The 72,089-nt window shown below is 39.5% G+C and overlaps 4 protein-coding genes across 7 annotated transcripts in view; 2 read left to right on the plus strand and 2 right to left on the minus strand.

Moving 5' to 3' along the window:
* Positions 1-238: 238 nt before the first annotated feature.
* Positions 239-10,702, minus strand: LOC139312166 (zinc finger protein CKR1-like). 3 transcript variants are annotated; one of them, XR_011599978.1, is made up of 3 exons: positions 10,615-10,702; positions 1,507-3,961; positions 239-683 (listed from the first exon to the last, which is right to left on the minus strand). XR_011599978.1 is itself a non-coding variant. In XM_070936733.1 (2 exons), the coding sequence occupies exons 1-2, from the start codon at positions 10,700-10,702 to the stop codon at positions 2,433-2,435; spliced, it is 1,617 nt and encodes a 538-aa protein (XP_070792834.1). In that variant the 3' UTR covers positions 831-2,432. The 3 variants fall into 3 exon arrangements, 1 of the variants encoding a protein (XP_070792834.1); XR_011599977.1 differs by lacking the exon at positions 239-683 and adding an exon at positions 831-937 and having other exon boundaries at positions 975-3,961; XM_070936733.1 differs by lacking the exon at positions 239-683 and having other exon boundaries at positions 831-3,961.
* Positions 10,703-23,886: 13,184 nt separating this feature from the next.
* Positions 23,887-28,443, plus strand: LOC139312170 (zinc finger protein 135-like). The gene is made up of 2 exons (XM_070936742.1): positions 23,887-24,195; positions 26,473-28,443. Exon 2 carries the CDS (start codon positions 26,500-26,502, stop codon positions 27,673-27,675), a length of 1,176 nt encoding a protein of 391 aa, XP_070792843.1. The 5' UTR covers positions 23,887-24,195; positions 26,473-26,499; the 3' UTR covers positions 27,676-28,443.
* A 10,579-nt stretch (positions 28,444-39,022) lies between these two features.
* Positions 39,023-54,631, plus strand: LOC139312173 (pantothenate kinase 3). Its single transcript, XM_070936748.1, has 7 exons — positions 39,023-39,288; positions 42,052-42,404; positions 43,827-44,080; positions 44,596-44,772; positions 46,987-47,110; positions 49,317-49,442; positions 53,244-54,631. The coding sequence occupies exons 1-7, from the start codon at positions 39,261-39,263 to the stop codon at positions 53,292-53,294; spliced, it is 1,113 nt and encodes a 370-aa protein (XP_070792849.1). The 5' UTR covers positions 39,023-39,260; the 3' UTR covers positions 53,295-54,631.
* Positions 54,632-65,067: 10,436 nt separating this feature from the next.
* HDAC11 (histone deacetylase 11) overlaps positions 65,068-72,089 on the minus strand; it is a 26,394-nt gene continuing 19,372 nt past the window's right edge. The window contains exons 9-11 of one of the 2 annotated variants that reach the window (XM_070936750.1): positions 71,751-71,929; positions 70,391-70,576; positions 65,068-65,150 (exon numbers count right to left, since the gene is read on the minus strand). In XM_070936750.1, the coding sequence (XP_070792851.1) occupies positions 65,145-65,150; positions 70,391-70,576; positions 71,751-71,929 (371 nt within the window). In that variant the 3' untranslated portion in view covers positions 65,068-65,144. Of the gene's footprint in view, positions 65,151-69,646; positions 70,577-71,750; positions 71,930-72,089 lie in introns of those variants that run through there. The other variant, XM_070936749.1, reaches the window with a different exon arrangement.

The following is a 72,089-nucleotide window of genomic DNA, read 5'->3' on the forward strand; positions in this document are numbered from 1 at the left end:
GAGCTGGCTTATATACCTATATGTCATAGTCATTCTATTTCAGAATTTCCTCTGAAAACCATCCAGCAAGCTTGCTGAAATGATAGAACTAAAACCCTACAGTACGGCGCATAGTAGAAAAATCAGACTTACAAATGCTACAATTTTTTTACTTGATTACTCCTAACCATCAACAAAGAAAATCAGAGATTAGAAACTTTTTCATCTCTATTAGTCAGTTGGGGAAAGGGGCCCTAAAACAGAAAAATGCTTGTTTGCTTTAGACAGAAAAAAACCGGGGGAATAGGACAAGAGCAAAATCAAGAGAAGCATATCATGTCAAACAGGTACCTCAAAAGCAGTAAAGCAAATGAACTTTTGAAGGAAACATGAGAGTAAAGAAAAGGAAATTGGTTGGGAAGCACAGGCAAATAGGATGAGAAAGAGACAGGGTTACAAGACCTTTTACTAATACATCATCCATCTATATTAATCCTCTGATTTGGTGTTTCAAAGAGTATTGTGGATGTGCAGAATCACAGCATGTTTGCAGTAACTCCAAATTCTCTCCAAGGCCAGGCTTCCAGTCTTCTGTGAGCATCTCTTCAGTAAGCATGTGATAGTGTGTGAAGGGCAAGATGGATTCTTCCAGTTAAATCATCTGGAACACAAATCTGAGGTAGAATTTGAGGAAAGTACAGCAGCTGGATAAATAACAATTCACAACCTCAGCAACTGGAAAGACAACCCTCCCTCCATTTTCATTATAGCCTTACAGACTTCACTGGCTATCAGAACTCAAGAGTGGCCCCTCCCACCCATCCCCCCTCCCTTCACTTTCCATAGCCTCCATCAGCAATCACCTATCTTCTCAAGCATGTTTTCTCAAACCCCAAGCTTCTTCAGGTTTCACTAAAGCCTTTTTCCATCTCTCCTCCCCAATTCTAGGGACATCATGCTCCAGGGATAGATGCTAGAGGTTAACTTTGCACGGCCTCCCTCCCATTGAATTTTTGTGCTCTTTCGTTATATTTCTAGCCTGCTCTTCTCGAGATTAGGTTCAATGTTCTGCTTCTTTTTCCCCTTACAGTCGCGTCAATCCAAAATTTCTGGGTATCCTTGTTGCTTTCCTTTTTATAACCACAAGGTGCTGTTTGTCAACACCTTCTCGATAGGCCCTTCATACATGTCACCCATAATTCTGAAACAAAAATTACGCAGCTGACCCAGGATCAATGCCTGAAACAGCTTCTAATTTTCTTAAAAAACGAAAGGCTGGCACCTCAAAATTCTGACTTCTTCCATCATCCATAGACTATCCACAAATGTGTTCCTCGTTCCCGTATCTGGATTCTTCTGGAACCTATCTACTGTCTACCCTCCATCCTTTTGGCCATCTCAACCCAAATGAACCGATATCCCCCTCCATTCTCTTGGTTAAGCAGATCCCACTTCCCTGCATAAGAACGAACCACTGTGACCAATCTATCAAGAACAGCCAGGTTAAAGCACCAAAACCAAGTTTACCTGGTGGACTGGGACTCATTAAACCAACACTCCACATAATTACAGGAGAGTCAAGTGTTTCTCTAGTTAATGCTGGAAAAGAAATCGAAATATTTCTGGGTGCAGGTAATCTCTCTCCAAACTAGTTAAGTAGAAACTAAACAGCTAGGATTCTAAGAACCAAGAAAAAATAGGGAAGGTTTTTATCCATGTAGTGTCCCGTCCCGTCCCCAACAATGTATCAAGAATTGAATAGTTTGATATTAAGATAGTCTCTAGATATTCAGGTACTACAGTACCATCTAATTATGGTATTCACTAAAATACAATTGGCCAACACAAAGCCTCAGATGTTTAGGTTCTTTAGTCAATAAAGCTTTTTCTCCACATTCAAGAGGCTTAGAAATGCTCGTTTTCAGGCCCCCATGCAGATTTCCACAGCATTTACTAAAGTCTCAGTCAGGCATATTAAGGTCTGGAGGTCAGTCTTTAGCATTTGTTAAAGCTTCATTATCCAGAGTTTCAAAAAAACGGGGGGGGGGATTGTGAGGGGAGAGAATTGGTCTATCTGAGGCAAGGTTACTGAACGTAAAGATGAACAGTAAATAAAGCTTTTCCCCCAACCTTGGGGCACATTGATATGTACAGTATCAACTAAATGTGAAATAAAGTCATCTGCATGGACTCTTAAATCAGGATCCTCATCGCCAATGGACATGGTTATTACTGGTCTTCTTGACAGATCTTCTTTCATATGCTGGTGACAGCCATACCTCACCACCAAGGCTTTTCCGTGAACTTCCCACTGTCCTAGACATTTCCTAAAACGTTCTTCTCTCCCACCATGTTCATAGCATCAGGTCCTGTTGCAAGAGCTGAACAAGAACTGGAGTCTCCACAACCTCAGAACATCGGCAATGGCCTTTTCTTGCAGGGGTCTTCAACTGTTAAATACTGGAGAACCCATTGCCTTCATATTTCAATTCAATTAAATGTTCCTTAGGGGAATCCTTAACATGGCACCTTTGATGCTTGAGCAGGTTGGCTCGGCGGGTGAACCCCTTCCCACAGCTGGAGCACCGGAAGGGCTTGGTCCCAAAGTGGGTCCGCTGATGGATGAGGACTTCCAGGGTGGTGCTGAAGCTGCGCCCACATTCACTGCACTTGTAGGGCCTCTTGCCTAGGTGACTGCGCTGATGCTTGAAGAGCTGGGAAGTCTGGCTAAAGTGCTCAGGGCAATTGGGGCATTTGTAAGGTTTCTCTCCCGTGTGGATACGTTGATGCCTTTCCAAGTGGGAGCTCCAGGCAAAGCTTTTGGAGCAATACTGGCACTTGTGGTTCTTCTCCATGGCGTGACCCCGCTGATGAGCTAGGAAAGCAGAGCTGTCCCCAAAGCATTTGTCGCAGTCTCCACATTTATAGGGCCGGGTATGAGAATGAGTCTTGTTGTGATGAAGGAGGTGGACCTTCTGGGCGAACTTCTCCCCGCAGATAGGGCAGGGAAACGGGCGCTCCCCAGTGTGCACCCGACGGTGGCGCTCAAGATGGGAGGCCCATACGAACCCTTTCCCACACTCTTCACAGAGATGGGTGCGCTCGCGGTGGTGTCCCCGCTGGTGTCGCATCAGTGTCTGCCGACTCCGGTAGACCTTGCCACAGTCCTCGCAGCCCAGATGGGTCTTCTTGTGTTCCTCCAGCTCAGAGATCTGTGCAAAGCTTCTCCAGCAGGCAGGGCAGTTGTAAGGGCGCTCGCCCATGTGGTTACGCCGGTGCTTGGCCAAATGGGCACTCTGGCTGTACGACTCTCCACACTCAGGGCACTTGAAAGGCCTCTCTCCGGTATGGACCCGCCGGTGCCTCTCCAGATGGGAAGCCCAGATGAAGCATTTCCCACAGTCCGAGCACTTATGGGGCTTCTCTGCAGTATGGCCCTTCTGATGGTTCTCCAGGGCTGAGCTCTGGGCAAAGCGTTTCCCGCACTCAGGACACTTGAAGGGCTTTTCGATCAGCTGGGCACAGCTGTGCTGCAAGAGGTGGAAGTTCTGGCTGTAGGCTTCCCCACAGTTGAGGCATTTGAAGGGCTTCTCTCCCGTGTGCATCCGCCGATGGCGCTCTAGGTGGGAGCTCCAGATGAAGCATTTCCCACAGTCGCTACACTGGAACGGTTTCTCCCGAGCGGCATTGGCTTCACTCCTCTGCCGCCCTCTGCCGGCGGAATGAAGGGTCCTCGTACAATCTGAGCAACGTCTCTCAAGGCTTTTTTTCAAAGCGTGTCCACGCTGGGTGGCTTTGTCCTTCTTCACCACTGGAATGATCTTTGGCTGCTTGGGAGTTTCCCGTCTCGTCAAGGGCTTGACCCTTCTGGGCGCACTTTGAGAGGTACCTGGCCGCAATTCTTCCATGCCTTCATGCTCTTCTTCGTCATCCTCATCGTCATCCTCATCATCGTGGTTACTGTTGTTTAGCAGTTGATTAGCTGCTAAGACAAAGGCAAAAAGTTAAACTCCTGGCCAACATCACACCCAGCCCATGTTATTCCAACTCTTTTGATTTGGTGTTTCAACACTGAAATATTTAAATTCCTGGCAAATGTCATAAGTATCACTTCATTTTTTTAAAAGCTGTTTACATTATCTTATTTGTTCTAATGTTTCTTTATAAGTGACTTCACTACTTCTGAAAGGAATGCATATACCTAAAAATTAATAAGTCATAATATTTAAAATAAGGCTATAGAGGACCTTTACTTCTCCACCCATGCAACAACGGTTTGAAATTTGCAAAAGCAAAGTAATTTTATTTTCACTTTTGCTTATTATGTACTGATTTAATAGTGCTTTAGGAGCAGCAAAAAAAAAAAGAAAAGGGGCTATGTAAATATTTTAAATAAACAAGCTAAGTGAATTTGTCAAATGTATTCACAGCCTTCCCCAACCCCAGCTCTTCACATGTGTCAAACCACAATTTCTATCATATAATTAGCAGTTCTCCCAAACGAGTGAATGTATTACTGCTGTTATAGCCTAATGCAGTAGAGGGTGCTAAATTAGAGGAGATTACCATAAGAATGGAGCACCATTCCAATGTTTAAATGGGCCAACTAGCCTAATCCCTAATTACAATAGCTACCAATTAGAGATTACAATTACAATTATATCCTGCCTCTCACCTTTTATCCTTTATTTAAGAAGAAAACAAATTTCACTGCATAGGGAATGTTTTTCCTGGATCCTCTGAGTAAAAGTAAAATTTCCATCATCTCTAATCCATTCCCACCAAGCAGCAGATACACCAAACAGATTAAGAATCACAGTCCAACTTCTTGGGATACTCTGAGTCTAAAGGCTAAAGGAATTAAAAAGGCTTGAAACCAGGTGGCCGATATGAGGTTTGCAAAGAGAAAAAGAATTGGGAAAATGAACTGAGAAGGAAATAGGGTTGGCCAAACTCCAAGGATGAATGCTTAACATCAGGGGTGTGGAAATATGGCCCCCTTACAACCTGTAGACTTCATGCTGGCTGACTCAGGAATTCTGGGAGTTGAAGTCCACAGGGCTCCTGGAAAAAGAAAGGTAAAACATACAAGGAAGATGGAAGGGGCAGGGCACAGGGAAGGTAATTTCAGACTAGGACATCCATTTGGGGACATAAGTGCAGCTAACAACACAGAACTGGAGTAGAATGCAGCTAAGAGGATGCAGAAAGGTAAAGTCCAGGCAGAAAATCATGAAATACCATAGCCTTTCCAAGAAAAAGGAACACCTCAGCTCTCCCACCTGTCCTACTTCTCATCTTTTTTTCATTGACCAGGGATACTAACCAGGATTAGTAAGCAGCTGGAAGAGATCTTCCTGGGCAGCTATTCTTGCTCTCCTTCTCTCTGCCATTAGACGAGGCCTTATTCTCCTCTCTCTCCTCCAGGAAGACAGCCAAGGAAAGACTGAAGGGCCTTTAGGCTTGGGAATGGCTATTTGTCTAATGGGTGGAGCCCACCAGATTAAAAAAAAAAACCCTCCCACAGAGGAAATGGGAGGAGTCAAAACTCAGAGAGGGAGGGAGGATACAGGGGTGGGATGCAAGAGCTTTTGAGTAGCCTGTCCCACCTGGACAAGTTTTCCAAAACTTGTATGGCTTTTTACAAAGGACACCTGAGATGATCCCAAGCATTTAAACTTTGTTTTTTTGATGGGGGGGGTGGAGAATCAAAATCTTTGCACATCTAAAGCAGAATTCTATGCTGGCTCAGGAATTCTGGGAGTTGAAATCCACAGGACTTTAAGTAGCTATAGTTGGTCTAAAGCAGGGGTCTCCAAACTTGGAAACTTTAAGACTTGTGGACTTGCTGGCTGGGGAATTCTGGGAGTTGAAGTTCACAAGTCTTAAAGTTCCCAGGTTTGGAGACCCCTGGTCTAAAGGAAACAAGCCTGACTTTTCAGAAATGAGCCCAGCATTCAACTACAATGAGAAACTTGCTTTCATATTGTGAGACTAGGTTGACACACACACAAAAAATGAAGCAGATGCCTGAGAGGATAAACAGAGAGGATAAAAAGCCAGGAATCTTTGTCTAAAACAGGATTTTAGTGGGATGCAACAGTGGTGGGATTCAATTTTTTTTACTACCAGTTCTGTGGACGTGGCTTGGTGGGCGTGGCATGGCTTGGTGGGCGTGGCAGGGGAAGGATACTATAAAATCTCCATTCCCACCCCACTCCAGGGGAAGGATACTGCAAAATCCCCATTTCCTCCCGATCAGTTGGGACTCGGGAGGCACAGAAACAATAGATGTGGGCGGGGCCAATCAGAGGTGGTATTTACCGGTTCTCCAAACTACTCAAAATTTCCGCTACCGGTTCTCCAGAACTGGTCAGAACCTGCTGAATACCATCTCTGGTCTGCAACCTTGGCAACTTTAGCTCGTTGGCTGGGGAATTCTGGGAGTTGAAGTCCTCCAGGCTTAAAGTTGCCAAGGTTGGAGACCCCTGGTCTAAAAGATTCCTTCAGGGAGGTAGATAAGAAGGAACCCAGTCGTTAAGGGAAACAAAAGGTCAAAAATGTCGCCTGAATCAGACAGAGGATGTTGGACTGTTAGTACGTGAGTGAGGGACCATAAGGCTAGCCTGTGTGACTGCCTGTGAGTGTGACAATGCCATCGTAAGAGAAGCTCACTGACTCCAATCCAACAAGCTCCAGCCAAGACTTTCCCATAAAGGGTTAAATGACTTATCTTTTTTCTGTAGCTTTCAACACCCAAGGAATAGCTCTACTTCTCTGGGTAAAGCTAAGTAAAGAATGCTTAGGTTAGTGGATAAGTACTCAACAGAAATTCACTGAGTGATAAAAAAAAATTCAGTGACTTGCATATCTCATTGAGACAAAAATCATTATTAAAATCTGCATGAAAACCAATACACTAGAAAGTTAAAATCCACTCCACTTCCAGACAGCTTTTAAGTGGAAAATCTGGTTAACTCACAACTAACCAATCAGATTTCTGCCTTAGTGTGTTGTCAATATCCAGCTTCTGGTTCAAGGTTAATTGAGTAAATCATGGTAGTTTTTTTTAACCATGAATGAATCTGCCATAAAGTCACAGTCACCACGTGTTCCTCCGTGTGCCCACGCATGCTCCTGTTTCGGCACTTGGTGCCGAAAAGGTTCGCCAACACTGATATAGGCTATCTGGAGGGTACCATGTTGAGAAAAAACTAGTCCCTCGACCATCTAGGACAGGGATGGCTAACCTTTTTGCTATCACGGGCCAAAAGTGGGGGGAGCGTGGTGGGGTCACACACACGCGTGCCCACATCCATAATTCTATGCCCCCCCCGTGCTCTCCCCGCTTTTGGCACGTGATGGCACGGTGGGCCTGGTAGGTCCATTTTTTGCTCTCCCCAGGCTCCAGAGCCTTTCTAGGAGCCTGGGGAGGGCAAAAACGGCCTTCCCCACCCCGTCAGAGGCCCTCCAGAGGCCGGAAACAGTGTGTTTCCTGACTTCTGGTGGCCCCAGAAGGCCCAAAAATCAGCTGGCCAGCGCATGCATGTGTGCCGGAGCTGAGCTCGTGTGCCCACCGATATGGCTCCACGTGTCACCTGTGGCACCCATGCCATAGGTTCGCCATCACGGATCTAGGATAATTTGGCCTAGCTTTTGATTCCTTCACATCAGTGCTCACATTTTTCCCCTTTCTAAAAGAAAGTTCTATCCTATTTTGTACACTCTGCCTACAAAATGCTAAAGAAATTACGTTTGAGAGAGTTTGAGTTAAAAATTATTTTTGATTTCTAACATATACAGTTCCTTAGCCCTCTTGAATGAATGGGCTTGAGTAGAAAGGTGCGGTATAAATCAAACAAATACAGAAACCAGTGATATGGGATTTCAATTCCATCTTTGTTTTGGCTGAACATCAATTACAGTTGCTAACCCAAACATTGTTTGTTTGTTTGTTACTTCCAAGTAAAGAAAGTGGAATCTGAACTGTAAAGACAGGAAGAAGCTTCACTTGGATGGGTTGTTCAAATCTATATGATCTATAATATCCGATTTACATTTATGTAGATCTTGCAAGAAATTTTCGTCCAGTCTGAAATTGCAATCCAATATTCTACCGTGTTTCCCCAAAAATAAGACCCAATCTTATATTTTTTTGAACCCTGAAATAAGCGCTTGGCCTTATTGCCGTGTTCTCAAAAGCCTGATTGGGCTTATTATCAGGGGATGTCTTATTTTGGGGGAAACAGGGTAGTATTTGCAGATGTGAAACTTGTACAGAACAAGATTAGAAGTTTCCAAGGCTATAATGAGAGAGATTGTGTGATTGGAATCCAGAAAACTGTCTTGATCTCTGTAAAATGAAATATTTGATGGGAGTCGAATGAAGGGAACCAAAATCCATTTAGCTTTTGGAACAACTCATCTCAACTCTAGAATAACCAGGCAGAGGATGAGCTAACCCCAAACAATTAAGTTCCTCAACCTCCTTCCTTTCCACTCAAAAACTTGACAATTGCAGCTACATTATCTAGAATCTTGCATTTGGAATGATACAACCACACATGGCCAACATTGCCTTGTCAAAGAGTACACTTTTTATTTTACTAACTGCAGATTATGCAGAAGAGACAGGATTATGAGGCAGGACCAGAACATGCTAGTAATATTCAAGGAAGTTACTGAACTGTGCAGCTTCATTAAGCAGCTTCATTAGAAAAGTTAATACCATAGTAGTACGTTCTGAATCAATGGAAGTGGTCACAATCATCTTTTCTATTCTGTCTTTGCCACTTTCTCATTGAAATGAGCAAAGATCAGTCAATATGGAGTTCCATATAGAGACATACTCTACTGTCTCCAGCGCCATAGCCTCACACAACTTGCTTGCTATTGCCATATTCATTGGACACATGGAAGCATCAGATATCTCCTCCAACAAGGCATCCAAAGAATGCTGGGATTCATAGGCATCTAATGCAAATTACAAGGACAAAACAGACCTTGTGACATCAAGATGCAAATTGTAACTCTTCCTACTTGCATCTTGACATAATGACAGAAGTCCATGGTAGGTATCACAGCAAATATTTCATCATTCCTCAGCCAGCATGATCATATCTGAAGACCAACACAGTGAGGAAGATGATCCAAGTGGTGGGTAGAAGGACTATGAAATGTAAAGAGCTAACAAGTTCCAAGTTTGAGTCATGAAAGGTATGAATTCTTTACTCTTCCTACACTATCCGCTAGTAAATCAAACCAATAGTGCAGAGACAATGTACACATTTTGGACTTGGATTTCTAGCTCAACAAGTCTGTGAAGTGTTTGGAGTAAAGCCTGTTCAGCATGTCTATCCTAAGATGCAATGATGTACACAATGCTTTATGTATCCCCAAAAAAGTACCCTGAATTCTGGCCAAAGCCTCAAACAAGACTGGGGAAAAAAATCTGTCTGAAAATCACTTCAAAACTGAGCTCTCTGTTCAATTAAACCTTAGCTGTGCTGATGGTTAAGAAATCTGATATTGATTCTTTTGGAAAGCATGTGCACTTGTTTCCCTTCAACCAGATTGTTTACTCTTCAGGGATCTGGGAATCTACATGTTCCAATCAATCATTATACCTAAGATCACAAATGGTGATACAGGACATAAACTGTTTATCTTTCCTCCACCTCATAAGTCCACCTCATAAGCCAGAGCACAATCCCTATCAACCAAATCATTCCTATTTAGAACATTGAGCTAAATAAAATCAGTATGCTTCTTAAACATATCTAAGAAAGACACATTCTGGTAGAAAGAAGTTCCCTGAGGATGGGCTCCAGCACGAGTCCGAAACCTCAGAAGACAACCTCTGATCCCAGTGACCAACCCAGATTGGATCATGCAACATTATTCTGGGACACATATATTTGCCTTCATATCTGAGAAAGCTTAAGAAGAACTTCAATACAGCACTTTAATGTATTACTATGATATCCATTGGATCAATCATCACTTTTCCAACTGCAAAAGAGATGGAAATGATCTCTTACATCAGCAATCTCCAACCTTTCCAGTTCAGCGGACTGGGGAGGGAATGGTTTCATGCGTGTACACGCACCACTTTCACAAGTGCAGCTTCATGTGCACACACTCACCCACCATTTCCGCATCCTGGTTCCAAACAGGCTGCGGCCTGGGGGGTTGGGGACCCCTGTCTTACATCACTCTCTCAATGCCAAAGCAGTATAAGTCACACTTCCTTCTGCAGAATCCGGACATCAAATGAAACAACATTCAGCCTGAGGCATGATATTAGGGCCTCTACCAAATCCCAAATGTTTTCTACTCATGCCTTTTATTCTTGTAACATCCTTATGAGACTAAATATAATAATGCCCAGCTCACTTTATATTGAGTAGAGATCTGGATGTGGTGGGGAAGAGGTAAGAGAGATTGTTTATTCAAATATTTCCTTAGGGAGATCCATACTCCTTTGTCGTAAGAAAGTGAGAAGATTCAGCCCTTTCCTTGCATGTCTCACAGATGACAAAAGACTGTCTTTATTAGACCTAAGAAATCAAATACAAATATGAGCAAACAGAACAGTGATTCCAAAATAGAAGAAAAGGGAAAGTGTATTCTTACCAAGAGACATTAGTGTCTCATAGCTTTCTTGCATAACATCTCGATACAGAGCCTTCTGACGCTGGTCTAGATACACCCATGGCTCCATGACACAAATAGTGTTCTCAGAGGCTTACCAGCACCTGTCAAAAAACAAATTAAATGCAATGGATTTCACTGAAGTAGACTTCCCTAACTTGGAGCCCTCCCATCGTATTTTGCAGCCCAGCTGCATCATTTCATCTTATTCAATCAATGTTAACAAAATATTCCATAAGCATAAAGCAATATTTTATCTGCTTCCAGCTTGCTTGATTTTAAAAAAAAAAACCCAAAGGGGAACAATAATGTACTGCGGTAGCCACTTAAAACAGCAACAGCTGCCCTACCACAGAGGGAGTTTGGGGCAGGACAGAAGGAGTAATTGCCTCTCCATGCCAATAAAACTCATAATCATAAATACACAGAGAAAGAGAGCTTCCCCTTACAACCAGAAGCAGAATTTCCTATACAAGGCCCCAGGGCAAAAGCCCATTTGAAGTGCTTTTCATGCACCAGACTCTTGCAGGCATCTGGGGACCAGGCCGCTGCTCTTGGTTTCCATGGCTTCCAGTTTCAATACAGAAAAGGCTTCACAGGCCTTTAAGGACTTTTACATGATAGGCTTACAGTGATTCCATAACTGTGTTTTCCTCTCTCAGAAAGAGACCCTGGGTGTTAGTCTTCCACGGATATTGGGGGGGAGGGGAGTGGGGAAGACTTCCAAGAATCCTCAGCATTTTTTGCAAAAGCAGGATCTGCCAGACTTTTCCAAAAGAGGGGAAGCTTCCTCAACCCTCTCAATTTCCTTAAGCAGTTTAGTGTAGTGGTTAAGGCACTAAACTACAAAGCAAGAGACCATAAGTTCTGGTGCTAGCTTAGGCACAAAGATATCTGGGTGACCTTGGGCCAGTCCCTCCCTCTCAACAGTAGGAGGAAGGCAGGAAAGGGAGCAAACTATTTCTGAAAAAATAATGCCAAGAAACTGGCAGGGACTGAAGCAAACTCATTCCACTGGGACTACAGCTAGTGATATTTGCAGGGTTTTTTTTTAACATTCACCACAGCTTTCTTTTTCCAGCTTGGCTTATTTCATCTCTCGCCCCTCAGAGGCAGCTTAAAAATATATACATATATTTTTTAGATCTACCTAATGGTCCAGAAGCAGCAGAATCTTCACCTCCCTCCAGGAAGAAAAAGTGCTCCGCTAACAATATATGTGAATCTGATGGCTATTTTGAACTATCCTTCTGTCCTTCCTGCAACCCCCTGCAGCAAAGAGGCTGGCTTTGTGAGACTTTTTAGCAAATCGCCTGTCCGACTGCAGTCAGCAGGTTCCTAAGCAATGCCGTGCTCTGAACTTAAATTCTCTCATATCAAAGTTCAATCCCAGCACCGCAGCAAGTCCTGATCCAGTACTAAATAATGGGTAAATTTAGCTTGCTCAATCTTACATGCTCTGAATCAGGTTGGAAAGAGACAAAATCTACACAGGCATTCTGACTTTGAAATTGTATGTCTGGGCTGTTTTATAATCCTCTTGGTACTGAATAGGTCTGCCTTTGTATCATAAGCTACTGTGAGAAAACTGTAGTTTTGCAAAGGAGCTAAAAAATACATTTAAAAAGAAAGAAATTCATTCAGCCCTGGAAGGAAATTTTAAGCCATTCTGTATGCAGATCTGTTCAGGGATTAGTCCTATTGAATCCAGCTATACTTAACCTCCAGATAAGTACACACAGAAATACAATTCTTTGCAAGGCTTCTATTATTATTTAAACACAAAAGGTGTTTTATTTAAATGACCACACCTTACTGTGGTCATTTGTCCCAATCATAGCCTTTTAACACACTCAGCTTCTTCAACATTGCAGTGATGCTGTCATTTTTATCGCAGATCTGTGCAAGTGTAACTGTATCATTTCATCAACAAATCAAATGTACACAACATTATCGATAATCATTTCAGGTCAGTTTATTGATTTGATCAACCACCCAGGAGATTTAGGTGGCAAGACTCAATATCTCAATACAGGAGAAGGACATCCCCAGAAGTGGCAGGAAGATAACAAGGGAAGAAGCAAATGCAATACCTTTGCACTTTTGTATATTCAGGATACTATTACTATAGATCAAAAACAGGCCAATGCTGTGGGTTTTTCCCCCAATCGCATAATAAAATAACCTCTGCTACTGAATATACATTGAAATATGCCACCTGCTCCTTAATCAAGAGGCTACTTAGAATACAGACGCCCCTAAAATTAATTTGGGATGTGTATGCCACAGCAACCTATGACCCCATCCGGGAGCAGCAAACTGGCCCCCAAATCTGATCGGCCTATGCCTAAAACGTCTTGAATCAGGTAGGGGGAGGGGGCGGCAATCCATTGCAGTGATTGACTCTTTTTTATTATTTTATTAATTTTTTATTAATCATATTTCTATGTCGCCCACTCTCCGAGGACTCTGGGCAGCTTACAACAATCGACACTATACTAAATAGCATATTGCCCCCCAACAATCTGGGTCCTCATTTTACCCACCTCGGAAGGATGGAAGGCTGAGTCAACCTTGAGCCTGGTGAGATTTGATCTTTGCTTTAAAAAGGACAGAAAATGAAATATCCCCTCTTTAAATGCAGCTCTTTCTCCGCTACCCGCCTCAAGGGCCCATGTCACACACATACACACAAGCCCCTCACCCCGATCTCACACACACACACACACACCCTGCAGCCCAAGAACGTCCCACCGATACTCAATTGGGGCTCCTCTCCTCTTTCCAAATCCTCCTACCACGGCATTGATTTTATTTCGATCAATGACTCCCCCCACTCCTACCCATTCCACACACACACACACACACACAAAACACCCGAGGCGAGGGGCATCGGGGCCAATCCCTGCAAAAAAAAAATAAAAAAAATCCTCCAGGCCCGGATGGCGACGGCCCCACCCCCTCCTCCAGGATTTGCCTTGAATCACCTGCAATCGGCCTGTGGTGTGCAGCTCCAGCAAGTTTGCAGGTGGGGCGGGGAGGGAGGGAGTCCCTCTATTGCAGGGGGGGGGGATCGGCAGCGGACACAGCAGCAAGCACTTAAAATTAATCCGGATGTGCAGCGGCGACTGAATCGCGAAACTCCGCCTCTGTAAGTGGGGCTGCCGAGCGGCGGCCACGGCCGAGAAAGGAGCAGCTTCCCCTTCTAAACAGGAAGAGGAGCCCTCTGGCGGGCACAGCCCACATCGGGGACCCCCGAAAGATGAGTCCCCGTCGGGGGTCTGGAAGGATTTGAAGCCCGGACCGGGATCAATTGGGTGGGATTTAGGCCAAATACCTTGAACCCTCAAATTCTGGATGAGCGCAACTCCATCCTCGTCTGATCCTCCTAGTTTTGGCGTGTGACACTTTCCAGCCTAAAATTGTGGTGGCTTTGGAGTCCAGCGGGCTCTGCCAGTAGAGCTTTTTGTGAATCAGCATCCTTTCTTGGCAGTAAATGAAACTGATGTCAGCAGAATTGCTATTTAGGCATACTGTACAGGCTGGCTCACAATTCTTAACAACAATGGACTTTCAGTGTCCCCATTGTGCTAGACTGCGCTGTTGGGCTGGGACTGCGGAGCCACCTCCGTGTCCACAGATGAACTGCACAACAGTTCTTTCTTCTTTGAACCCAAAAGACTATACATAAAGATGATAAAGCAGGTGCAAATAGATGTAAATTTTATCCCATGTATGTGATTTCCCAAACACATGAAAACTCAGGGGGTCACACAGTGGTGCCAGCCTCATACCCCATAGACACCATGCCCACCCAAAGGATAAGGTATACAGAGGTGCCCTTTTGGATATATACTTGAGTGCAAAAACCAGAAGATCTCCACAGGGAAGAGGTGAAACCCCAAGATGGTGACCACAATGATGCATTCAAGGCCCTGCCCCTTTTTAAAATGCATTGCCATCTTAATTTTTTGGACACAGAGACACCTTTTGAAAGATCTCTGTAGAATCAGCATCCTTATACAGATGGTCTTCAACTTACGACTGGTTCCTTAGCGACTGGTTCAAGTTATGACCCACCTGGAAAAGGGGACTTACAACCAGGATTTGATGTTGTGAAAGTCAGCCCCCCTCTGTAGTCACATGACCATGCTTTGGGTGCACGGCTGCATTTATGACAGTGCTAACAATGGTTTTGCATGTTCAGTTTTGGCAAAAGCACACTCACAGCAAACCATTGGTTTGTTTAATGACTGCCACAGCTGTTTTACGAATGCCAACTTTGCTTAATGAGTGCCACAAAAAAGGGTCCATTATAGTCATATGTTGATACTACCTCTAAAGCAGAATTTCTGATTGTGTAGAGTGGTAGTTCTTAAACTGGGGTATTTATCTTGGGAGTATTGACCCAAAAAGCAGACCCTTTACCTGCGGGAAAGCAAGGAGGAGGAAGAGGAGGAGGAGAAGAATACTGAGAGTAATGGAGCAATTTATAATTACTGGTTTATTAATTGAGGATCCAATTGCAATTGCCACTGCCAAAGTGCTGGTGTATAACAACCGCATCTGGATATTTTTCTGGTGGTAACAACATTACTTAAAAGACTGGAGAAAGAGGTAACCCGGACTTAAGCTTAAGAAACACTGAAAAGAGAGAGAGGTTTTTTATTCCCCACTTCCCGTTTTAAACTGCTCATTTAGAGGTCTGTGAATGTTGTTTTAAGTGTGTTGTGAGAGACTTAACTCTTTTCTTACCAGAAAGTGTTTTGGTAATTGCAAACTATTAAAAAGATACATCCAGTTAATTAACTGCTTGAATATTACGGTGCTTCTGCAAATGCAATGAATTCAGTAATACAAGGAAGTGAAATTCAGATCTAAAAAAATATAAGTTGTCAATTTACAGGCTTCTTTTACTGCTTAATGACAGATTCATTTTTTCCCATTTATGTGGAATTAGCCAGTGTAATAAAAGTTGTTTAGATTAGGTATATTAAAGCCAAATTCAAGTGCTCACTTCACCATGGAAATCAGTGGAACTCTCAGTCCAACCTACCACACAGGGTTGTTGTGGGGAAAATGGAAGAATCCCCCTCCTACATGTAACACTAAATATATAGCAAGATCACATACATAAATGGTGCCTGGATAGCTCAGCAGACTAATGCATTGTAATTTAACTCCAGCTGTCTGCAATTAGTAAGTTCGAATCTTGCCAGGCTCAAGGTTGACTCAGCCTTCTATCCTTTCTAAGGTAGGTAAATTGAGGACCCAGTCTGTGGGGGCAATAAGCTGACTTCGTAAAAATATACAAAAGTATGAAGGCTATTGCTTAGCGCATTGTAAGCCGCCCTGAGTCTCCGGAGAAGGGCAGCATATAAATCAATTTTTTTAAAAAAATGCATATATGCACACATTCTCCATACAAATGACTCTTGCAATAATAATGTCTTTATTACTTTTATTGAATGCAGGGTTTAAAAAAATTAAAACTCAATTTTAGTTCCGTCAGTTTCCATGGTTCTTTTTATGTAGTCTATGTAGTTTATGTAGTACTGTTTGGCACCTGCTCTAATTTTCACAAATCCCCTTTTTTTTAATAACCAACTGAATTTTATTACAAAAATCTATAAAGTGTGAAAACCTGTGTCATAAGGATAAGTGATACTTTCTATATGAATCAGGGTTCCAACGTAACACCCCCAACGAAAGAAAACTCCAAGGCTTGAGTTTCCTCACAGTTAAATTTTATTAGAGATGTAATATTGGCACATCTGGGAAAACCCGAATCTGAAAGCTTCCAGGTTTTCCCCACCCAAAGAAAAGTTCAAGACCCTGCCCAACACCCACAAGTCCATCACATGGCCCAATCAAAGCACCATCCCAACTGGAGATGCCTCCCAGTTCCAGCCACCTAGATGCAGGGCAAGATGTCCTTGACTCTCTGAGAAAGGAATGTTATTATGACTATATATCACCCATGCTCCATACAATCCCCCCTCCCAGTTTCCCACAGTAGTAAATGTGGCAGGCTTGAAGGCCCAACTGAAAAGATGGCTTCCAGGCCTAACAGGCTAGCAACAAGAATGTCATTTCTTCATGCATACTCTATACTACAGACTTGCTTGAATATGCAAAAGAGTTAACAGGTTCCTACACCCTCTTTACAAATTATTAGCAGTTCAAACACAGTGGAGGTACTGCTGCACCTTGCTGTTCACCCCAAACCCCGCTATGATTTTTCAGAACTTGTAGCAAGGTGTTCTTTTCTGCCAGTAAATGATGGAGTTGGAGTAGTAGTAGCCACCAAGAGAATGATAAAAGGCTTGAAACACTGGTGAAAAGGAGAAAGAGAAATCAGATCAAAAATGGGGGTCCATGTAATTGACTGCAGTCAGGAAAAGAACATTTGCAAAGACCCTGAACCAGATACCTGAACTGATGGTGCTTCTGCCTCTCTAGCACAATCCACAATCAGTATTTAAAAAATTCATGTGTCCCACCCTCAACCCTGCCCCTTTCTGGACTAAATGAAGATTTTGAAACCAAATCCTTGTACAACTGACTTCTCCCTTTTTTTAAAATATACAAGTTTGTTTCACCATATTTTGTCCAGTGTACGGTTTCCTGACTTGTATACCGTAAAGGTTTCACATGAAGACAATGAGATGTTCTGCAATTTCCATTTTTCTAAGGACATTCTACAGCTTGACATAGTCAACCCCATTTCAAAGGCCCTTTTATAATTAAGGGAGCATGCACTGACTTACCTTTCCCAATTTTCCAGCATGCATCAGCAATGTTTTTTGTTCCTCTGCCTTGTCTTTATTTTATTTTGCTGTTTTTAAAGTGACAGAGAAACAGAAAAATGATAAGCCCCCCAAATAAAAACACAAATACATACATTGTCAAAGAAAAAAAAAACACATAAAAATGTTTTAAGGGGAAAAAATACAACAAAAATAGCTATAACATATTTTAGCTATATAGGTATAATCATCTAATGCAATTATTATTCCAGTACATGTATTTTTCTAATACACTTATATAACTATCTCATTTTTGTGTTGGATGTTCATAAGCATTATGTTGGATAGTGTTGGATTTTCATATGCATTATGAAATAGACTCTTCCAACGAAAACACTTTTAAAAGTAATCCAACTTTCTCCTCACTTCCAGACTTTATATACAATACGTTTTAATTTAGAGGTTAACAGGCAATACACTACAGTAGCTGGTTTACATAGAATGCAAAACCACAACCCCAGTTGACAAAACTGAACTGATGCTTTTATATGATATGCTGTCTCCAATTAAATCATATTGTGGTTTAATGGGATTGGTCCAGTTTGCACAACATTCCAAAACTATGTAAGGATTCCCACAGCACACCAAACCACAAACAGCCTAGCTCATTTTAATCTGAATGTTAAATTAAATGTTAATTCCTGTACAAGATTGCATAATAATTAAGGCCCAAATGGACAGACTTGTAAAACTTCAATCACAACTAAGGGTACCTACCAGGGGTGAAATCCAGCAGGTTCTGACAGGTTCTGTAGAACCGGTAGTGGAAATTTTGAGTAGTTCGGAGAACTGGCAAATACTACCTCTGGCTGGCCCCAGAGTGGGGTGGGAATGGAAATTTTGCAATATTCTTCCCCCAGGAGCAGGGAGGGAATGGAGATTTTGCAGTATCCTTCCCCTGCCATGCCCACCAAGCCACACCACGCCCACCAAGCCACACCCACAGAACCGGTAGTAAAAAAATTTGGATTTCACCACTGGTACCTTCATATGTTTGATGGAGTCCTTTCTGGAAGATGAAAGAAATATGTTGAAGGAAAATATTAGGATGGGAATAAATGGAAAAAACTGAAAGAAAAAACCCAATTCTCCATATTTTAAATTTACCTATATTATTTAATATTTACCTATATTAAATTTGTTTTCTTACAGTTTAGTTTCTTTACTACTTGAACAGTTTTCTTTGTTCAGCAAATGGTAGCTTCCATGCTGACCCCAGAAAATGTAAATCAGAACATGTAAGTCAGATAGAATAATAGTGACGACAAGATAATTATTTGCTTAAGATATTCTTGGAAAAGCTGCTTGATTCTGAGATTTTTATCAGTGGTCTTAAGGCTTTCACTGGAATGATCCTGCCTTAGTAAGATATCCATATATCCATCTAAAGCATCGATGAATGTGAGATCTTCTATTTGCAAATCATGTAATGTGTTGCCAATGTTTCTTAATTTTTTGCTCTCTTGACACTTTGTAAAAAATACTAAATAGGGCAGATTTTAAAAGTATTTTTGCAAATATCTTCAATATTTGGCAGATAACTTTGATTTCATAGACCTGAGCATGTCTTGGGGGACCTCCAGGGTCCTGGAATCAAACTTTTAGAAACAGTGAGATATACACTTCATGAGATGGCCCATGAAGAAGGGGATGAACATAGAAAGTAATGCTCATTAGAAAAGAGAATGGCATGAATGGGCTGCATCTCTATTGTAATAAGTCTGCATCTTGTTTCTTTCAAAATTAACAGATTATCAAGAATCTGCCACCAGATTTTGCCCCAAAAACCTGTTGAGAGAGAAAGGTCAAATCATATCAAGTAGGTGGTAGACCTGAAATGCAATGTCTACTGAGATTAAGTTAAATTCATTACTTGTGATGTACAATAGAAATAAGGTTTAGATACTATATTTATAAATATATAAATGCTTAAACATTTAGTAAGACCTACACACATACCTAATGTGCCTTTGGGAAGAAGCAATGTTATTAAAGCGCAGGAAAGAAATAACATCCAGATATATCCAATTTATAGTTTCTTGCAAAACCTTGGGAACAGCCAAGAGCCGTACAGGCAATCATAGTTTCAGTCTCACACAAATCCATTCCCTCCAGATGTGTTGGGAAGACAATTCTTATCCTCCACCCTAGTCTCGTATTGTGCGCATCTATTAGGAATTATTGCAATCCCGCACATTTGGAGGGCGTGTGCTGGGAAGGGCGGTAATTTAGTATCTGAATCTAAAATTTAAGGACAGCGTCCTGGTCTTTTCCCACAGGCACAGGTTACTGTAATCATATGCTTGGAGAACTTTCACCCGTAGAACGGAGATTACAACTCTCCCTGCGGATGCCTCGAAAAATTGCCGAGGGTGAAATCAACAGTGCTTGGATTCCTAGAAGAGCCCGGAAATCGAAAAGAAGATAGGTTGTCTTCCTGTCCTTTCCTTTTTTCTTTCCCCGGCTCTCGATTTCGCTAAAAGACTCAGCTGCCTTACAAAGCGGGGAGAGGGGGGGAGGGGACTTGATTTCATAGGTTTGTCTTTGTTCCCATCCGACTGAATCGGAGGAAGGCAGAGACTTCTGGAGAGGCAGCCCTTCACAGCCTCGCTCTGCTTCGGAGCCAGGATTGGCTCAGCTCGTTCATGCAAGTCCCAGTCCTGGATGCGGTTCAGAAAGGGACATAGGAAGAAAATATGTATATATACCCTTTGTCTAAAATGATAGAGGGTTTCCCAACTTGAGCAGGGAGTTAGACTAGAAGACCTCCAAGGTCGCTTTTCAACTCGTTTATTCTGTTAAGAAACTACACTCACTCCCTACAAACTATCTCAAGGGGTTTATATACTGTAAACTCAAACTCAACGCTCCTCCCCAATGCATAGCCATCTTGTACAGTATTATACTGTACTTGGAGTACAGTATAATACTGTACCGGAGGCTCCAACTGGTCCAGAATGCGGCTGCGCGAGTGATAATGGGGGCGACTCGTCACTCCCATGTAACACCTCTCTTGCGCGAGCTGCACTGGCTCCCGGTGGTCTTCCGGGTGCGTTTCAAAGTGTTGGTTACCACCTTTAAAGCGCTCCATGTCTTAGGGCCTGAATATTTACAGGACCGCCTGCTGCCACTGACTGACTCCCACCGACCGATATGCTCCCACAGAGAGAGCCTCCTCAGGGTGCCGTTGGCCAAACGTCGACTGGCGACTCCCAGGGGGAGAGCCTTCTCTGTGGGGGCTCCTGCCCTATGGAACGAATTGCCCCCGGATATACAAAGGATCCCTGACCTCCGTGCCTTCCGTTGTGCGCTGAAGACCCTGTTACTCCAACAAGCCGATCTGATGGGACAATAATTTTAATTGGGTTTTAAATATGGGTTTTAATATGTTTTATAAGGGTTTTAGAATGGGAATTTTAAATTCGGCCAAAAATTGAATTATTTTAATATGGTTTTTAAATTTGTCTTGTATATTGTTTTATTATGGCTGTTCACCGCCCTGAGTCCTTCGGGAGAAGGGCGGTATAAAAATATAATAAAATAAATAAATAAATAAAATATACAAATGTTTGCAGTAGCTCTGCCTGGTCAATTCGAATGAGTAGCAGAGCACTTCACTGTCTGTTGTCTGAATAGAAGCCACCAGAAAACAAGCTCCGGATTTACTGCATGCAGAAAAGATACAAGTCATCTCTTGGTGCATATAGAAAAGATAAAAATGTAATAAATAAAAAATAATATAAATAAGCAAATGAGGGGCCCACGTTACAAGATGGCTGTAGACATATTGAGCTGTTTTGGGCTATCAAGAGGTGTGGTATGATGTGTTGAACCAACCCCTTGTTTAACCTGTCCATCATAATGGAATGCAAGCCCCTATTCAGAAGCTGTGCTCAGGAGTGCAACACTAGCTTTCTTCAACTTGGTGGCTTCCATGTGAGTTAGTACTAGAACAACACCCAGAATTCCCTGCCAGCATAGCCATGGCAGAACATTTTAAAGACCCTTAGAACCCCAGGACACAATTTTCATTTGAGTGACCTCCCCTTTGATCTGATTTGTACCCTCTTGTCAACATAAACATCTCTTTTGGGTTTTGTGTATTGAAATCAATGGCCCAGTAAATGGGAATGTGGGGGTAAATATCAAAATACTGAAAAAATGGGATTATATTCAATATTCTTATTTGAAGGATTTGTTTATGCTTTTTGTTTTTTTTTGAGATGATGATGAAATTGCCAATAGTGTTTAGGTATGAATGCTGCTGATTTAGGATTGACTGGTTATTTGTACAACTTTCCCTGTGCCATTGTGGTAATAGCTGTATAGGTATTTTGGACAGAGAATTCACATTTCTACCAAAAAAACATGGCTATTTTTGTATGGTGCCTGCTTTTTGTGCTAATTAAAAACTGGCAGCTGCAGGAAAACAGATGGGGATAAAAATACAAGAGCCAACAGAGCTCATCACAAATTAGATATTGGAAAAGGTTGCAAGGGACTACCCTGTTGTTCCAACTGAAACAACTCAAGAGGCTAGGCAGACTAGAAGTGACCACTGCACAAAAGATTCAACAGAACCCTGGTGTCACTGTCCAAAAGAGACTAGGCAAAGAGTTTGTGAACAATTACAGCACAGCAGCCAAGATTTCATAAAGTAGTGAAATCTTGAAAGACTGCTTCCCTTCACATTGGGAAAGAGTAGAAACAGTATCTTAACCAGCACCCCTCATACAAAAGCTTCCCTCCCTATGAATAAAGTATCCCCTCCTTGTCATAAGTACCCAGGAAAGCAGAAGAAGAGTGGCAATGGACAATGGTAACTCCTTAGGACCAATTCTACAATCCCTTCTGAGTAAATACGCATAGATGTGCTGTAACAAGCTACTCCAAGAATTTGTGACATCCAAACTTAAAGTCAGCTTCTGATACTTTAAAAATCTCAGGTTAAGCCAGTATGGAAGTTGCCTCTTGGGCAACATGTATGGTAGGTGCACATATGTGCAACCACTTTCCAAATGCTTAAGAGAGCAGAACATGGCAGAAAAAACAAAAACATCTGCAAATCAGTTCCTAGAAATCTTACGCTTGCAATACTCTTGTTTAAATAAAAATTATTCTCTAAAATGAAAATGGATTCTCCCATACACACATGCAAATTATAAGCAGGATGTGTTGCCTTTTGATCCCCTGCCCCTTCCCTAACCCAAGAATGGCAATGGTAGTGAGTCCCTAGAACAGAAGCAGACTTCATTTTCATAATAAAAGACACATTTAGAACAGTTTAGGCTTTTCCCATCAAGTCTGCCCTATCCAACCAGACTGCCTGGGGAGATGCAGTAATTATAATCTTCAGCTAGCATTTATTGTACTTTCTTTTCATCTCTTAAATGGGAAACATTTATTTACTGCTGCCCAGATATGGTAGCCCTAACCTGAATATCTGAAAGATTAATGGCTCAAGGAATGTCATCAAGTAATTAGACTCTCTTGATAATGCCAGATTTTTTCCTTACAAGGAAAATACTCATGTTTGGGAGCATTGCCTGATGGAAGGGGAGACAAAATCAGAATGAAGATTCTTATTTTTCCTGATAATTTGAGGAGCCCAGTGTTTTAAGTTATCCATTAATCCATTTTATTTTTTTGTTGAAGTTAACATTTATTAAAAAAAAACATAAATCCATAGTACATAAAGAAAAAATTCTGCTAAAAATTAAAAGTGGAGATAAACAGATAATAAACAGCTTATTTTCTATATAACAAGAATAACACTGATAATAGGTCTTTATAGTTAGGCTAATGCCCAGATTTGATATAATTGCACAAGCTTTCCATTAATCTGGAAATCATTTGTTGAATTAATGGTGAATTAAGTTTTTCTCTCACTCCTCAAGTGAAGACGGGCTACCTGAAAAGTTGACAAGAACAGTCACCAAAAAGACCTAAATCTTATTATCCTTCAGGAGAGATAACTTGAGAATCCTTAACAAAACGGTAAAAATCAATTGCCTCCTTTCTTTAACCTGATTCTACTATAGCGTTTTAATGGTTGGATTCGTACATTGCGCTAAAAAATATTGGTTTTGTCTTCGGTTTCGGGTGCTTCTTTGAAGCCCGTCTTTGCTTAACCAACCACGATTTTAAAACGCACGCGAACCTTGTCTTCTATTCACACACATACATACACGTGTCCGATAAAGAAACCTGCTGACACGTGAAGCGGAAATTTGTTTTGTGACAAATCCAGGATGCCTGTCCAGCTCCTTAAACATCAGTTTCTTTTTCTTTTCTTTTCTTTTTTTCACGGATGACTCGAGGCGCAGTTTATCTGCGGAAGCGTAGATGGTTGCAGTCCGGCTTGGAAACCGTAACGGCACAGGAAGGGGTTGGCTCAAGACCGCGGGGCCGTGTGTGGCCAGCAACGGCGGACGAATCCGGAGGAATAGATCCGGGGTGGGGAAAAGAAAGAAAGAACAAAAGGAGAGAGGCGGCCCCGCTCTTCCACTCTCGTGTGTTCATTTATGTATCTTCTCATTTATTCCCCTGAGTTACTTTAACGTCGAAAGTGCGTCGCGAAGCACTTGCAGAATCCTCTCCCTTTTGAGATTTAGGCCCACCCCAGCCCCGCATGATCTGGGCCGGGGATAGACGCTAATTGCTGCTTCACCGGGAGCACGACCGGAGTGAAGACTGCTGCAGCTCGGGGTCGTTTCGTTTTTCCGGGGCGCTGCAGCCGTTAACTCTTGAACAGGTAACGATTTGAAAACAATGGGGGGGGGGCGGGAATTCAATAAATACGACGGTAGTTTTATTGTATTAGACGCGGGAAAGGAAGGGATGGGAGTGCATTGTTCGTGACCAAGGCTGCGTCGACCCAGGCTCGTTTTTCGTCTTCGTTTGCAGTCCTGACACGTTTTCTGAAGGCAATTCCCGTCGAATTTAAGGGAACTAAGCACAACGAAGTGGCAGATAAGGTTACCTTGAATGTCAGGGCTCAACCCCTGAATATGAAAGAAGGGGGAAGGGAGGGAGGGAAAATAAGAGAGCATCTTTACTCCACCGTTGTATTAGTCAATAAAATAAATTGCATGAAACACTTCCAATCTCCGCAGGTATTTGTTTGGAATCACAAAAAATCTTTTTTAAAATAAGTAGAACGGTCTATGCAAGTGAACATAAAGAGTGCAGGACCAGCTCATCATGAAGATGGATGAATTGAAAGTTCTCCTGCCATCCTAAACCCAGCCACCTCTTTTCTTCCAGGAGTTGTATAACGGAGGCTTCCAGATTTCCCAGTCAGAAAAGTCTGTGGTCATTGTTAGCTGCAATAACATTTCTGAAGGGCATCAGATTGAAAAAGATTAACCCATATTTGTACTTTGGGGGTGGGTGGGAGGGAGGGAGGGAAGGATTCTCTAACAATGCTTCCATTTTATGGGATTGTTTAAATTGCCCCTAAATGGCAATTGGGGAGTTCAAATAGGTTCAAATATATAATTTCCCCTTGATATGACATGCTTTAAGTCAATTTTGAAAGAAGCACTCCGAGATTTTTTTTAGATTCCTTTCAAGGTCAAGGGACTGAAAACACAGTGTTTCCTGCAAATGACCTTGTCAAAACAATAAAGAACTAGATTTCTGATTGCAGTGTTCCTAAAACATGTACCTTAATATCCAGAATAGGCAGTTTTAGAGATTGGGGTCCCAGGTTCATCAGCCCAACCAGCTAAGGAGTCAAAGAGGTTTTTGACATTGAAAGGAGAAAATTGAACATTTTTGGACCATATTTTTCATTATATTTGGTCTTTTGAGAGAGTTTAAGAATGAAAATAGGAATCTTTGACCTTCTTATTTCCTAAAAATGGTATTTCCCTTTTTAAGTCAAATATTATGTCTTGGAAATCAGGTAATTTTATGGCCAAATTTCAGCAGCACAATTTCAGTATGCTCTGGGATGATCCCTGCTCTAAATACTAATGTAGTAATGGTTATAAAAATGTAATAATTATACATACTTATAATCTGTGTTGATCACTCTGATCCTTAGAATAATCCTATAAATTCATCAAATATTTCATCAGATATACTTACTTATTTGGAAAATGAGGGTCTTGAGCCAGTGGTGAAATCCATTTTTTTTACTACCGGTTCTGTGGGCGTGGCAGGGGAAGGATACTGCAAAATCTCCATTCCCACCCAACTCCAGGGGAAGGATACTGCAAAATCCCCATTCCCTCCCCACTCCTAAGGGAAGGATTTTGCAAAATCCCCATTCCCACCCCACTCTGGGGCCAGCCAGAGGTGGTATTTGCCACTTCTCCAAACTACTCAAAATTTCCGCTAGCGGTTCTCCAGAACCCATCAGAACCTGCTGGATTTCACCCCTGTCTTGAGCATACTTAAGGCCAAATACAATACAATCCTGAACATGCTTACTTAAAAGTTAGTCCTACTATTTTTATGGAATTTACAACCACATTTAAGGGATTGCAAGGCTATGAATCTATGGCTTGCTTATATTTCACTCAGGAATTTCCTAGCACATTCTGAAATGCTGTGCTTCACAATGTTGCTTTAGTTAAATTTACTATGATCAGCCATTGGTTGCCTGTAATAGCACAAACACATTCTCAAGCTCAAGACAGTTCAGCCAGCTTTTCTAGTCAGATTAGGCAAACTATTACCTGTCAGCTGCATCATTTGCAACGAAAGACCCACCTTACAGGGCTGTTGTACAAATTACTGAGGTAATAGTTATTTTCAGGTGCTGTAGAATGCTATTGAATCATGGACTGAGTCATAGAATTTTGCCCATTTTTAAGAAGGAAATAGACTTGAAGGATGCCAAATCCTGCTGTAGATAGTAAGGATTGATTGAATAAAATCTCATAGTATGATTTCTTTAATATAGAAAATCTGCTTCTTGTTTAATTTTTTAGCTTTTGTTTGCCTAATTTCACCTCCCCCCTTCCCTTGATTTCTGATTTCCTAACTTCAACTTGCTGATGCTATGGCTTGTATATTTCAGGAATCCTATTGTTCAAGCAGGTTAAAGATGATGAGTGAAGAGGAGAATCTGGTGAAAGAGGAGGCAATTCTATCAGAGGAGGAGAAGGAAGTAAAAGAGGAGGAAATATTCACAATTATAGCAGATGAAGAAGACCTGGTGAAAGAAGAGACGATCTTTGAGGAGGAGGAGGAAGAAGAGGATGAGGAAAATCTGGTGAAAATAGAGGTGATTCTCCCAGAGGATGAAGAAAATCTAGTAAAAGAGGAGGTACTTCTTCCAGAAGAAACTTCCCTTCTGGAAGAATATGAAATCAATGTTTTTCAAATCCAAGGGGATGAAATACCCTGTGACAGTGAACTCGGTCCTGAGATCTCAGGTTATATTCCAAGAAAGAGACATTGTAAAACCATGCCACGGGCAGGAACTGTTGGAGAACCCAACCAAGCCACAGCCCAGAAGGGTGGAAGAATCTATAAGTGCCCTGACTGTGGAAAAATCTTTAAGCGCTGTTCACCTCTTATCAGACACCGAAGAACCCATACTGGAGAGAAACCTTATGTTTGCCGTGAATGCTTGAAACGTTTCAGTGACAGCTCGGCCCTTGTGAAGCACCAAAGAATCCATGCTGGAGAGAAACCATACACATGTCCCGAGTGCGGTAAGAGCTTTTCCCAAAGCTCAACCCTGATTGCACATCAGAGAATACACACCGGAGAGAAACCATATAAATGCCCTGACTGTGGGAAGAGTTTTAGCGTGAGCTCTAATCTTGTTGCTCATCAAAGAATCCACACAGGAGAAAAGCCTTTTGGGTGTCCTGTCTGTTTAAAAGGCTTTCTGGTGAGCTCCCATCTTATCAGACACTTGAGAATACACACTGCAGAGAAACCTTATATTTGCAGAGAATGTGGTGAATGCTTTACCCAAAGCTCTCACCTCGTCGTTCATAAGAGAATCCACACGGGAGAAAAACCCTATCTGTGTTCTGAGTGTGGGAAAAATTACCGTGGGATCTCCGATCTGATCCAGCATCAAAGGATTCACACAGGAGAGAAGCCCTACAAATGCACAGAGTGCGGCAAATGCTTCAGCCAAAGCTCATGTCTCAAGAAGCACCAGCGAATCCATACAGGCGAGAAACCTTACATGTGCATCAGGTGCGGGAAGAGATTTAACCGGAATTCACATCTGACTAGGCATCAAAAAACCCACGTGGGGTAATTTCTAAACAAGAGTTCTCTGCAAGTCCCTGAAGAAATAGTGATGGATGTCTCAAATAGTAATCTATTCCTCATCTCCTATAGGATCTTTTGTCCAAATCCCTAACCTGCAAGAGTATAAAAAGATTTGGATATGTTACCAGGATGCCTTTGCAATGTTTTCTTCTCTGGCACTGGTTAAGATCCTCTTTCTAGATTCCCTCCTTTCCATCCAAGATTTCTAATAGGATCTTAGAATCTTCCCTTGAATATCCATACTTTTCCTTGTTATGATTTTGAAAATGACACCCCATTTCAAACACCTTCAGGCATATCAGCCCTTACTTTTTCCTGTATTCTGAGAATATCTTAACTGTCTACTATCCCTCAGGTTTCCACAGTGAAAAAACTGGAAGCTGTGAAAAGTTGTGTTGATAGCAATGGAGGAGAAACAATTAGCACTCATATCCAACTCTGATGAGATCAGTCTCTTTTATTTGTAATGCAGTAGCACATGAAAACAGCAAATATTATTACCACATGAAATTGACACACATCCTCCAGTGGACTGCTTCATGGTTTTATGCTGCCACTGTTTAAAGCCAATGGAAAATTGCATGTGAGGAAAAACCTTTATTTTGTCCATTATGGGGTTTGTTACAAGGCAGAGAAGTAGTCAGGACTTAGTGTACTTCCTTGGCCCAATGACCCACCTTTCTTTATTTTTTTAATAGTAGACTATAGAAACTTCACTGCTTGGAATCTGAGTTATAAACTTGATCATCTTGTGCTTGGTGACTCTTCATTGTGGCTGTTCCCAAAGCTGGCAGGTGGGGGGTGGGGGAAGAGCTGAGAGCACAGGTCCTGGTTTTAATCCCTTGCTTTTTCAGCTTAAAACATCTTGGATAACATGAGTGGGAAAGACTGTTGCCATAGAACAGTACTGCTAATCGAAATAAAAGTGCTGGGTGAAACAGCTGAACGATCTGATATAAGCTCCAGTTCTTGGCATCTGTCTTCACGGATGTCATGTCACACCCTAAGAAGCACAAAAAGCAGATGGCCTTCCTTGGTATTACTGAAGAACAATCTGGCATCTTATGTAGCCTGGTCACTGCCATGCATCTGTAGGCTTGTAGTGACAATATCAGAGATTTAAATTATCAATGCAATTATTTTTCTTTCTTTCTTTCTTTTTTTTGTACTTTTTAGTGGAGTTTATTGAACATTTTAGAATAGATTTCTCTGTCAAGTGACAATAGGATAGTGGCTAAAAGACTGAAATATGCATCGGAAAGGATTTGGTTTCAGTGGCCACTGAGATTCTTGCTTTGTGGCCTTTGGCAAGTATTTTCTTGGTGTAAGTCAGACCCGTAAAATTTGCAGTATGGGGATTATAGCCCTTATTTGCTTATAAAGTTGTTGAAAAGGTTATATAGCCTGAACAGCTTAAATGTACTCCCTAAGCACACTTACTGTGTTTCTCCTTGGGTTTGGGATAATTTTCACACTCCTTGATGGTAAATATGAGTTCTTATAATACCGGTAGTCCTTGAGTTATGAAGGTTGACCGTTTGAAGTTACAACAGACATCCCCCACCCAAAAAAAAGCTCTACATATGACCTTGTTCCAAAGTTACGATGTGTTCTGACCTAGGCTTCCTTAGAAATTAAACAGCACAAACTTAGTCCCAGAAAACCTCTCTAATTCATATGGCTGTAAATTACTTTCATTTACAGTCTGCAAGGCTTGATAAACAATCTTTCAGAGGAAGGTTATCAACACCCACCTATCTCACGTGGAACACTGCCAAAGAGCTAATTTCCAGACGCAGGGCAAGGCCAAACTTGGCACAGAGTCACAAACAGAATTTTCAAATCTTGAATCGGCCAGATGAGTTAATTGCTTCCTGCAAAAGCTCACATCCCGTTCGCTTCTCTTTTATGTCTTATGGAAGGGGCCAATCATCTCCAAGCCTTACTCCCAAGTCAACCCTGTTTCCTTAATTGTTCCCGTCTCCTGGCAGCTCTGCGCATGCGCACACTGGGAAAAGGCTCACACTTTTCTTCTGCCTCGCTGATGTCAGACTCTGGAGGCAGCAAAGAACTACCAGATGGCCTTGGCCGCCTCTCTGCCTCCGACTCAGAGCCATTTTCCGAGCCTTGCCCAGACTCTAGGACTGGCCCACATTCCCCACCACCACCACCTCTTCACTCTCCAAATTTGCTGCCAGCTCTGCTGGCCACTGGCGGGCCAGAAAACGATGCCTGCAGTGCCCTCAGACTGACCAACCACAGAGATGCTGCAGCATGTCCACCTACCTTTCCTCCACCACCACCTCATTTTGCCCTGCAAGGTTCCCACAGACACTTGGCCTGCTTTGCTACCCCATTTGGTTCCACATATTCCACCCCACTCCAATCATCGTTCACTCACTTTTCAAAGAGATTCAGAATTCAGGAAGTCAGGGTAGGGAAGGAGGGCAGGCTTCTCTGCTGCTGGGCCATTGCTAGGCCATGTGGCACAATTGAAGAAAAGAAATCCTGACGGTTTTCATTTTATCACTAGTCTTAGCTCCCCCAGCTTTAGCTACGCTAATTTTATGCTAATGCAATTAATGCTGGAGGAGCGAAGACTAACAATAAAAGGAAAACTGGCAGGATTTCTTCTTGATTTTGCCACGTGGACCAGAAACATATTGCGCCTGTCCTCCTTCCCTATCTTGATCTCCTTATTCTGAGGATCTTTGAAAGGTAAGCATGCAATTGTGATGGACTGAGATAAGGGGGAGGTCCATAGGGCTGTGGGGACCCCAAAGGGTGGGAAGTGGAGCATGGGGTATCTCAGGATAAGGAGAGCCTTTGGGAGGCCCAGTGCAGGTGGGTTTGTGCCTGCATTATGCCTCCCAGAGTGTCCCCCACTTTTGAGACACCCTACTTAATGACAAATGTATTGGGGAAAAGAGGGGTTCATTAATGAGACAATTTCTTTAGAGATCATACTGACTTCTGACAGTAATAAGCAGGCTCCATTACAGTTGTAACTCAAGGACTACCTGTATTTCTTTGTGAGTGCTGCCCTAGTTAGAAAGGTCTTTACACAAATAAAGATGCCCCTAGAATCCACATAAGGAAGGCAACTATCCACATATTGGAGGGAAAATCTTCAGTTTTCAGTTATTTTCTTGAAAGAAATTTATTAGAATAAGAGAGAGCTTCCACTATGGAAATCTTCCTTGGCACTTACAGAACTATGGTAATGGGGGAATGAGGAGCCAGAAAAGATGATGAGTAATAGGCTTGCCCCTAATATCTCCTCTTTACATGAGAAGGATCACAGGGAAGGAGTAAAAATTTCAGAATACTATACAAATCTATTCCGAACATGAGCAAGAGAAGTTCTTGCCTTCCCTTGAGCCAACTGTGGTAGCTGACTCTAATTTCAGTTGAAGAGCAGATGGAAGACTCATTTTCTGAGAAATAAGGAGAAAAAAGACTGATGCCTTAATTTGGATGGCTGCAGAATACCTAAAGTAGTATTTGAATGTTTCTCTTCTTTGTCCTTTAAAGCCTTGCTCCATTTTATATCAGAATGATCTCCATCCCATTATGGTTCAGATATATTATTCTGCTTGTACCTTGCAAGAGTACCCGATAGTTCTCTACTTCTGGTATTGAGAAGTGTGTTGTGGCTTTTGTTTTTCTTGGTTCTTGAACATCAAAGTAAGATGATGTGTTACACTCCTAAAATGTATACATGTCATATGCTTACCAGTGATTTGTACTGTGTAGTGCATGCCCATCTATGCTTTTTCAGAAGTTCGGTGTATTTACAGAGATTTTGTCCAAGATATGTATATAAAGGAAGGCAGGCTACAGTATTTCAAACACAAAAAAATAGAATGGTTTTAGATTTAAAAAAAAAATAGTTAAGGCTCCCCAATCCTATATTTCTACTTCTGATATACTGCAGCAAATATTCCATAGTATAGTTAGTTTTGTTTTAAATTGAAAGTGGCAAATCATTTTAGTCTTGTTTGCAATGCGTTAATTAAATTGATGTTGATGAGGAAAGGAAAATCAGAGGGTGCATCATATAATAGTAACATAAAATAATATGCATTTAACCCCTTGAGTAAATTGTACCAGGACTGGTAGCCAAGGGACATAGTGAACTGTATCAAATATATGGTGTTTGGGTCAGGGTTCAAACCATCTTCCATTTGTCTTGTATTTCCTGCAACACAATCTTGAGTCCCATTTTTTGGATACCCCAACTTTTTCCAAAATGAAGTATACTTTTAATGACTAATTCAAGGACTAGTTAGAATTCTGTAAAAGTATTATAAGGTGGATATTGTACTTAGTACTGATTGCAAGTACTTGAAATAACTAGTCAAGCACAGTGTTAGATTCACTTAAGATACTGTATTATAATCTATTTTTGCATTGTTTGCCACCTCTGCAGAATAACTAAGACGTTCAAAGTGAATGTAAATTTAAATGGAGGCCCATGTGGTAAATGTACATAGCATTTATCATCATTTCTGTACTAAATAAGGAAGATTATCACACTGTGCTGTACTTTATCCTGATTGAAAGTGAGCACAGAAATCAAGCTATGGTTTGAAATTTACACATGCACACTGCTTTAATTCTGATAAGTATCTATGGAGATCCAGGTCATGGTTGTCCCAAAGGTGCTTTTTCAAAAGGCAACTAGACTTTGTTTTTCCTTGAAGACATTTCACTTCTCATCTCAGAAGCTTCTTCAGTTCTGACTGGTGGAGAATGGAAGGATTTATATTCCTTGCAATTATCTGGTTATTAGCACTCTAAGAGTTGTTGAAGCCACTTGGAAGTTTACCTGTGCCCTCGGGGTCAGCTGGATAGTGCAAATAGGTGTGGAACTTTCTTGGAACTGCTATCATTTAATTCTGATACCAGTTTTGACAACAAGTATCAAAGGTCAGGATATTGTATTTTCCCCCTTTTGAAAATATATGGAGGATTGAATACTCAGTATTAAAAGTAGACATACAGTATAATATATTGAATGTCTGGTTCCACACAACTTATGAGACTAGGGTATAATAGTTGAGGGGAATTTATGATTCAGCATCTTATAGGAATCCAGACACAGTCTTAACTTCCTATGAACTACACCACCACTTTAAAGAATATGTTGTTTTTTTTTAAAACAAACTTGTTGGGCATTGCTTGTTATGTGAACACAGCAAATGTATTTTTAATCCAGTTTTAAAGTACTGCATTGAGCCATTGTATATACCAGATTTCATTCTGATAGTTCACTGGTCAAGATAATTCATCTACCCAAAAATGCTTAATCAAAATGTTATGAAATGTTTTAAAAAATAAAAAAGAAATGATACAAACTAGCAGAAGGCCAAATCAACTGTCCCTGAAGGGCCCTTCTTTCAATAAATTTTCTAAAATACTGTTTTTTATCTTTCAACCACTATTTCTGTTCCAAATAGCAGATTGTAAGAAAGGAGGAGGAGGAGGAGGAGATAGCATCGACCAACTTCTAAATGAAATAAGCTACAGTATTACTTCATTTCCCTTGAAGCAAATTCAGACAATATGTCCAGAGGCAGAGGTGAACTAGCCACAAGTGAAAATATAAACTTCAGAATATTCTTGCTCAGAAGTCAAGCCTCGGTATGGAAAACATTTAAAGTTCTAACAAACTTGCCTTAGAATAAACCTTGGTCAGTTCTGTATTTATTTTTCATTATTATCTTTAAAAGTACCTTAAGGCAGGATGCATAGCTCACCTCCTACTTTATCTTCACAACTATCCTGTAAATTAGATTAGATTGAGAAATGGTTACTGAAAGCTTTTTAATGAAGGAGTAATTTAAATTCCTGGTTCACAAAACATACTAAATCACTCAGGCTGGTAACCAGGAAAGTTCATACAACTTCATCCTCTTTGTCTTGTTTCATGCAAGTCTTTAATTATGATCAATGGTTTCCACATGTCTGAACCTGTAGACATTTCCAGTTAATACTCACCTGAATTTGAAAGTGACAATCAACCTTTCAGATCCTGTGAACCAAAATTGGCAGCTGCCCTAAATTGTGTTACAGATACAATATGGGAAAACTATGGACCATGATTAAGGAGCTATTCAGGATGGAGATAAAGAGGTAGCACATTCATTCCCATTAACCAAGCTAAGTACGGTAGCTTTGCATTTCATATGAATAACTAATCCATCTCCTTAACTGAAACCTAATTACTGTAATTAATATATTATATTGTCTCTCAGTTTATCATGTTTTGGACTGTACCTCTTGGAAAAGATTTGGCTCCAATGCTGCTCTGAGATGAAAACACTGATATGTAACACGGGTGTATAGATGTTTGAGGGATATGGAGTGGAACATGCTCTCCTGAGCTTCCATAGGCTGCAACAGACCATCCAAAGATGTTGTCTAAAAGGAATAGCAGCATTCTGGGGGAAGACATCTGTAGCAGATGTTTGAGTAGAAAGCTTCCAAAACGGACACCATTATTCCCCATTGAAATCACTGGCAAGTAGACCCCAATTCCCATATTTGGAGGCTAATTTAGAGGTGACAGAGGGGTGGGGATGAGCAGCAGAATCTGGCAGCAGAATTTCAGAGTTATGAACTGCTTCTGGATTTTGGCTATGAGTTTTCTATTTCCACACTAACTCCTGACCATTCTTACAAGACATAGCACTACTACATGTTTCTGTCAACTGGTGGATATGAGCAAGGTAAGATACTGCTGTATCCCAATTCCTACAATTTTGTTGCAAACTAGGGAAGAACATTCTATTCACTTTTCTCCAGTTTAGTGTAGTATTTTAAAGCACCAGCCTAGAAACCAGGAGAGAGTGAGTTCTAGTCCCAATTTAGGCATGAAATGAAACTGGGTGACTTTGGGCCAGTCATTCTCTCAGTGCATACTTAGGTTTTTTTTTTCTTTTCTAACATTTTCCTAATATTGTCTGACTAACAGGAAGAAACCAAAAACCAATAGTTTTTCCCCTGGTTGTAGTATAGTGGTGAAAAGGATAGTATAGGTGGCATAAGTAACAAGGATAATTCAAAGGATTCAGAAAGATTACTGTATTTGTTCATGCTGAATTAATGTATTTTATTGATTCTCACATCACATGGAGCCAACTCAAATAGAGGGGTTTGCACAACTTACAAAGTACCTACCTCCCAAATACATAAAAGTAAATAATAAATTACAGTTGGTATAATGGTTAAGGTGCTGGGCTAGAAAGCAGGAGACACTGCATTCTAGTCCACTCTTAGGCATGGAAGGCAGCTGCAGGACTTTGGGCCAGTTATATCTTTCAGCCCAAGCCACCTTTACAGGGTGATAGTTGTGTGAAAATTAGAAGGTAGGAACATTGGGTATGCATGCTGCTTTGAGCCAAAATAGAGTTTGGATAAAAAGTATAACAATAATTAGGTAACCTAACTCAACCAAAAATTCACTTTCTACTTATTACTTCTTCACATTCAAATTGAAGGTTGGATTCCCATGGATGTCTTAGCCAAGCAGATTCCTTCACCAATGACCACCACCCTTCCCCACATAAAAGTTACTCAAGACTCCAGTCCAGCATGGCATGGTAGGAAATTATGCATCTCAAACCGTGCTACTTCTCAGTAGCTCACTGATCCTGCTACAGCAACTACTCTTACTCTTCTGCTTCAATGCTCTATTCTTCCGAGTATTTTCTTGCTCTTTCCCTGTTGCTTTGCCACCACTGAATGCTGAATTCAGTCTTATCTCTAAATTAGCTGTTAGCTGGCCAGTAGTGCAGTACAATAGTCACTCAGCTATTTAGTGAGCCCTTAGCACGGCAATTCATAGCATGTAAATCCACTAAGAACCCAATGCTCAAGTACTTGTAGTTTTCTAGGACATCTCCCCGCTGACTGAAAATAACAGGCTTTCAGATCTCAATATTTGTACACAAGAGTAAACATTAGTACATTCTGCACACAGCTGCATATATTCTCTGAGGCATCAGATATTCCACCTGTCTTTCAATTCAGCCTGAATTTAGTCATCTCAAGAATTTCCTGAACTTTCCGTGATATTTATAACCTAGGTTCTCATTCCACTTGGCTTTCTGCTTCTAGAAACATTGTCAACTAGCAATATATCGAGAAGCTGCTTGAATCAGAATGCCCTGGTTGAATATCATTGTAACTTTTATGAGAATTTAAAGCATAATATAACTCTGTAAGATAATAATCTAAATAACCATTATGTTAATATATAACCTAATATAAACCTTATCAGAGATATAAACTGATCAATGTAATTGCCTTCTTAGCATAGGCTATGAAAATCACAGAGTAAGAATATTATTGCCAAAGAGAACAAGTACGGAGAGTACAGACAGTAGCAAGTTGCACTCAATAGCAGTCTTGCTTGCTTTTATTAGATTTATGCCCTGACCTACCACCTGATGATGTTCAGGGTGGATTCTACCTATAAAATCACATAACAGCAGTAGAATTTTAAACATAGTCATACATTTTTTGTCAAATTAAATTCAGGTTTCAGGGAATACCAAAGTAAACAAGCAAGTCTTTAGCCTTTTTTTCTTAAAATATACAGCGAGGGGCCAGCAGTCCAAGGTCTAGTGCTACTCTGGAGAAGGCCCATTAATGTATGTACAGCCTCTTGCAGGGTAGAACCATAACAATTCAGGTTGCTTCGCCCAGTATTGACCATTTTGTAGTCTCTCAGATATTGCTATCCAGAACCAATTACCAGGCAGGTAATCAGTATTATACATTAGGACTGTTGTAGTGATAATCTACCCATTTTAAAGATTTGGTTTGAGTCTATTAGCTATTTAATCTGCTGACCTGCTTTTCTACATCTATAGATATTAAATAAAATGGGATTATATCTTATGGACTTGCAGTTTGATATTATGGGGACAGTATTGCCCAGAACTATTTTTGGGGAATGGCTCCATAGATAGGAATGGAACCAATACAACACCACAGTGCCACTTGATAAGATGCCATGGTCTATCTAGTGTATCAAAAGTTACTGAGAAGTTTGAAAATGCTTAAGTGTCTTCATTCTAATTCCAATATTCTGAAATAGATTTTCAGGATATTTTTCAGGCAAATGGAAAATGAAATAGTGGTTGTCTTTCAAAGTAAATAATAGAATATGGAGTCCATAAAATAACAGACGCTCTCCAAATCACATCACAGTACTACAGTTGGTGAGCTAGTAGGAAAGCAAAGGCTGTTACAAAGAGATTTGAAGCAGATGAATTATATATACTGTATATTCAGAAATGTTTCACAATCTGCAAAGGTTAAAGACCTGAATGTTCAAGTGCAGCAATAAAAATCTTAGTGGAACAAACAGATCAGAGAACTTTGATGCTCAATCTCCCTATGGTGTAAACTGGTGCAGAATATGGAAGCAGATGGAAAGTCACTATTAAAACAGGAAGGTCAACACTTTTTTGAAGTGATTAAAATATATAATTTTTGAAAAAATCTAAAAAATACATCATTGTAACAAAATGTAAATTGCATACATTTTTGCTGTTTGTTCATCTTGCCTTCAGAAGTTATGGGTGTTCCATCACTGGAGATTTTTAAGAAGAGATGCGACAGCCATTTATCTGAAAAAGTATAAGGTCTTCCTGCTTAAGGATTGGATAAGAAGACATTCAAGGTCCCTTCCAACTGTTATTCTGTTCTCTTGATAGCTTGAACAGGAAAATTGCTTCTTAGACTAACTTTGACACTTTGAATGTACTCTGATCGGCATACATTAAAATGAAATTTCGTTGCATACAGCTCTCAAAGGGTGACCACCTCCAGTATACACTACATAAACATGACAAAATTATGCATATACCCACATAAATGACACCGAGAAGCAACACAATCTAGTTCGGATGTATACATGTACATGGCGAGAGGATTCAATTGGCCAATTGCAAGCCAACTTGCAAAATATTTGAATATTTGAACCACAAAACAGTGGTTCAAATATTCAAACTTCTGCAATTTAGTTATTGCTATGTTCTGCTATTTATACATCACTCACTACCTTTCCTTCTACAATCCAAAGCCCACTTACGAAGCACCCAGACTGGTGTGCTTTTCCTGTCTGTGTGAGATGATGCAATAATTGCCTTTTATAGCAGCTTTTTTCCCTCGGTAGTCTTACACAACTTAAGCTACCTCTCTGAAATTATGTGTCATTCTGTCCTCGTGCTGGTTCTTGGTTTTACACAATTTCCCCTGGGCTGAAACGGAAATTCCGCTTGACCAAAAAACAAACAAACAAAAAACCCCAGTTCCAAATCGCGGTCGCATTTTTCCAGCCGTGCTTTGCGCAAGTGTGTAACTTCTAGATTCTTTTATTAGCCCTTCTTCGTGCATTTAAGAGCTTTCCCAGTCCAAGCTAGGAGAAACTGGGCACGGCAGCCTCTCCGTTCCTCCCCAGAAGGACATTACACGCATTTTAACCCCTTCTCTTTTTACACCAATAAAGAATTCTAATTCTAATCTATCTAGGGCGAATGCTACAGGCTGCTCCTCTTCCTCCGCCCAGGATCACACCTGGGAGGGAGGAGCGAGGAGAGCCGTTGCTCGTCATTGGCTTGTTTCCTATGGGGTGAGGGGGGTGGATCTAGCCGCCAGCCTGCGCGAGGAGGCGTGGGGGGGGGGGGTTGTTTCGCTGCTTTGGCAAGACGGGAAATGGCAAGCTTAGACGGCCTTCTTCGGACCGCCGCGCTAACTACGCTTCCCTGCATGCTTCTGGCTCGCAGAACGCTGGGGGGAAGGGGATGGAATCGCCCAGTGCGCCCTGGGAGTTGTAGGAGCGGCGAAAGGAGCCGGTGCTTTCACTTCCCGTCGGCCCTTGCGCGCCTGCTGCCTTGGGGCGGAGGCGGGAGGAGGAGGAGGAGGAAGGAGGCAGGGAGGGAGGCGGAGGAAGCGCAGGGAGGTGGCGTTGCGGCATCCAGCGGCAGACCGTCGGCCGGCGGGGTGACTCGGAGCCGGGGTTTTTACTCAGCCGGAGGCCCTTCCCGCCGCCATCGATGTGAGCAGGCGGCCCTCGGGGGAGGATTGGGAGGGCGGGCAGGGCCGTGTGTGGGTGGGGCCGGCTCGGTGGGGAGGGGGGAAATCCTGCCGCCTTCACGCTCGGCTCCAGAGGGGACGGCGCGACTTAAAAGAAGAAGCGCTGCCACTCGGGAGTTTAAAGGCGTCGTTGTGCCAACGGTACCCCGGCCTTTACCCAGCCCGGCCCGACCTGGGCTGCCGCCTCCGCCTTCTCCTCCTCCTCCTCCTCCTCCCCCCCCCCCTCCGGTCCCAGCGCTTCTCCTTGAGCGGTTGGTGCTGTCAGGCCGGCGCGCGCACGCGTGCGCTCCACCTCATTCCCCCTCCCCTGCCGGCACGCGACGAAACCACAAGCCGAGAAGCCGAAGCGCGCTCGCGCCTCCTTTAGCCCCCGGAGCCTCCTCCTCCTCCTTGAGTAACATCGAGACGCGAAAGCCTGCGCCCGAGCGGAGTTGCCCACGCAAAGGCAACGGCGGAGATATGAAGATCAAAGATGCCAAAAAACCATGTAAGATTCTTTCTTTCTTTCTTTACCTCCTTTCTTTACCTCCTTTCTTTCTTTCTTTCTTTCTTTCTTTCTTTCTTTCTTTCTTTCTTTCTTTCTTTCTTTCTTTCTTTCTTCCTTCTCTCCTTCCTCCCTCCCTCTTTCTTCCTTCCTTCCTTCTTTCCTTCCTCCCTCCTTCTTTCCTTCCTTCCCTCTTTCTTCCTTTCTTTTTCTTTCTTTCCTTTCTCCCTCTCTTTCTTCCTTCCTTTCTTCTTTCCTTCCTCCCTTCCTCCCTCCCTCTTTCTTTCCTTCCCTCCCTCCTTCTTTCCTTCCTTCCATCTCTCTCTCTTTCTGTCTCTCTCTTTCCTTTCCTTTCCTTTCCTTTCCTTTCCTTTCTTTTTCTTTCTTTCTTCCCTTCCTTCCTTCCTTCCTCTTTCCTTCCTTCCCTCCCTCCCTACTTCTTTCCTTCCCTCCCTCTTTCTTTCTTTCTTTGTGTGTGTCTCTCTCTCTTTCCTTTCTTTCTTTTTCTTTCTTTCTTTCTTTCCTTCCTTCCTCCCTCTTTCTTTCTTTCTTTCTTTCTTTTTTTGCTTTTGAAAAAAAAACAGTTATCTGTATTATAGTCAATACTGGATGTTTCCACCACGTAGCTTCTGTATCGGAGGGTTTTTCTGTTTCTATTAGGAATAACTGGATTGTGAAAGTGTGTGTGTGTGTGTGTGTGGCACAGGCATTTACTAGTAGTTGAGCATCCAGTGCATGCATGCATTCTTGAAAGTAAGTCCCATTGATCCTATTTAACTTAGTACTGAGAAAAAAGTGTTTTTTAATAATCAAAAGCATAAATAAACAGTGCTTATTTATCCAATCCTTCCATTGTAATACTGCGTTTTCAGAAAAACCAGTATTGTTTTCTTTTGATTAGTTGCGTGGATGTAGGAAACTAAATTCCAGGTGGAAAGGAATTGATTATGTATGTTACAAATGTTTACAATAGCAATAGCATTTAGGCTTATATACTGCCCCATAGTGTACAGCAGTCAATGCCAGAATAGCAGAAATGATCAAGGGGAAATACAATTTCCTAAGTAAAACTTCGCTTTTTCAGAACACCTGTAAAAGTGATATGTCTCTTGCTGCTTGTCTTGGCATGAAAATAGTTATGCAGGACTATTTTAAGTTGAACTAAAACAAAAGTATTACATTTGGTAACTTAATAAGAACATGCCTATATCAAAACAATTTTTTAAAATTTGAAAATATACTACTTGTACTTTTTTATTTCTATAATTGAAATCCTAGTATTAATACCTAAAGTACCAAAAAAGGGAAGTGATTAATTTAACACTTTGATATTTGTAGAAGATCATATATATGCAATTGTATTCCTCAGTTTTGAGTGCAGTACAGTATATTCTTGTCATATTTGCAGGGATAAAATGCTTTCTGATTTATTTGAACAATGTGTACAAGATGACTGAAAAGCCTGCTGTACATGCATAATCGCTAGTAAAAAGTTGTTTTAACAAGACAGCTTTTGTATTAAAATAGACCTCACCATATTATGGAATAGTGCTCCTTAGTTACAGTGTGTCTTCTCTATCTGAGGTCTGGGAACAAAATGTTGATGGCCACCTTCAAGGTCACTGCTTTCCCTTCCTAATGATTAAAATTAACACAGACCCCTTCAACTGTAGGACTGTGAAAGAAATAAGGTCTCTCTGAAATTGTGTTAATGAAAATACTGCTTCCATAAAAACAAAAAGATACTGTGAAAGATTGAAGACCTTCAAATGAAAATGTACCTAAAGAAAGTTTTCTGAAAACTAAAAGAGCCAACTTGCTTCTGATAACCAGATTGATGTTTCCCAAGAAATCCATAAAATCTAACTTCAAATATATGGTGGTTCATTTTTTTAAGGCTGAAAATTATTACTGTTCTGTTGGCAGAAGGAATGTTCAAGGTTTTCTTAGTCCATTTAACTTTATTGCACAATAATAAAAAGTTATAAACAGGTGACTTATGTTCCAATATTTGTTTGAAGTATGGATTGTAACATCTTGATTACAATTTATGAAGCAACCTATGTAAAAAGCTTTAAAGCTTTAAATCCCATATCTCCCCTAAAAATTAATACCCGAAACTAAACATACATGAACTAGAGAAGGGTGAATTTGTTGTAACAATGTGCAACTAAAAGATGCTTTACACCTCTCCTGGACTCTGTTTCCACTTCCCCAAGTGAGGTATATATATCTCACAATTTGGGAAATGCTGTTTTACAGCTTCTTCAAATGAATCACCCTATTGCAAAGTATTATTTTAAAACAATATCAAATCCGAACCCAGACATTTTCATCTAATGTTTTCAAATGCTTAAACTGTTCTGAAAATATTGTGGTTGGCCTTAGCTTCAATTCACTGATTCCTGAATAATTTAAATAGCTGCTTTTGGGGGGGAAACAATGACGTGCTTTTGTTCTTAGAATTGTGCATAGGCACACATATTTACATATGCACATTTGACCAGCCCATTGGAGATAACAGAATTTAAACAAAGCTGTCACATACTTATTGTGTAACAAAATCCTTATGATATATGGGAATCAATGGGAATACATAGAAGTGAACTTGTCCTCTGCTCTTATGAGAGCTTTTATCAACACCAAACAATTTTCATTAATTGTTTAACAGAATAAAGAGGCCTGGCAAATAAAATAATATTTGGTATTTCTAACAATAAAGCTCTCTCTCTCCCTCTCTCTCTTTTTCGCTCTCTCTCTCCACAGCTTTTCCATGGTTTGGAATGGATATTGGTGGAACGCTAGTGAAACTTGCATATTTTGAACCTATAGATATTACTGCAGAAGAAGAGCAGGAAGAAGTTGAAAGTCTGAAGAGTATTCGCAAATATTTAACATCAAATGTGGCCTATGGGTCCACTGGTATTCGAGATGTCCACCTTGAACTTAAAGACTTGATACTCTTTGGACGAAAGGGAAATTTGCACTTTATCAGATTCCCAACACATGACTTGCCTACTTTTATTCAAATGGGAAGAAATAAAAACTTTTCCACGCTACATACGGTGCTTTGTGCCACTGGTGGTGGTGCTTATAAATTTGAAGAAGATTTTCGCACAGTAGGTAGTTTAATTGCATGTTCTCTCACTGATTGACAGAGTATGTATACTGATTGTCTGTGATGATAGAGTCATAAATCTGTGTAGCAATTAGCCATTTAGGTTTATATACCTCCCCATAGCGCTTTACAGCACTCTGTGCAAGTTACAATGTCATTATTTGCGCATTGCTCCCAACAATCTGGGTCCTTATTTTACTGACCTCGGAAGGATGGAAGGTTGAGTCAGCCTTTGACTAGGCCCTGTCAGGATCAAACTCCAGACTGTGGGCAGAGTTTCCCTGCAATACTGCCCTTTAACCACTGCACCACCAGGGCAATCACTTCTTTTTCATAAGGCAAGGGTGTGATAAAGGCAAAGAGATCTCTGGATTTGTACTTTGGAATTTGACTGCTGAAGAATCACTGTCTGCGTGTCGGGAGGAACAACTTCCTAAATAACTCCTTGTTTTCTTTGTGATCCTGCACAAAAGAGCTGGCAAGATTTCCCCTGATTGTTCTTTTAAGTCTTACAGCAAAAAAAATTAAAATATGGTAACATAGATGGGATTTGTAGTATGTGGATATATTGGGCCTTGCCCTGTTCAGGCAGTTTCCTTTTGTCTTTTTCTTTGTTTAGTAAGCTCCAGTTATTACATGCAAAGTAAGAAGGCAATCGGACAAATTTAGATACTTGCTGGGCATGTGAACCGAGTGGCGCATGCTTATCTTACCAATTGTCATGTGCTGCATATTACATATACAACAACCCTCTGCTCCAATATGTTGCAATATAATGCTCTCATCAGTTGCAGCAATTTAAAGTCTTTTTTAAAAAAAGAAAAATGATTATAACATTTTTATAAAAGGTCAAGATAGTATGAGTGATGCAGCGGAAATGAAACTTGACTTCCATATTTTGATAGTGAATATATCGTGTGGCTCTCTTAATATATCAATATATCACATCTATCAATCAGGCTCTCCAAATTTTTTAAAAATATTTTCATCCTGCCTTTATTATTATTATAAATAACCCAAGGTGATGACATAAATAACACTCCTTCCTCCTATTTTCCCCACAACAACTCTGTGAAGTGAGTTGGGCTGAGGGAAAGACTGGCCTAAAGTTCCCCAGCTGTCTCATGCCTGCAGGGGGACTAGAATTTACAGTCATCTGATTTCTAGGCCAGCACCTTAACAACTAGCCCAAACTGGCTCTTGAACTATCGCTTCCAGTATTACCTTTGCCATAGCTATAATTGTAGTTCAACTTCTGGAAGATCCTAAGATCTCATTTGGTGTAGATGGAGAAAAAATTAAATTTTACAACAATGCTAGAAAGATGGTCTAGATCTAGAATGAAAGATCAGGTGCCTGTAGCCTCTTAAGTTTTGTTCAGGAACATGTTAATGCTAATCAACATTTCCTCTTCTTTTTGGAGATTGGAGACCTCCAGCTGCACAAATTGGATGAACTTGATTGTCTCGTCAAAGGCTTGTTATATATAGATTCTGTCAGTTTTAATGGCCAGGCAGAATGCTACTATTTCGAAAATGCGTCAGAACCGGAAAGATGCCAAAAGATGCCTTTTAACCTAGATGATCCATACCCGTTGCTGGTTGTAAACATTGGCTCAGGAGTCAGTATTTTAGCAGTTCATTCCAAAGACAACTACAAGAGAGTGACTGGAACAAGGTACGCATATAAATGCATGCCAAGTTTATAATTTAATTTTATAGTATGAGTTTTTATGCTTATGTATTTATAAAATATATTGAATGGCCGTCTCAGGTTTATTTTTGAGAACATTATGGGCTGATAATTATTAGATAAATGATTTTTAAATCCTAGGTTAAAAAAAAATCAAAGGAAAGAAAACCTGTGAGTTGACAGGTTATTTGACTATCTTTAGTCAAGCATAGACAAGCATCTTAAAAGACTTGCAGTGAATCAGTTTCCGAATAGACGTCTTAAGATGGACTTGTTACATTCAAAGTAATGTTCATAAAGTACCCTATGGAGCGGCAGACTAGTAGTAGAAATTAAAGTATTTATTATATGTTGGTTCATTAAATACACTTCCTGTTTTATGTCTTTACAAATGTTTTTCTCAGTTCTCAATTGTATCTCTTTCCTAATTTTAAATAGGCAAGACATGATCATCATTGCATTAGTTAAGAGGTATAATTTTACAAATATTTCATGTTCAGTCTAGGTGGTGGGACCTTTCTTGGTTTGTGCAGTTTACTGACTGGATGTGAAAGTTTCGAAGAAGCTCTAGAAATGGCATCCAAAGGTGACAGCACACAAGCTGACAAGCTAGTCCGGGATATTTATGGGGGAGATTATGAACGGTTTGGCTTACCAGGATGGGCAGTGGCATCTAGGTAGGTATTGGAAAGTAACACAGATCCTGAATTCATGACATGTGCTGTGTTAATAATATATCCAGTGTATTACATTATATTATTCATTTATAAATATCTGAGAAATATAGAACAGTAATACCTTTTTGAAATGGAAAGTATGTTGGTGGCATGGAAAGACTACCTTTAATAGTACTCTCTACCCATTACATTATATATTTTAATATTTTTCTTTAATAAAGATTTGTAGAAAAAAAATTGAGTAAGACGTTTAGGTGAAATTTACTTCCTCATGTCCCATAGTTTCTGAGAAAAGCACTAATGCGGTGGAAGGAGGAAGGAAAGAGAAGAAAAGGACAATTGGTAGTAAGGTTCTTTAGTAGCAAGAAGAGTGGGGTCAACCTGTTCTCCAAAGCACCTAAAGGCAGGACAAGAAATGACACATGGAAACTTATCAAGGAGAGATCCAGCTTAGAACTAAGGAGAAATTTCCTGACAGAACAATTAACCAGTGGAACGACTTGCCTCCAGAGGTTGTGGGTGCTCCATCGCTGGAGGTTTTCAAGAAAAGATTGGACAGCCATTTGTCCAGAATTGTATAGGATCTCCTGCTTGAGCAGGGGGTTGGACTAGAAGACCTCCAAGGTCCATTCCAACTCTGTTATTCTGTTAAAGTGGATAGACTCGATTATAGTGATGAAGATTACACCATTGGGAGACTTGGGTGTAGCAGATTAGGAGTCAATCGTCATGGAGAAAATCTGTCTATGTGGTCACTACAAGTCTAAAACAACTTGATGGCACATATCAAATCATAACCCATAGAGTTATCTGGTTAAAATTCTGATTAATTGCCTAGCACCAATAGTTGCCATTAAACGAACTGACTTCTGTCATCAAACCTGCAAGTAGTGCTTGCCCACTGAAATTGATTTAAATATGCATTTCAGTTGAAGAGTCCCCAGATTGTCAGTTAAACAATAAAATTTGTATATCTTGGTATCTTGAAATATCTTTGCAATCATAGTCATAATAAGATGATTGAAGAAGTTTTCAGTATGTTTGCTTAGAAAACAGAAGATTGATTTATAGCTTAACAGACTAAGGCTTTGTTGCTCAGAATAACGTTCTTTCCCGTTGACAATTATATTTGGTTTCCGTTCAATATCGACTTTGTCAATCTATTTTTTTCTTCACAAAAAAAAATGACAGAACTAGCTCATTTATACTGCATTAGTTTTTTCTTTAGATAACAGTGATAGGTAGATGACTGCTTGGCAGTAAATAGAAGAATCATACAGTTGAAAAGCATTTTGCCAGACTATCAAGTAATTGCTTCAGTGCCCAAGGATGCAATTAATCTGGTCCTGAAAAATTAAATTCAAAGAACTATTTCCTATTCATGTTTCTACTACTTAATCTTCACTACTGCCTGATGAACGTGCCTTTCACAATTTCCAAAACCCAGGACTTTTTGATTTCAGAAGACACAATAACTCTTCCTTTATCTGATACATGGTAACATTTTTCTTCTTCACACAGAGTAGTTAACCGTCTACTCTAAAATATATATTTGACTTCACTCAGTTTTTCTTTCTCTTAAGTCAAGAATGCCTGCATACATTCACTGTCACCCAATTTCCTGCTACTTCCAGAGGGGAAAAGCAAAACTAAGTCAAAAATTAAATTGATCCATCAATAAGAGTGATTTGGAAGCCTGGGCACAAAATAAGGTCTGCCAGTTATATCAAAATACCATGAAGCATTTAATGATTGTGGGATGTTTCCAGCCTTTCCCATCCTACAGTCCTTCCAATAAGCTAGACTTAGATCTTGTCATTCTGACACTGAACATTTTTGATCTCCCAAAGAGGAAATCATAGGTACATAGGTGTAACTGGAAGAATGTAGATCAGTATCTAATTGGAGAATTTTGCAAGTTTATTTTTATAAGTACAAAGGTGCTTTCTGTTGTCTAATTGTTTGATTATGTGCCAACTTTTAGCGACCACATAGATAGATTTTCTCCTTGAGAATCTGTCCCTAACCTGCTTTTTCAGAGTTTCACAAAAGCTTCTATCCATCAAAAGAGATAATGATCTCTGGCAGACCATGACATGAGTCCTTTCAAGCTTTGTAAGCAGCTTTTATATAAGAAGTACATCTTATCACAAGCAGAGAGAGATATTATTATATACTTTTTGATGAACATCAACATTGTAATTTTTTTTCTAGCTTTGGGAATATGATCTACAAAGAGAAACGGGAGTCTGTCAGCAAGGAAGACCTGGCTAGAGCAACCTTGGTTACTATCACCAATAACATTGGATCTATAGCACGAATGTGTGCTGTAAATGAGGTAAACAGTGTTAGGGGGAGGATGTGGAAACTTTGTGTTGTCTTAAATGCAGATTGGAACAATTATTTTGTTAAGGACAAGCAAGTTCTTTCTCGTTATAATTTCTATTCAAGATTTGTCCTTTTTCTTTCATTGAATTTAAATACTCCAGAGCAATCCTAAAGTTGATTGGCACTTAAATCTGTCTGTCTGTCTGTCTGTCTGTCATACAATTTAGAGATTGTCCAATTCCAAATGACTCTGGGTGGCTTAATCAATTTTTCTAAAAAAAATAACTAGTGTCTAGAAGGCAAACTCTCTATAACCAAAAAAAAAAAATGTCCTACAATGATCAACCACAACTCTTTTCATAGCCTTGAAGAAAGCCAAATTTTCAGTGACTTACTTCCTGAATGTTACCCAAATGGGAGCTGCACCTGTGGGTGGATGCTCTTCCCTTGAGCAGCTCCTGCATCAACAGAAGGGATGCTTCCTGGGTCCTGATAGATGACACTTTTATTAAAGAACCAGGAATGCCTCCATTCTCACCAGTGGAAAGAAACAATTGAGATAGGCATTGCATCAGCCAGTCCCTATGACCATTAAGGATTTTATAGGTGATAATACTGATCTTGTATTACCTTCAGAAGCTGATTGATAGCCAGTGCAGCTTGTAGAGCAGTGGTCCATCATTGCCTGTTCCATCTCATTTTGGACTGTTGTAGCTTCCAAATGATTTTCAAAGGCAGCCCCATGTACAGCTTATCGCAGTAGTCCATTCAACTATATTAGCTAACTATTAATAATGATGTTTGGTCTAATGCTTGGGGAGAAAGGTGTGTTTGTTTTAAACTATGTTTTATGGATTGTTGTGGTCCATCTAGGGTCATTGTATGAGATAGGCAGCCATATAAGTACTGTAAATCAATCGCTTTCATCCAGTATACATTCCTCCAGAAGTTTGTGTAGTGACCACACTTCTACGTTTACTGCTTTCTGAAGCGCTGCTCTCTGAATTTCTGCATCTGTTTTTTATGCATGGAAAACTTCAACATAACCAATTTTACCCAACAGGAGAAAGAATTAGTTGCTCATTGGGAATATTTCTTGCTGTCTTTGGCTTCTTTACAGTGCTGCCTTGTTGCATATGGATCAAGCAGCATTGTACAGGGCTATGAAGACACTAAGTACTGCTTCACTGTAAACAGTGGTTGAATTATATTACACCTAATACATAAGAATCTGAGGAATGGCCCATAGTATTTTTGTGTATGCAGGATTAAGATTATAGGGATATGTGAAAACCATCTGATGTCATTGCCCAAAGTTTACTTTGATCTTCCATTGTTGGTATAGTTACACTTAATAAAATGCAACTAAAATTTATAAAGCAATTTCAAATAAAAAATGACTCAATGAATTACTCAGAGGCCTGAGCAAATTAAAATGTCTTGGCTGTGTGAAGTAGGCATGAATCTTGATATCAAATAAACTCGCCTGGAAATACTGTTCCACACAACCATATCTCTTTTTTTTCTGGACAAATTCAAGAACAATTTAAGTAGGAAGTAGAATTTTTGTCATATTCATACTGATTCAAATTGGATCCAAACTCTATTTTTACCAGGGGAAGCATTTCCTGAGCTGAGTTCCATTCAGAGAGTATATTAAAGTGACAAAAGATTTACATGGTTCAGCTTCCCTGCAACCCATTATACTAACTGCAGATCTACTGTGGAGATTTGGGAGAACATACAGAAGAGGGTAGGATATGGTCTGGGAATAGAGGGAGATGGAGAATTGGCAGAAATCTCAATTTCTTTCAACTGGGTCAGAAGACCCCTGAGAAGGAAAATACTGCTTTTATTCAAATTAGAAAATGTCTGTGTCCGACTCACTGACTGGTCTGCATAGTGCTCTAAGTGGGTGGTTATGTTTATAAATTGATACATTTCTACAGTTAAATAAAATGTAGGCTGTCCTGGAACAACACCTTGCAAAAGGCAGTACATAATTCTAGTATGTAAAGTAAAATAATTCTGTTGAATGTAATTTACATAAACACTGGGACTGTGCTCCTATGCACATTTATCTACGAATAAATCCAGAGAGAATAGTTGCTGAAAATGGTAGTTTAATTTTTTTCTTACACTTCAGAGAGAAAACTTGAATTGCTTTTGATTATATTCAGGAATAGAAATATCTATTGCTGTTTTTTTTCCTTCAGAAAATAAACCGAGTCGTCTTTGTTGGTAACTTTCTACGTGTGAATACTTTATCAATGAAGCTCTTGGCATATGCACTGGATTACTGGTCCAAAGGCCAGTTGAAAGCTTTGTTCCTTGAACATGAGGTATGTATCAATCATATCCTTCTTTACATATCTTTACATACATATCAATGTCCAGCATCCTGTAGCTATTTTTATTCTTGATTTGATATAAATATATGCATAAATGATGTGTTTGTAGTGGAATTATTGGAGACAAATTTAAATGCTGGATTTTATGCATTACTATTATTGGTGGAAAGACACTTCTGAAGAGAACAGTAGGGTTCACTCCAAAGCTTTAGTAAACTTCTCTATTAGCAATATGTTTGGGACAGTGGTGGGTTGCTACTGGTTCGCACCGGATCAGGCGAACCGGTAGCAGCAGCAGCAGGAGGCTCCGCCCACCTGCCCGGACGCTTCTGCGCATGTGCAGAAGCATCACACGAGCGTACCCACAAGCAAACCAGTAGCGACGGGTTTTGAAACCTGCCCCTGGTTTGGGAACATGTATTTATTTATTTGACAGATTTATTTCCCATCTTTTCTTTAGGAGCTCACAGCTCACACCCTCCCATTCCCCTCCCCCCACACACAACAGCAGCCATTTAAGAGAGGTTGAGCCAAATGACTGATCGAAAGTTATCCAGCAAGCCTAGAATCTGGATCTCTCAAGTGCCAGTCCGTACTCTTCACCACTGTACTACAGTTGTGCTCATAAGTTTACATACCCTGGCAGAATTTATGATTTCCTGGCCATTTTTCAGAGAATATGAATGATAACATGAAAACCTTTCTTGCACTCGTGCAAGTGTTTGGCTGAAGCCATTTATTAGCAATCAAATGTGTTTACTCTTTTTCAATCATAATGACAACAGAAACTACCCAAACAACCTTTATCAAAAGTTTACATACCCTGGTGATTGTGGCCTGATAACATGCACACAGGTTGACACAAAGAGGTGTGAATGGCTATTAAAGGTAACCATCCTCACCTGTGATCTATTTTGCATGTAATTAGTGTGTGTGTATAAAAGGTCAATGAGTTTCTGGCCGCCTGACAGACCCTTGCATCCTTCAGAAACTGACGTTTCTGGATTCTGAGTCATGGGGAAAGCAAAAGAATGTCAGAAGATCTGCGAGAAAAGGTAGTTGAACTGTATAAAACAGGAAAGGGATATAAAACGATATCCAAGGAATTGAGAATGCCAATCAGCAGTGTTCAAACTCTAATCAAGAAGCGGAAAATGAGGGGTTCTGTTGAAACCAAACCACGGTCAGGTAGACCAGCTAAACTTTCAGCCACAACTGCCAGGAAAATTATTCGGGATGCAAAGAAAAACCCACAAATAACTTCAGGTGAAATACAAGACTCTCTGAAAACATGTGGAGTGGCTGTTGCAAGATGCACAATAAGGAGGCACTTGAAGAAAGATGGGCTGCATGGTCGAGTCACCAGAAGAAAGCCATTGCTATGCAAATGCCACAAAGTATGCCGCTTACAATACGGCACAGAGACAAGCCTCAAACTTTCTGGCACAAAGTCATTTGGAGTGATGAGACCAAAATTGAGCTTTTCGGCCACAACCATAAACGCTACATTTGGAGAGGAGTCAACAAGGCCTATGATGAAAGTACACCATTCCTACTGTGAAACACAGAGGTGGATTGCTGATGTTTTGGGGATGTGTGAGCTACAAAGGCACAGGAAATTTGGTCAGAATTGATGGCACAATGAATGCAGTATGTTATCAAAAGATACTGGAGGACAATTTGCATTCATCAGCCCGGAAGCTGCGAATGGGACGTACTTGGACATTCCAACATGGCAATGATCCTAAACACAAGGCCAAGTCGACAGCAGAATAAAGTGAAGGTTCTGGAGTGGCCATCTCAGTCTCCTGACCTCAATATGATTGAGCCACTCTGGGGAGATCTCAAACGTGCAGTTCATGAAAGACAGCCCAAGAATTTACAGGAGCTGGAGGCTTTTTGCCAGGAAGAATGGGCAGCTTTACCATCTGAGAAGATAAAAAGTCTCATCCACACATACCACAAAAGACTTCAAGCTGCCATTGATGTTAAAGGGGGCAATATATCGTATTAAGAATTGGGGTATGTAAACTTGTGATCAGGGTCATTTGGGTAGTTCCTGTTGTCATTATGATTGAAAAAGAGTAAACACAGTTGATTGCTAATAAATGGCTTCAGCCAAACACTAACCATGAATGAAAGAAAAGTTTTTGTGTTATCATTTTTAATCTCTGAAAAATGGCCAAGAAATCATAAATTCTGCCAGGGTATGTAAACTTATGAGCACAACTATATATTAGTTTTTTGGGACCATGGCCTTCAAAATCCTGTTGGGTGCAACACCAGTCATAGTTTCACTCACTCACTAACTTATTTATCACACTTCTATGCTCACCCTTCTCTCAAAAAGCAATTCTGGGCAGTGTACAACAATCGAATAACACAACAAATACATAAAAACGGATGCCAAAAAATATAAAATGTCATTATTAAAAATGAAAATATTATTAACATTTTAAAATATACAGATCCCAGAGTAAAAATATTAACCACCCTACAGAGCCATCTAAGAATGTCTCCAGTTCCTTAGAGGCTGGAAGCCCTGGTGACACTACCAGGTTTTGAGGGACTTCCAGAATGATAACCTTAATAGCAGAGAGGGGTGTCACATACTGTAACAACTGGTTCGCCCAGAACTGAAAATGTGAGTGCGGAACTGAAAATGTGAGCATACGCGCAGCATCAAAAAACCGTTGATTATATAGGATGTGATAGCACTTGGGCGGGGCCAGACGTTGGTCAGAACTAACGGTTCGTCCGAACTGGCAGCAGCCCACCACTGCTTAATAGCATTCAAAATGATTGGCTTATATTCAAACGTGTTTCAGTTGCTTGAAAAAATACAGGTTGAAAAGAAAAGATTTGGGGATTGTCTTCTAGTAACTTCTTTCAAAACGAAAACAGGGTGGATGCAACCTTATAAGCCCTGTAAAACACAACATCACACAGAAAAATAGTGCACACAGATTTGATTTTCATGTAGCCTTATATGCAATTTCTTAAATTGACAGAGAAGCTAGCAGTAAACTGAGTTCAGTCACCATCATGATAGCCTCTCTAAACTATATCCAAACAGTTTGGAAAGAATTCAGAATTGATAGTAAGGAGGTTTCCAGACAGAATTACTTGCATAGCCCATCAAGGAAGTCCTGGGCAATTTTTTAATATTTCTTTTCTTAAGAAATTATCTCTGGTAGGAAAAAAAGATGAAAGTAGCCATAGATATATACAGAAGAGTTTTAAATGGAAGATAATGTCCGTTTGTGCTCTCATACAGTTCTTTGAATCAGGCAGGTTAATTCTTTTAAGACTTAGTATTTGTAATCTTGACAGAAAAATAGTATGCAGAGCAGGGGTGAAATTCAGCAGGTTTACGCTGCCAGTTCTGGAGAACCGGCAGTGTAAATTTTGAGTAGTTCGGAGAACCGGCAAATACCACCTCTGGCTGACCCCAGAGTGGGGTGGGAATGGAGATTTTGCAATATCCTACCCCCAGGAGTGAGGTGGGAATGGAGATTTTGCAGTATCCTTCTCCTGGAGTGAGGTGGGAATGGAGATTTTGCAGTATCCTCTCCCTGCCACGCTCACCAAACCACGCCCACAGAACTGGTAGTAAAAATATTTGAATTTCACAACTGGTGCAGAGGATAAAGAAGTCACAACTGCCCCAAAACATTTATACAAGGGAAAGGAAAAAAGACTTTGTTTCATACTTCTGTATATTTTTTCAAATTTATCAAATATAATGTGTCACCAAAAATTGAATTGTGCAAAATCTTCTTTTAAATGCAGGGTTACTTTGGAGCAGTTGGTGCCCTTCTTGGATTGCCAAATTTCAGCTGAAGCTCCAAGCCACCACAATACTGAATGGTTCTCTACCTTTCTGGCATTATTACATATTGTTTTTATATCAACTTGAAGAGCAGAAGGGCTGCAATCTTTCTATAAATGTCTTTAACTGGAGGATAAAACTATCATTGTTGACATCTGGGTGCTCCTATAAAGAAGCACTTAGCAAGGGAGTTGACATGGCATTCTCTAATCCATTTCATCAACATTCTCCAACTTGGTGCCCCTTCTAATTTCTCAGCTGATATAGCAGTTAATTATGCTGGTTGCAATACACAAATAAGGGGCATCGAGCTGGGGAATGCCGTAACAAACATTTAATACTCAGCATGTGTCTTAAACTTAACTGTCTAGACCCTTCAATACTAACCCTGTTTTGCTTCAAAACTATTCTTAAGCAATTGGGTTGCATGTAATTGCACAAGGTTAGACATGGCCTTGTGCTCAAGAGTTCATTTAGATTTCCAGTCAACTCTAAAACTGATTGTAGCCATGAATGAAGAAAGGATCTTTGATGCAAGGTATTGTGTTTCAATGCAAGTAAGTTACAGCATGTTGAAATACTTATTCAGGCATCAGTGTTAAGTTTCCAAACATTAAACGTAAAAACATCAGCAACGGTTTTGTACAAGTGATTTAATGAATTAATCAAGAATGTGTGTATAACAACCAGTGACAGTACAAGATGACAGTAAAAAAAAAAAACCCAAACCCATATATCTCAGAATTACTGCTATAAACAGTGCCAGCAGATGATATGACTGAAATCAAAGCAGCAGTGGTGTGGCAAAGGCTGGAAAGACAGATCTTTAATAAGATGCCTTTGGTGTGACTTCCCAACTCCAAGAAAGTGAGTTGATCTCATGGAACCTCTATTGACTAAGAATATTAACTTGGGACTAGGTTGTGTCCTTAAACCATTACGGCAGCTATAGAGGTTGAACTGCAGAGTCAACAGATCCGGTGTTCATTGCACCCTAGTAAACCGTTCCAGTGGTGCAACAGTGTGGCCTTGAGATAAACTCCTATACTTACTGTATGCCACTTTGGATACAATGGTAAAGTTTACAATAGTGGCATATTTAATAGACTGCTACAACAAAGCTTACCATAAAACCTCAGCAAAAAAAAAAAAAAAAAGAATTATCTCAGAAAAGAAACTTTCTATGCACAAGGATGTAATTATTGTATCCTGAAGGAATATGCAGTTACCCAATCCATGAATTAAAATTTTCTAGAAGGGAATCTACCACTGACTAGAATTCATCTTGAGTTTTAGGTACTGCTTATTTTACTTGATCAAGGTGATACACTATTTCGGCACATGAATATTTTATACAGCAATATCTATATGAAAAACAACTCCAGCATTCTTGGAAGATTGGTTGGTTTAGGTGGTTTTTTTTAAAAAATCATTTGTCTATAATTATATTTCAGTGCTTAGTATTAGTAATTGGTTTGTAGTATATAGCAATCACCTAAAATATTTTCTGTTTTTAGAACTTGGAAATTATCTCTGTATAGCACAGGGCAACATCCAGAAATGTGTACGTACCTCACTGGTTTGAGGAAGTCAGAAAATACAACTTCAGTAAAACAACTCATCATAGAAACATTATACTTGATTATTTTAATCCCTCCCAATTCATACCAGGAAAGTAAAGAGTTACTGTTTTTCATTTTATCATACAATGTTTTTTAATTGAACAGGTTTACATCATGGTAACATCATAGGTTTGGAATAAGCTCCATAAACGAATTCATTGACAATTTTTATGTTAGACAATTTCTATTTTTATTTTTGCATTATGTAATTGCATTAGTAAGAATAGTGCTTTTACAAAAATGCCATTGTAATGTTACAAAATTCTGCCATTGTTCATGTGAATTCATGCTGTTAGCAACCTCATTTAGCACTACTGTAAGAGCTTTCTTGGTTGGGAGTGGCAGAGATTTCTCCTGAAAAGATAAAGATAAGCCAAGAGAAGGGACATTTCTTTTTTTCTCTCCTTGAGAAATTCTGAGTGAGTGGCTCTTCAGTCCCAACAGTCACATGAGTGCCTTAAGGTTCCTTTTGGAGTTTCAATGACATGTTCAGTTTTTCCTGGCTTTGAATATTGGCAGCTTTCAAACAAAATTCATCCATGATGTTGCATTTTTTTCTTTTTTCCCCATTTTATTTTCAGTTCTAACATAGTCCCAGAGTCCTTTCTGGTAGTTAACAATGTTTTACCTTTATCCTTAGGGGATGGATGGATAGATAGGTAGGTAGATTGATGATAGATAGATAGATAGATAGATAGATAGATAGATAGATAGATAGATAGATAGATAAACACAGTCTCTTAAAATAAGAGAATGTTGGCTGCTAAGGAGACAGTTTTTATTTCTTAAACCAGATCATATTTGTAGTGTGCTGTTGGAGCTAATAAAATTTTCAAGAGTTATTCCATTAAGGTATGGTTGGGTAAGGTTTCTCATATAATCAACCCTTATTAAACTACTGAATTAGAGCATTAATGGACCAGTTTCCCCCCCCCCTACATTCCTTGAATTAGTTCTCATTTTTATATTGCCTTTTTAAACATTCCATGAAAAACAAGATTTTATACAAGATTATACAAGATTGTATAAAAACCAGATCACTCTTTTTATCCATTTCAGATTATAACAAGAGTGGTCTTGTTGATTTGTTATAAGGCTGCAATGTGGGTTGATTGCACAATCTTTTTGAATCTCACTGATCAAATGAATTAAGAGTAGTGTTTTGGTCCTTTTCACTGTACTGCTCCTTATATCTTCAATAGTAAGATTGTATTGTGACCATTTGCAAATTCTTTATAATGCTTGGAATTGGCAAATTTAGTGTTTTGCCACCCCCAAGCATTATAAAACCTTATAATTCAACAATGCATATAAAATCAAACTGCATTTGATTAATGTTCCTTATGTCTTGGATTTGGTTTGTAGGGTGCAATTAAAAGTTTCAGGTTTAGCATGATGTAATTTAAGGTGATCTTCTCCAAAACATGCACCAAAACGTTAGTATCAGCTGTAGGTGTTGTTTTGTTATTTTTTTGTTTTGCAATATGCTTTCATGGAATAGATAGATGTATTAGAAGGGAAAGAATCATGCCCATTGAAAGCCTGAAAAGCAACATGCTAAATTTTACTGTTGATCTTTAAAGTTAAGTCTTTGGATTTAAAAAAAATTTTTTTTTTTACTTAGAGCCAGTTGAATGACCACTCTCCACTAATTAATTGTTTTGTAGATAGTATATTTATAATTTAAATGCTGAATTCAATATATGTTTTACTAGGTAAATTACATAATTTAGAATTTTTAGCTTTCTAAAAAGTCAGCCTCCTTTTAGGATCCAGTAGTTTTGTTCTTAAGTGGAAATTAATGCTATATGGGTGGTAGAATTTTAAAAAGTAGATAGGGATTATGACTATGAAGTAATCTGCCATTAAAAGTAACACCTTTCACTACCATTCTAATGAGCTATACTAAATCTAGCTTTACTTTTAATATAGAATTTTTATAAAACACAATGAATGATCTTATTTCTTTGATTGATACTTCCCCTTCTGCCTCCCCCATCCTATCATATGCATGTTAAACAGTAGCATCAACTTATTTATGCCTGTTGTAAATTAAAAGTAACTGAGCTTTTGCATTGCAAACCTTCTGTTTTGGGGAAACAGATGCTTCCTTAATTCAGAAGTGATCTCCTTTTAAGTATGTTGTAGAATGCATTGCAGCACAATATGTGTTCTTATATGAAATAATATACTTTATATTCTAAACGGTGAATGGGAAATCAGTAGGAAGCCTGCAAGCAAGCATTCTTCTAAGTAAACACCTTAGTAATTATGTTATGTTAACACCTTATGTTAATTTTCCTTAAAAATTAACATTTTGGGACACATTTGATTTTGGGACACGTTTGAGATGCAGGAAGTATCCCTCTTGGTCAGGTGTTGGTCACATTAACTGATCTATTTCTAAAGGTTTTGCCAAATATTTGAACACAAGCCTTACTTCTACAAATGATGATGATTCACATCTCTTACTACCTTTACTGTGTATTTTGTGCAGAGGGGACAAATGGAGAGGAATCTAGAAAGCTGCCTTTATTAATTCAGAATATTCTCCATCTTATTCAGTATTATCAACATGGACTGGCAGCATTCCTCGTATCAGGCAGGTGTCCTTATCAGTTTTACTGGAGATTCCAGGGAGTCAACCTGGGACATTAGGGTATTGTATAAAGCAGCTCCTCTACTCTTCAGCCGCAACCTCTGGGTTACTTGAAAATAAACTATAAAAGGGGTGCCTCAATTACTTAACCACAACTAGAACTTTTCATGAAACAAGACTGACAACACCATAGCTTTGTGCGTTAGGTTAGATCAGTTTGGCCCTACAGTATTTTTATCCTCGATTTGATGGAGGCCAATTTGATATAGGACAGAACTAGTGCTGCCTTAGCTAAATAGGAAAGCAACAGTCTAGAACTCTATTCTCAAACGTACCCTTTGAATTATACTGGACTACTTTATGAAAAAGCAGAATTCAGCTTTGGGTTGTGCAACATGTGCCCAAGCAGCTGCTTATACAGTAACACCTGGAACTTCTTTTAATAGGAATTTGGGAGAGAGAGACAAAGCTGTGGAAAGGAATTCTGGTTAGTTTAAAGCAGCCTTTCGCCTTCCAGATGGGTTAGACTGCAGGTCCCCTTATACCCAAGGTTTGAACTCTGGGTTATAAACAAAGAGTATTAAAAATACCCTATCACGCCCCAATTAAGACAATTTGGTTGGAGGAAAGGTGTGTGTGTGTGTGTGTGTGTGTAAGCACCTGAGTCCTTGTTTGCTTTGTACTAAATCACATTCAACTGTTAAACAGAAAACTTGCAACAGTACTGAAATTGTTCCTTAGAGTTACTTTTATGTACCAAACAGTTAAGGATCTTTAATAATGAAATAACTATTACTTGAAGTATTAGCTAATAACCAGGAGAGAAAAAACACTGTAAACGTCAATCTCTTCTATTCCCTCTCCCCTCCTCGCTTTTTCTGCTTCCTTTCCACTTTCTGAGGGAAATATGTAGCAAGATATAGGCAACACAGTAGGAAGGATCAGGTCTTGGCGCATCCTGAAGGGAGTGCAAAAACATATCCATACCTCCTTATGGCTTTGGCATCTCCCTTTGGACAGGAGAAGATTTCTTGCAGAAAGGCAGTTCTCTACTTGACTACCCTGAATTCTGCCTTGCATTTCTTTCTCCACAAGTGACTCAAAGGGAAGTGGGTAAATTCAAGGAGGCAGCTACACTCTGGCAGATGCTGTTGCTGGTACTCTTTCTTAATAATTCCACCTGCCGATTCATCCTAGTCTTTGGCCTTTTAGAAAGAGGGAGGGAGGGAAGGGAGAACAATATCAACTGAGAATGAACTACTTGGGCCTAGTCACCATTGCCACTAGGCCTCTGAGCCAATGAGGGGATGATGATGTGGCTGCTTCTCTGATGGTGAAATCTCTTTTGCGTAGTGTATTTTGCACCCTCTCTTTGTTAAGGTGTCCTGAAGAGAGGTAGAAGTGTGACATAAGCATGCTTTACCAAATGCTTGTTTAAAGTCAAATGTAGGTAAGACCCTTAGTAGCCCTAGGTGAAGGGCATGGAGAGAAACTTTAAAACAATCACAAGTTAGTCTGAGGTAAAACTATTTCTCATGGTCTTATTTCAAGCTCTGTATCTTGTAGTTAAGAGTTTGTCATAAAACTCTTATGTAATTAGCATATGTATGATAAAATACAGAATTTTATTTCCAGAGTTACAAAAAGAGTTGTTCCTGGGTTCATCAATCATTGTAGTTCAGGTGTGTTTGTGTAAAGACCATGTTTGAACCAACATATCCCATATTAATTGAATCCATTGCTATGTTCCCTACCCATTTTTATTGTGAAAACAATTTTTTAAATTTCTGTTGTATTTTGGTTAAACCTAAAATTTACTAAAATTGCAGACAAAGTTTTTCTGGAATCCGAATGAATTTAAGTTTTCATTTTAAGCAATGAAAAGAAATGCATTTTAAGCAATAGTTAACATGCTGCAGTTAGTGATAACTACTAAGTGGGGTTTTTTTTAAAAAAAATGAAAGTTTTATAGATGGCCTGGTTTCAGTATTCAGGACACTTTAATATCCATGTTATTTGGAAATAGAGAAGATAGTCTTCATATTTCCCAGCAAAGTTGACATTTTAACTTTTTTTAAAAAAAAGAAAAAAAAATCTAATGACTCAAATTGTACCTAGAAACTCCATGACATGCTCTTATTTCCAAAATGTATATATAATATACTGTGAGAACCATTTCTCATATATTGCCTTATTCTGTTGCAGTAAACTTTCTGTCTAGGCTTTTAGGATTCTGACAGCGATGTAAAAATGTATGTTTTGCAAATTTAAATCATAGTTACTAAATTATTTAACGTATCTTTTGTAAAGTGTTTAATTTATTTTTAATGTCAAAGCTTTTCCGTATTGTTTTCATGCAACCAAATAATGGAAACCTATGCTGCATTCATTCCCATCAAAATTGTATAAAAATTCCTGACAGCTTGCATGAGTAAATGTGAAATCTAATTTTGTTGTTCAATAATGAGCTTTTGTGTGTGTTTTCCTAGCTTTAGTGTTCTGTAGACAGAATTTTATTTTTTTCTAAATAAAGTCAAATGGATGGTTCCCTCTACCATATTTGATTTAATTTTTTGAAGGTATTAATAAAGGGGTGAGAAATCTAGCTTATGTTTAAGAAGAAAATAAACTTGACTTTGGTGGATAAGGTCACATCAACAAAGAAGTACTGTAATCCTGCTGAGAGAAAGAATAATTAAGCTATCACTAACAAAGGATTGTTTGGTCTAATCTTTGTAGAATTTTTTCTCATTTTGGTCATATTTTATCAGTGACCCTTACAAAGAGTGTGTACAAGCAGATAATGAAATCAGACAGAAGTATTACAACATTGGTTTGGTTTTTGCTCCTTCAGATTTTGGAGTATGACTTTTAGTTACTTGAAGTTTCAAGTCCCTGCATACCCAGCCCTCTCTTCACCTTATCTAGTTCCATAACAAAGAGTTAGGTTTGATAACAAGGTTTTCATTTCTGTGATTATTATTTTTTTTTAGTGTGTAAAAACACATCATGGCCAACAGGTGATCTTTATGTTCCTGTAAGCAGGAAATCAGTTCAGTAATAGTCATAGTCACCTGCTTTCACCCTTAAAGTAACACTAGGAATGTGCTCAGGGGCTCATCCTGAAATTTAGCATTCCAATACCATGTAATTCTAAAAAATATATTTAATCCATTCAAATATACATACCAATAATAACAGACTGAACTCCAGTAACTAGTAAGTATAGGCAATCATTGAATTGAAGATTAGCTTTTTTAGCAAAACTTTATTAAATTTCAGGAAAAAAATATACAAACAGAAAAAAGAAAAAGTGGGGAGGCTAGGGAAAAAGCAAATAGTGTGTGCAGACAGAGGAAAAGGGTATATATAAAAAGTAACTCCTTCCTTGTAACTTCTATCATAAAGAAGTCTAATAATCAGTACCTAAGATTAGGGGGGCATTTTCTTCAGTTTCAACCCAAAAATCCAAGAGTGGTTTCCAAGAATAGAAATGAAGCTTGATGAAAGTCTTTTCTTTAATCAAAGTTTTTTTGTCTTCTCCACCAACAACATGAATTTCACCTTCTTTCTTCTATTGTGGCATACGAGTCCTTCCATCTCTGCGCATAAAAGAAGCCTTGCTGCTGTTGTCTTACATAAGAACAAAGTACCATGTCTTTTTTTTTTTGTTTTAAAAAACAAACTATTAGATTTAAAAAAATAAAATTGTATAAAACATTCACAACCTTAAAATACAATCAACAGTATCAACAAACAACGAAGTATATATAATGTATATAAGTACAAATATATACAAAAACTTATTTCCTTTTTTCCTTAATGACGGTGTATAATTATTACTTTTAATTTCTTACTAAATTTTGACTTTACCTTCTTTTCCATTTGTTTATCCACTCATACCAACTGTCCCATATCTTAAAATACTGTGCATTCCTTATCTTTCAATTTCAACATTAGTCTATCCATTTCTGCACATGTGTAAATTTTTTGAATTATTTGCTGCTCCGTTGGCAATTGATCTGTTTTCCAGACTTGTGCTAGGGCTAACCTAGCTGCTGTAATTATATGTAATATTAGGTACTTTTTTTTCTTTTCTAATGTTTTGTTTAAGCATTCCTAACAAAAAAAATTCTGGTTCTAACTCAATATCCTCCACAATTATTTCTGATATCCAAATTTTTATTTTTAACCAATATTTCTTAATTTTTGGGCAAAGCTACCAGACATGAAAGAAGGTTCCCTGTGCTTGCTTACATTTCCAACACGTTGGATTGAGATTTGCATACATCCTCGCCAATCTCGCAGGGGCTAGATACCATCTGTACCACATCTTGTAGTGGTTCTCCTTATATGCTACAGATTTTGTTATTCTATAGTTGTTTTTTTTGTTTTTTTTTTTAATTTGATTTATATGCCGCCCTTCTCCTGAGACTCAGGGCGGCTTACAATGTGCTCAGCAATAGCCTTCATCCTTTTGTATATTTATACAAAGTCAGCTTATTGCCCCCACAGCTGGGTCCTCATACCCAGTTGTGGGGGCAATACCCTTTCCCATACCCTTTCCCATTCTTCCAATTGTATGTTTTTACCAATATTCCTTGCCCAAGCTATTATTTGTCCTTTGACTAGATTTTCTGCTAGGTCGAATTCTAATAAGTATTTGTAAATCTTTGAAATCAAATTTCCATCCTTAGCTCCTAATAATTTGTCTAGTCGGTTGGGATTTATTTCAATTCCCCCTTCCTCACTATCTTTATTGTATCTAGTTTGTATTTGTAGGTAGGGCCACCAATCTATTTCTATACCTTGTTCCCTGAGTTCCTGCCGTGTTTTTAATCTTCCTTTGGGATCCAGTAATTCTTTATATCTTATTAATTTATGGGGGGCTAGTGTGTTGGGGTGCGTTGCCGCCTCCAATGCAGATATCCAGCCGGGAACCTTCATATAATGTTTATTTTTAATTTCGAACCAAGTGCCAATCAGTGAATTTCTTATTATGTGGTTTTTAAAATGTTTATATGTTTTGTTCCCGGCGTTCCACAAGAAGGCATTCCACCCCTTTAATAGATCGTGGCCTTCCAATTTTAATAGTCTGTAACTATCCAAATTGACCCGCTCCTTAATCCATGTTAAACTCGCTGCCTTACAGTATTTTTCCCATGCTGGTAGGCCAAAACCCCCTCTAGATTTATCATCCTGTAATATGTTTAAATTTATTCTTGGTTTTTTTCCCTCCCATATGAATTTTGATGTATTGTGTACATTTCCAACATTTGACAAACCCATAAAAATCTTTTGACAATTTATCAGGTATTAAATGCCAAAAGTACACCTTATAAAAATTCTGTTTCAAATTATAGAGTTGATCATCAATTTTTATCTGCATTTTTACTTATCAAAGTTTCTTACATTGACCTTTCACTAGAAGACCTGATTTTCTTATAGAGTCAAAATCATTTTTAAGAATAAAGTAGTTTGCTTTACCAGGTAGAAAGCTGACTTAATTGTCTTTTGGGAGAATCTCCTCTGCTGACTTTGTACTGGATGGAAAGATTGCTCTGGTAACACATGGAGGTGAGGTGTAATGTGTACATTCCCTTAAGAGAACTTGGTCACCAACATCTCTAACATCAGTAGGCTTTAAATATACCCCCTTTGAAGGATCATCCTTAATTCCTGATTTCTCCATGTAGAGTTTTTGTTTTTTTTTACCTGAAATTGTGTTGTGCTAAAAGGTAAATACACACAAAGAGCCTAAACGTTCCTTTGCAAACATAGGCAACATTCAAACAGCAGCTTCTTGTGGTTAGGTAGGAACCAGCAAGATGAATTTCAACAGGAACAAATGCAAAGTCCAACATTTGGATAGGAAAAAATCTAAGCCGTACATATAAGAGGCGACTGGACAGGATGACATACTGAACAACAGTACTCAAAAAGAATTGGTATTGATAGATCACAAACTAGACATGAGCAGCAAGGAAAGGGAAATGCAATGGAACAGTGTTATTACCATAATCACAGCATTAACATACCGCGTTTCCCTGAAAAGACCCTGTCTTATATTTTTTTAACCCCGAAATAAGTGCTTGGCCTTATTTTGGGGGAGGTATTATTTTGGGGCACGTGGAGGAAATGGCGACTGGCTGTGCATGCATTTAAATATTTTCGGGGAAGGCTTATTTTCGGGGGGGGGCTTATTTTAGCGCATGCGCTCAAAAGCCCGATTGGGCTTATTATCTTGGGATGTCTTATTTTACGGGAAATAGGGTAATCATATTGATCAAATTGCATCTACAATAATATACTAGTTCTGGATATTGCATTTTAAGGAGGACATTGAAAATCCCTTGAAAGAGCATCACTATAAAATTTAAGAATTAGGTCTTCATACTAATGAGAAACATGGTGGTATTTTTAGCAACCAGTTTTAAAGTTTATGCCTGGTTGTCTTCATATCAATGCTTCATTTCATATGTAATAAGGGAAATATTTTAAATTATTTTTAAAAATGCACAGCAGTTCAATTTCTATGCTGTTAGGTAAATAATATAGATAGATGATACATAAATAGATAGATAGGGTATATAGATAGATATTATTAATTTAATTTGTATACCGCCCTTCTCCCAAGGGGACTCAGGGCGGAGATAGATATGTAGGTAGCTAGCTAGGTAGGTAGGTAGGTAGGTAGGTAGGTAGGTAGGTAGGTAGGTAGATGATAGATAGATAGATAGATAGATAGATAGATAGATAGATAGATAGATAGACAGACAGACAGACAGACAGACAGACAGACAGACAGACAGACAGACAGATAATTTTGTTTGTTATGAAGAAAATTTATATGGCCACCCAAATCAGTGATTGGACAGCTTGCAGACGTAAAATCCCAAATACAAAAACCAATGAACCCCCTCCTCCATGTGATGTCAAGCCATTTGATGGGCTTTATACCACCCTGGGGTTCCCAGGCCTACTGGCAAAACCATATCCATGGCCTTCATAAAGACTGTCAAAGTGGGAGCTAGTCTTACCTTTCCGAGAATGAGGCAGCCACTACAGAGAAGACCCATCTTTGTCCCACTAGGTGGACCTCCTTAAGAGAGGATCCATAACATCCCCTGCCTTTCCATTGATGGGTGTGTTTGGTAGATGTAAGTGGGAAAAGTTGGTCCTTGAAATCACCTGCCCCCAGGCCACCTAGGATTTTAAAGGTAACAACCAGTGCCTTGAAGTGGACCTGGAAGCAAATCAGCAACCAATGCAGCTCCTGCAAGAGATGTGACACATGCAAATCCTGACTTGTACAAAACCATGTGGGCTGCGTATTTTGAACCAAATTGAAGCTTCCAGATATTTTTCAAGGGCACTCCCAGATACTTCACACATATATATAAAAAAATAACTCCTTAGGACAAGTGCAAGACAGATAGACTTATTTCCTTGCATGGGAAAGAACAGCCCCAGGGCACAGCCAAATGAGTAAAAGAAGTAACTTTATTGATGGATCCTTTCAGATAAAGGCAGTATTTGGGGGGGGGGGGTGTCCTCTCAGCTGTTCCTGTAGAGATCAAAGCCCATCTTGGTGCAAGGTTTCTTAGTGGAGATACTGCAAGTTTCAGTTGAAGGGTCTTTTATGTCTAAAACAACAAATGTGTCGTAAAACAGTTATGCAGATTTATGTACAAATAGGTACAGAACACAGAGAAGCAAGTATTTTCTTTCTTTTGAATTGGCAAACAGAATGCTGGCCCTGTTGAGGTGTTTTGACCTTCTTTATATCTCAGACATTTCATGTTTTAAAAGTATTATTGTGTCCACTTGTTTGCAAGTCAAAGCTTTTTACACGTGTGACGCTTGACTATTGCATGCTTCTGTGCGCGTGTATACGTGCTATGTAGTAATAGCACTTAGACTTATATATGCTTCACACTGCTTTACAGCCCTAAGCGGTTTACAGAGTCAGCATATTGCCCCCCAACAATCTTGGTCCTCATTTTGCCCATCTCGGAAGGATGGAAGGCTGAGTCAACTTTGAGTCTGGTGAGATTTGAACTGCCAAATTGCAGGCAGCCGGTAGTCAGCAGAAGTAGCCTGCAGTACTGCATTCTAACCACCGTGCCACTGCGGCATGTAAATTGATGGAGACATAGAGGGGAAAAACTGACAAAGATTCTTCTACCTTTCTCAACACAACAGAAACTGTGGCCCCCAGGGAAATGTAAAGAAGGTAGGTTCAAAAGAAGAAAAGAAGCATTTCTCAGTGTAAAGCACTTTAATCTACGAGGCTCACTGCCTCCTGAAGTAGTGATGGCCCACTTGTCCTTTGGGAAGATGCTGTTGTATTCATTATCTGCCTCCAGCCTTCACTTTAAGTATCTGGTGGACCCAACTGTGAAGTGGGGGGTGTTCTTATAATGGACATATTCCATAGAAATAAGAAATGATTTAATTGTCTAAGCTCCATGAAAGAGGTGCAGAATAAATTAACTTCCAGCAGGAGTATTTCTATACCAGTAGTCCTCAAGTTACAACCATTCATTTAGCCACTGTTCAAAGTTACAGCATCCCCATGGTCATGTGCTCAAAATTCAGGCATTGGCAAATGGCATGACGGTTGCAGCATCACCAGATCATGTGGTCTGTGCTCACCATTTACAACCTTCTCAGTCAGTTTCTGACAAGCAAAGTCAATGGAGGAAGCCACTTAATGATCACATACTTCACTGAAGAACTGTAGTAATTCACTTAACCAAAGTAAAAAAGGTGGCTTAGGACCTGGTTATCTATGGGACCGCCTGCTACCACCAATAGCCTCCCACCGGCCAGTACGCTCCCATAGAGAGGGGCTCCTCCGGGTGCCATCGGTCAAACAATGTCGACTGGTGGCCCCTAGGGGGAGACCCTGTGGGGGCACCTATGATTTGGAACGAGCTCCCCCCGGAGATATGGAGGATCCGGATCTGCACACCCTCCATCGCGCGCTCAAGACTTTTTTATTTCATCAAGCTGGCATGGCCTAAATCTTCTCCCCTTTTAAATGTAAATTTTAATCTGTTTTTAAATTATTGGGTATTTTAAATTTGTTTCAGCCAAATTATTTAATTCATTTTTATTCTATTTTAAATTTTTGTATTTATGTTTTTTATCTTATGGCTGTTCACTGCCGAGTCCTTCGGGAGTAGGGCGGTATAGAAATCCAATAAAATAAATAAAAATAAATAAATAAATTGTATAATCTAATGTGACTCAACAACTGCCTTACTTAGCAACAGAAATTCTGGTCCCAATTATGGTTGTAAATTAAGGACTACCTGTATTGTAAGGTGCTATTATTCAAGGGAACATATATTTCTGTAAAAATATCGATAACATCTATTTGATTAATCCCAGGAGTTACTATTTTAAGGCAAAATTAAACCTTGGTTAACCATATGGGAAAAGACACGCAGACCAAATTAGGTGGGAGGTTTGGAAATTCCCGATTGCATGGCTAGAGGCACAGAAATTAAGGGGATGAGCCAAAGATTTCATGAAAACGTAAGTAATACTCATCTTCACTTCATTCAATCAATCCATTTTTAGTCCCAGTTTAACATACTTTTACCTATAAATTACTATGTGATTTGAAAAATAGAAGAAACCCTTCTGCTAGCTGTTGTGCCTTACATTTTCTTATGCACAAGCCCGTCTTTCTGTCTCTCTACCCATCTCTGCCATGCAAAAAGCAGACAGGAGGAGGTATGATTCAAAAGAGATCCTTTTGGCCAAAGTTATGATTGAAATATGTTCATCAATGCCCAGCTGTCACAATCATCCTATGATTGAATCAGTCTAGGAGATTTTTTTTATTCTGGACTTTTTGAGGTCCATTTGCTGGCTCATCAGTATACACACACACATACACACAAAGAGCATAAAATCATTTGAGGACAGTAAGTTCTCTGTCCATGAATGACAACATACTTACAATAGAAGTAACCCCTTCAAATTTATGGCAACTTATATTCTAATAAGCATACACAGATTTAAAGCCCCCAAAATCAGTACTGAATTCTTTCTTTAAAACAATTTTAAAAAGAAACCCCATTTTTAAAAATGTGACCGCAATTACTGTGCATGTCTGAAAAAGTGAGGAAGATGAGAAAAATTAACAATATTTTAATTTTATCCATAAATAAAATTAAACATTATCACATTTGGTACATATTACAGTGACTGAAATTAATACAAATGTAAACACGGTAAAAAAATTATTTCGTATAACAACTCTAAAATACATTAGACCACGTAAAAAATACATCTCAGTACTTAAGTGTTTTAAACACTAGAGGAAAGTGCTTTTTTAAAGATAATATTGCCATTTAATATTAATCCAGAGCATCAAGTTTACTTAAATGAAAATAATTCCTAGCACACTTGAGTTCTTTCTATAACAACATACCTCTGGTTGAGATTTAATATTAACTCAGTTTGAGTTGCTCTATTATATCATTTTTTAAGCCCTGCAAGCCATTTAACCCTTGAAATATACTAACATTCCATGACCATGCTTTAAGGACTGTATCTATGAACCTGAACCTGGGTAGTTTGTTACCAAAGGATGCACTTCAGTTGCAATGTTGCTTATTCTGCAAAACAGCTAATGTAGCCTAATGACACTTACAGTAAATGAATGCACTGGGATGTGTTTGATTTTGTATTTCAGGAACAGACAATCTTTTCAGGCTAGGGGATTTATTGGCAATTTCACAAGCATTGCAGGTGATTTCATAGAATGACTGCATGAACGGCTGCTATGGTGGAGAGTTCAGCTACGTATCAACCAACAAGACATGTATCTGTTTCCCACTACACATTCCAACTTCAAGATAGCAATAGCAATAGCAATAGCAATAGCACTTAGACTTATATGCCACTTCATAGTGCTTCACAGCCCTCTCTAAGTGGTTTACTGAGTCAGCATATTGCCCCTAATAATCTGGGTCCTCATTTTACCATCTTTAGAAGGATGGAAGGCTGAGTCAACCTTGAGCCGGTGAGAATCGAACTGCTGACAGTCAGCAGAATTAGCCTGCAATACTGCATTCCAACAATTGCACCACCATAGCTCTTATCATCCCAGTAAATTTATGGCAGGTTGTTTTTTGTTTTGTTTTGTAATAGTTTATCTTTTTTCAGGGCACACTGGCACACGTTTAACTGATCACCTAACTACTGTAATTCTCATTTTCAAAGAATACCTATGTTAGCTTATTTGGAGTTTGGAATATGTTGGAATCTGCAGCCTGCCTGCTTTTACTGCATATCAGTTTCAGTGATGATGTATAGACTCTGGCAAATACCAAGGCCACTGAGAATTAACATCCTTTGGCACTTCACTGCCTTTCCGATCATTTTTTTTTCCATTAATTTTACAGCATTATTTTGTGTACCACAGTTCTGTAGGACCTGTAGACATACATATAAATCAATTCCGTTGCTTCTCATTTTCTGACTATAAATTGTCTCTAATAATAAAAGCTCCTGAGACTAGAGACAAGTTTTCCCTTCTTAGGAACTACTTCTTCAAAAAAATAGTTTTGAATGATAAGGGCTGCGCCATTTTAAAGAAAGTACTTAATGTTTACGTAGAATAGCTTTCTGCAATTTAAAAAGAAACTATTGCATGTCCTATCCCTCTCAAAAAATCTATACACCTTCTAGAAATGTGAGTGAAAACAAAAACATTTAATTTTTTACTTTACATGTATAGTTTTTCCAGGCTTCAGAATTCATTAAAGTCGTACCATTATAAAGAAATACATGTTATTATCAATGAGATCTATAATAAAGGATAATGATTGAATATTACAACACAGAACTTTGATTTTATCGAACAAGTATGCCTCAATCATGCAATTTTTATAGGCACCAGTTTAGAAAAAGTGGTAGCAATTGTTTTATCCTTTTGCTGTTAAATCTGGAGCAAATTACTTTATATATGTCAGTTCATACATTTTGTTACAATCTATACAGTACTTAGCATTGTATTTTAAATCAGTGATAAACTCTTACATTTATTTGTGTTATTTTTAGTCCATATAATCCTAAATCTTCAGTAAAAATAAGAAACAGACCACTGTTCTGTTATATACTTCTGGAAAGAGTGGGAAAAACGAACAGATTTGAATCTAACAGTGCTACACTATCCTTGCCTGTAGTTTTGAATTATAATCATATTTCAGATGATCAAAAAGATACTCGTACTAACTTCCCTTTCTGATAAAGAATTTAAATCTTTCTATTTTCCCACTAGAATTTTATTTAAAAATAAATGGAAGACATTATAATGCTACACACACACACACACACACACACACACACACACACACACACACACAGAGTGAGTTTGCTTTGCATTATGTTCATGATTCCATTATCTTGGCTGTCTTCCAGAAAATAGTTCTGCTCTAGCTTTCAAAATGTTCCTTTAATCACTTGCAGAAATCCTTGCCTCCCTTAAACAATGCGAATCTTATTTGAAGAGCCAGATTATGTGAGGTAAGAAAATGTACTGCTCATTTCTTTACTCAGACCAGAGCAAATCTAACCCATTCCAGATGTTAGGGCTGTGTTAAGTTCATAAAACAGCATTTAAAAGAACTGGAAGAAGTTGTGGTGACAACCCCCATGAGGTTATCCCTGGAAAGCAAGTAGGATACTATTAAGTATCTGTCTCCATTAGGGTATATTAATTCTATGAGAACTTGGGATATTGCTCATCTCATGGTTTAAATATTAAACAATTATAATTGTGTATTATGCAGGGATCCCAAATTCCCCTCCTTTACTGAGAGGCCAGATTATCTTCCTTATGTTCCTTGCTCATTAGTTCTACCTTAGTGCTTCCAGCTTCCCGAGTTGCAAACTCATGATCAATCAACCCGAGATGGTGCAAATTGAGAAGAGAATCAGCAATAATCCGTGCAGTCCTCTTCTGGTAGCCCCCAGATGTCACCATCAGGATAGGGATTCTGTGCTTTCGAGCAGCTCTGAACACAATTTCGTCTCTTTCGATAATGCCCTGGAAATTTACAACACCAAAAGTTGAAACAACGAATATTGGATTTCCTAATAGTCAATCAGCTGTACAGGTCATAGTTTTACAATATTGCATGTACTTTACACCAATCTCTTTTGTGAATTAAATGTTAGTTATTAGCTGTGATTACTGGTGAGCCGTTTACCAATAAAAAACCTAGGAGCTGATCAACAGCCGACCAAGGAAATAGTTGAAAATGAATTCTTGAATTGCTGCATTCAGTGTGTCAAAGTAAATCCTTTCAGCAGCTATATGAGGTGCATTATTGAGACAGTAAGGATGGATCACATCAGATCTGGCATGAAATGTTGAGCATTTTTTTTTATTCTCTCTGTATCAAGCAGACAGGAGCTCACGTCTTTGCAAAAATTTAACAGATAACAATTGCTAGCAGTGAAACTTTCCCCCCCAGAACCATTCCAGGCAAAGCAGTGGGAAAAACCCCAGAATTCTGAGTCCAAATTAAACCATGCAGCAACACAAACCAAATGCCTTTCTGCAACTCCCAAGGCGAGGTGGCGCAGTGGTTAGAGTGCAGTACTGCAGCTACTTCATCTGACTGCTAGTTCAGCAGATCAAATCTCACCGGCTCAAGGTTGACTCAGCCTTCCATCCTTCCGAGGTGGGTAAAATGAGAACCCAGATTGTTGGGGGCAATATGCTATTTAGTATACTGTCTTTGGTATAAGGCGCCCAGAGTCCTTGGAGAGTGGGCGGCATAGAAATATGACTAATAAAATAAATAAATAAACTCCTTAAACCAATTGCATTTTCCCACAAGACTGCGTGCATTAACCACAAAGGACAGGTGTGGATCCTAGAGAAAGACACAGCTGCTTTAAAGAGTTGCAGACAATGTACCTTCTTACGTTCCCATGCTCTCATAATACTTTTGGAATAAAATTTGAGCACTACACAATCCCAGTCAATAACTGTGGGGGCATACAGTACGTAGCACCAGATTAAAAACATTCAACAGTTGAGAGTAGAAACAAAGAAAAGCAACTAAGAAAAAAAATGAGATTAACTCAGGAGGTGAAGTAGGGCTGTGCCAGGATTTCAGAATAAATAATGAGGTGGGTGCCATAGCTCAGGTACTGACAAACTACCGTATCCTACTATATTTTAATAAACAAATATTTTGTGATCTACAAACCTCAGGTGAAATAGCTAAGCCCCCCAGAGGATCGCCATCCAAAATATCAGTTCCAGCGTTATAGATAATGATGTCAGGTCTCATTTCATTCAGTGCACCTTCCACGTGAGTTTTCACTTTTTGAAGGTATTCAGTGTCTTCTGTGCCCCAGTCCAATTCAACTCTCCGTCTTATGGCTCCTAATAATTACAAGGATTATACACAATTAAAAGGGGGTGGGAAGGATAAGGAATAAGGATAGAAAAATACTTAGCTTTTGATAATTAGGATACACATCTTTTTAGACATATCTAGGAGGAAACTGTTTCAAATAATGTAAATAACCCCTCTTTGAACCTT

Source organism: Pituophis catenifer, unplaced genomic scaffold, assembly GCF_029215685.1.
Source record: "Pituophis catenifer annectens isolate HBS135680 unplaced genomic scaffold, rPitCat1.0.hap2 SCAF_2, whole genome shotgun sequence".
Lineage (NCBI taxonomy): Eukaryota > Metazoa > Chordata > Lepidosauria > Squamata > Colubridae > Pituophis > Pituophis catenifer.

Coding starts and splice junctions, on each gene's coding strand:
- LOC139312166 (XM_070936733.1), bottom strand. CDS start 10,702: ATGGAGCCATGGGTGTATCTAGACCAGCGTCAGAAGGCTCTGTATCGA. Junction 3,962..10,614: donor TGAGACACTAATGTCTCTTG/GTAAGAATACAC, acceptor TTGTCTTAGCAG/CTAATCAACTGCTAAACAAC.
- LOC139312170 (XM_070936742.1), top strand. CDS start 26,500: ATGATGAGTGAAGAGGAGAATCTGGTGAAAGAGGAGGCAATTCTATCA.
- LOC139312173 (XM_070936748.1), top strand. CDS start 39,261: ATGAAGATCAAAGATGCCAAAAAACCAT. Junction 42,405..43,826: donor TTGAAGAAGATTTTCGCACA/GTAGGTAGTTTA, acceptor TTCTTTTTGGAG/ATTGGAGACCTCCAGCTGCA. Junction 44,081..44,595: donor AAGAGAGTGACTGGAACAAG/GTACGCATATAA, acceptor TTTCATGTTCAG/TCTAGGTGGTGGGACCTTTC.